This window comes from Meriones unguiculatus, chromosome 9 (genome assembly GCF_030254825.1).
Source record: "Meriones unguiculatus strain TT.TT164.6M chromosome 9, Bangor_MerUng_6.1, whole genome shotgun sequence".
NCBI classification, from domain to species: domain Eukaryota; kingdom Metazoa; phylum Chordata; class Mammalia; order Rodentia; family Muridae; genus Meriones; species Meriones unguiculatus.
This window is the reverse complement of record NC_083357.1, coordinates 28,013,371-28,085,459: the sequence shown is the minus strand read 5'-3', so window position 1 is coordinate 28,085,459 and position 72,089 is coordinate 28,013,371.

The window sequence follows — 72,089 nt, the reverse complement described above, 5'->3', positions numbered from 1 at the left end:
TTTTCTGAGACGGAAGGGGTTTCTCTGTGTATCCCTGGCTGTCCTGAAACTCACTATGTAGACCAGGCTGGCCTCAAACTCAGAGATTTGCCTGCCTCTGCCTCCCAAGTGCAAGGACTGAAGGCATACAGCACCACTGCATGGCAACAATAGCTTGTTCAAGTAGTGTGAGGTGGCTTCTCGTTATAGTTTCAACTCACGTTTTTCCGGTGGATAGCAACATCGAGCATTTAAAATATTTCAATTGTTTGTATGGGAGGTGCATGTGAGTACAGGTGCCAAGGAGGCTACAGGTATCAGGTGCCCTGGAGCTGGAGTTGGGTAGTTGTGGACTACTTCAAATATGTGGATGCTGGGAACAGAACTCAGGTCCTCTGCAAGCACAACATCCTCTTTTAACTAAGGAATCATCTTCCAAGTCCTTCTTTCAACTAGCTTATCAAACATAGTAAATATTACATTCTAATATTTAAATCTGACTCTTTTTCAAAATCTCTATACCTTGATGTCATTCGTGTCTTGCATTGTTTTTCTCATAGCATTTACGTGTTTATCAGTATTCCTCGGCATCTCACTGAGACTTGGACTCTTTACCTGAAATTTCATCTGTGCCAGTTTCTTAGGGACAATGGCTAGAGGGTTATTAGTTTTGGGCCATCACCTTTGTGTTCAGTTTTCACATTTCTTATGCTCCTACTTTGAGATGTATGCATCTGCTTAATACATCATCTCTGTCAATCCCTGGTGATGGGCTTTAGAGTAAAAAATATCGTCGGAAGCTATGTCTTGGGGTGTCAGTTTCATTTCCAACTGGGCATTATAGTATGCTCTCCCTGGGGCCTCTTTGTTATATCTGGTGACAGAACACAGACGATACTGTCATGGTGTTAGTAAGGTCACTCTCCCTGTGAGACATGCAATTTGGGCCAGCCTGATGCAGACAGCACTGGGTGTGGGTTGCTTCCTAGGAGACTAGTTCAACGGTTCATGTGGTCGCACTTGTCAGGTGATAGGGTTTTCTGTGGTATTTCTGAATTTATATTTGTTATTAGCAGGAACCACTGGTGTTGGCATTTTAGAAGAGGTGTGGAGCCTGAAAGACATGTCCTCCTCCAGTCTGCAAGCGGTGTGAGACAAGAAGCTACACAGGGAGGGGTAGTAGCCTGAAATGTAGAACTTCCCTGTGGTGTTCACACCACAGGACAGTTGTGTGTGGTCAGGCAAAGTGATAGTGGGATCCTGTAGGTGGAATGCTACCAACAGCTGCAGTGACACTCTGGAATTACTCAAGGCTAATCCTAGCCTAGCAAACTACTGTGGCCCAGGTAGCTGTGGAAACCAGCCTCCTGACAAAATAAAAACAGGTAAGTGGCTGAGAGCAGTAGGAAGAAAATGGAGCCAGAAAGTTTGTTGGTGAGTTCAGTGTGGAACATGAGAGAAACTGTATCAGTGATGGATCCCAGAGTTCAATGTAACCTCAATAATCTTATGACTCTATGACACTCCAAACGTATGATCAGACCCTATCTCTGGCTTTCTACTCTAAGAAAGAAGCACCCATTCTCTGAGGACTGTCATATTTAGGGTAATGGCTAGGGACAATGAACACCAGGAGAAGAGAACACAGGCAGGCAGACCAGCATATATCCGAGCATGACAGGGGAATTCCTGCTGCTTCTAGTGGCAATAGAACAATAGACTTTTCCAGGCTCTCAAGCTCACACAAAGCTGTTTCGTCTGAGAGGGAGGTGAGAGCTGCTGATAAAATGGGGAATGTCTATCTTGGGAAGTTTGCTACCACTCTGCTTTAATTATCCTACATTTCTAATGCTGCAGAGTCTATAAAGGCTCACCCACTTGGCTGTTTCCCCTTCTGTGTCTGGTACAAAGCCATTTTTCTCCTTTCCAGGCTGTCTGTCTCTATAGTGAATGCACACATTTTGTCTTTGAGGAGAAGGCCAGGGTTTATATCCACAAGTATATGAGTGCGTGGCCAGATCAGCTGTACTGAGAGCAAATCAAAACATCAGGGATCCAATGCAAACCAGGCCACAGAAATTGTAAAACAAGGGCATATGAATTCAGACTGTCTCCCAAGTCCCTAGCATGTGATACAGGCCAAGTCGCTTCCTGAAAATGCTCATCTCTTCATCTGTTTTATGAGGGATATTGATATCAGCCAATAGTTAACTTTTCATACTGAACAGAATAAAGCATATAGAGTGACAATTAACTTGGAGTCTAACTCATACAGACTCTGTCCATATTTTTGCCAGTTTGTTATAATTTTGACATATTTTGTGATCTTATGAACAAATTTTTCTAAGTACCTTGAATAAAGTAGATCACTAGTGAATATTAAACAACATCTCCTTTCTAAACACAATTAAATTCAGAATCATACAAAACTAGAACAAGCTGAAGTTCTGAGAAGGAAAGGGGAGATGATGTCAGACAGCATGAAGCCTTTCAAAGGGGGAAGGCTGTGCTGAAAAATGAAAAGAAGGATGAAGTCGAGAGATTTCTAACCTAGGATAGTAAGACCCGGGGAGCTGGTAGGAAAGTGAAGGCATATTTGTGCATTCCAATCTGTCTTCCATCAAAGCTTTTGTGTATGTAAATTCAGTCATGTCTTGCTATAATAATGTCACAGAATAAAAGCCATAAACCTTCACAGGGAGAACACTTGCTGCCTAGCATATAAAAGAGCTGGTTTCGATCCTTGGCAGAAAGATGAGGGAGGGGCAGAAACGGAAGAAGGAAGCGGGGAACATGATTCAGTGGCATGTGATATTAACTTTTGCTCATGATCTGACTGGTCAAAGAGCAAGCAAGCATTGCTGATCCTGGGATCAGCTAACAGGGGCCAAGATTGCTCATGCACTTCCTGTTTGCTGGCAGGTTTCCTACCGCCCACCTGGACCGTGGTGACTGGTTGTTACCTAGGACACTGGAGTGGTTGGACTCCTCTGTCTGTGGTCACCCACCAGACTGGCCGTGTTGTTTACACACGGCCAGCAGGGTTCCTCGAGAGAAGGTTGAAGCTGATTTCTTGAGTTCTGTGCCTTTGATCTGGTACACATTTCTTTCTACCACTTTCAACTGGCCAGAGCAAACCAGGGACAGCCATCGCCTGTGCAACACCCATCTGTGAAGATGGCAGGGGGACATAGAAACAAAGACAGTTCTGCAATCGATCGAAGACATCCATCAATTTAGAGAGGTCAGTCCCTCCTGACCTCAACCACGTTTTGCTGCAGCAGATTTATGACATAGTGGATTGCCGCCATGAAAATCATTTATATCGTATTTGACAACTGAGAGAAATGAGTTTCAGATCCCTGAATTCAAGCTCCCTGCCTTATCTCCTGCACTCGGCAGAGAAAATCTAGAAAGCTATGCAGATCACATCTGTGTAATTGGTCTTTTTCACCCTAGAGACCTGGGGTTTTTGTCCTCATCATTTCTGATTGACCTTGACAAAACATGTGACTCTGCTGCTCTCTTTCCCTTTGTTCCCAAATCTATCTGGCAAGCATATTTATAATAATTTATAAACAAATACTTCCAGTTATTGAACGTCGTTTTTTAAATTTTTCCTGAGATAACACAATGACAGATCCTTACTTAGATCACTCAACTACTTCAGAAATATTTAGGATTTTTCGTTCATTTTTGTTTGATTGTTTGATTTTAATGGGTGTGTTCTAGACATACATACTGATGAATACAGAAACTAAAATGCCCGCCCTTAACAACATTTCCCATAAGGAATACAGTTAGAAGAATCCAAAATACCATCCTTAACCTAATGATCTATGTCTGCTGATAGACTGAATAAATTAGCTAGGTACCGTAACAAGTGCTCTTTCTAGGCCTGGGGAAGCTGTGTCAGCCCATCTGTTGTAGATGATATCCTAGACTGACAGTGACAAAGGCATTTATGACATAACTAAAGTTAAGTTTTAACTTGTCATTATCCCTGTTGGCTCTAACACAGGGACTTGCTTGCATATGAATGTTACAATATAATGAGAGACAAAGATGGCCGACAGACTGGTATCCAATCTTTTATTTGTTCATTCACTGTGCAAGAAATGTATTCTAAGCATTTACAGTGTTCTCAGTTCTTTTTTTTTTCTCTGTCTTTTTACCTTCTTTAAAAATTCCAGGCCTGTGTGACAGCTCAGTGGATAAAAACACTTTTCACCAAGCCTGATGACCATAGTATAATTCTCAGCCCCTAATGATGAAAATAACCAACTCCAATAATTTATCCTCTGACCTTCATATGTGTGCCATGGCACATATGTCCACATACATAAATAAATTAATATAATAAAACTATATATAATTAAGTATATATTTAATTTTCTTTCCATCTTTTCTCTCTTCTTCCCTCCTTTCATTTTACTCTTCAATACAAAGTAACATTGTTATTGATGCAGAGCTGTCATGGGCTAGAAAGAGCCAAATAAAGGCAGTACCCAGTGAGCTGGTCAAGCCTCCTGTATTAAGCATGACTTAGAGTATTCTGACTTACTGACATCTTATCGCTTGCGGACACTGAAAGGCAATGTCTTTCCTAGGGCTAGCTGGTTCCTTGGGAGCAGATCATTTGCCCAAGTATGTATTTTTCATGTGTACCATCTGATGTAAGCAGTATATTCTCTAACCACCTCCCTTACTTAGTTCTATTCTGGGCCAGTAGCCACTACCCTTATTAACTCCCAGGGCTAGATATCAAAGAACTATGCTGAAGCCCTCAAATTATTCTAACTAGCCAGACCCTACCCCTAGCCCATTGCCTATTTAGTTTATTTCTTCCTGAGAAAGCCACAATACAAGTCCTTGGGGAATTTTTCTTTCATTGTCATCAGGTGATTTACTGAGCATTTACACTATAACCAGTAAGACCCTACTGAGGACCCTCAAAACACAATTGTCCTGCACTTTGCCTAAAACAGGCCCCAAGAAACTGGAGTCCTCTCTGAAGTCTCCTTTAAGGAGAAGAAAAGGTCTAAGCTGGAAGTAGAGCTTGCCCCCAAGAAAGATGTGCAGCTTGGCCGACACCTTGCAGGAGAGACTAAAGCCAAGATGGACATAGGTCATGGATGGACAGACTATGCTTAACTCTGGCTCTCTTCCTTTTTTATTTCTTTTTATTTCTTTTTTATTACACATTATTCACTTTGTATCCCCCCTATAGCTCCCTCCCTCTTCCCCTCCCAACTCCACCTTCTTTCCCCTTCTCCAACCATGACCTTCCCCCAGTCCACTGATAGGGGAGGTCCTTCTCCCTTTCCCTCTGATCCTAGTCAATCAGGTCTCATCAGGAGTGGTTGCATTGTCTTCCTCTGTGGCCTGGTAAGGCTGCTCCCCCTCAGGGAGAGGTGATCAAAGAACAGGCCAATCAGTTCCTATCAAAGACGGTTCCTGTCCCCATTACTATGGAACCCACTTGGACACTGAATTGCCATGGGCTACATTTGTGCAGGGGTTCTAGGTTATCTCCATGAATGGTCCTTGGTTGGAATATCAGTCTCAGAAAAGAATCCTGTGCCCAGATTTTTTGGTTCTGTTGTTCTCCTTGTGGAGCTCCTGTCCTCTCAAGGTCTTACTATCTCCCCCTTCTTTCATAAGATTCCCAGCACTCTGCCCAAAGTTTGGCTACAAGTCTCAGCATCTGCTCTGATACCCTGCAGGGTAGAGCCTTTTAGAGGCCCTCTGTTGTAGGCTTCTGCCCTGTTCCCTGTTTTCTCCCTCTTCTGATGTCCATCCTCTTTGTCTTTCTGAATGAGGACTGAGGAACTTAGCCAGAGTCCTCCTTCTTGATTAGTTTCTTTAGGTGTACAGGTTTTAGCATGTTTATCCTATATTATATATCTAATATCCACTTATGAGTGAGTATATACTGTGTGTGTCTTTCTGCTTCTGGGATACCTCACTCAGGATGATCTTTTTTAGTTCCGACCATTTGCCTGCAAATTTCATGATTTCCTTGTTTTTAATTGTTGAGTAGTATTCCATTGCGTAGATGTACCACAACTTCTGTATCCATTCTTCAACTGAGGGGCATCTGGATTGTTTCCAGCTTCTGTCTATAACAAATAAAACTGCTACGAACATGGTTGAGCAGATGTCTTTGTTGTACACTTGAGCATCTTTTGGATATATGCCTAAGAGTGGTATAGCTGAATCTTGAGGAAGCACTATTCCTAACTGTTGGAGAAAGCACCAGATTGATTTCCAAAATGGTTGTACAAGTTTATTTTCCCACCAGCAGTGGAGTAAAGTTCCCCTTTCTCCACGTCCTCTCCAGCATGTGTTGTCACTTGAGTTTTTGATCTTAGCCATTCTGATTGGTGTAAGGTGAAATCTCAGGCTCGTTTTGATTTCCATTTCCCTGATGACTAAGGACATTGAACATTTCTTTAAGGGTTTCTCAGCTATTCCATATTCCTCTATTGAGAATTCTCTGTTTAGCTCTGTGCCACATTTTTAAATTGGATTACTTGATTTTTTACTGTTTAACTTCTTGACTTCTTTATATATACTGGATATTAGCCCTCTGTCAGATACAGGGATGGTGAAGACCCTTTCCCAGTCTGTAGGCAGTCTTTTTGTTCTGACGACAGTGTCCTTTGCTTTACAGAAGCTTTTTAGTTTCATGAGGTCCCATTTATTGATTGTTGCTCTTAGAGCCTGTGCTGTTTGTGTTCTGTTCAGGAAGTTGTCTCCTGTGCCAATGAGTTCAAGGCTCTTGCCCACTTTTTCTTCTAACGGGCTTAGTGTGTCTGGTTTTATATTGAGATCTTTGATCCACTTGGATTTTAGTTTTGTGCAGAGTGATGAGTATGGATCTATTTGCATTTTTCTACATGTAGACATCCAGTTAGACCAGCACCATTTGTTGAAGATGCCATCTTTTTTCCATTGAATGGATTTGGCATCTTTGTCAAAAATCAGGTGTCCATAAGTGTGTGGATTTATTTCAGGGCTTTCTATTTGATTCCTTTTATCCACCAATCGGTTTCTATGCCAGCACCATGCAGTTTTTAGTATTGTTGTACAGTATTGTAGTACAGCTTGAGATCAGGGATGGAGATATCTCCAGAAGATCTTTTATTGTAGAGGATTGTTTTAGCAATTCTGGGTTTCTTGTTTTTTTCCATTTGAACTTGAGAATTTTTCTTTCAAGGTCTATAAAGAATTGTGTTGGTAATTTGATGGGAATTGCATTGAATCTATCAAGCTGTGAGCATGGGAGATCTTTCCATCTTCTGATATCTTCTTCTAATTCTTTCTTCAGAGTCTCCAATTTTTTTTTCATACATGTCTTTGACTTGCTTGGTTAGGGTCACACCAAGTTAGTTTATGTCCTTTGTGGCTATTGTGAAGGGTGTTGTTTCCCTAATTTCTTTTTCTGTCCTTTTGTCTTTTGTATACAGGAAGGCTACTGATTTTTTTTTTTTAGTTAATCTGGCCCTCTTTTTAATCCTGAGCCTGATGAGAAGACCTTGAAGGCAGACTTGGTGGTGTGTCCTGAATCACTTGTCCCTCTTCCCAATGTGAGCCCATTAAATGAACCTTTTTTTTTCTGCTTTATTTTCTTTCTTTTTAAAATGTTGTCTTTGTGCTAGTGTAACTCAGGGTGTATCCACTTGCCAGAACAGGTATGGGGAAGTCAAAGGACAATCTTGAGTGTTGGTCCTCACCTACACCGCCTATCTCATTGTATTAACACTGGGAATACAGACACATGCTATGGTGCTTTTTGTGGGATCTAGGGGATTCGAACTGAGGTTGTTGTGCTTACACAGCAAGCCCTTTACCCAATGAGTTATCTCCCCACCCTCTCTCTCTCTCAGATTTTGATTATTCATTTGGCTCTTGTAATTGGCTTACTGAGGATGGGTGACAGCCTGGCACCTTATTGTTGTCAGAGCACCCAAACATCACCATCACCCAGCTCCTGAGTTGCCTGAACGTCCTGCTTGGTTAGAGGAACAAAGCAGGAGAGTTTGTGTATGTTTGCAGTTGTTAGGATCAATTGAAATACTTTTTACTGGGGTAAAAAGACAGGCTGGTGGGTTGGGTTTATAGAAATGCTGTCACTCCCATGCTTGATTCTTCAGCAAACTCTTTTGTGTCTCATCTAAAACACTAGAGAGGCTGAAGTGCTCAGCTCAGCTGTTCGGCCATTGCCACGGCTCAGAAACACGTGGTGTTTCCCAAATGCCAGTGTTGGCAAAGTGCATCCCTCCCACAAAACCTAAGACACTCAATTAATTTCAAATAGTTCTATTCTACTTAAGCCCAAACTGTTCATATTTTCAAAGGAAAAAACTCATGAGAACAGAAAAGACTCAATTATTCTAAATAACTCCCCAAGTCACACCCAAAATCAATGGGAGCACCAGTGTGCCCATGTTTAGCATCAGATAAGCATGAGACCAAGAAAGTAATGAAGAAAAATGTCAGCTCCAACTGCCAGCCAAACCCCCAGCAAAGTTTTTGAAATTGTTACTACTACTAATACTACTATTTCAGTTTATTTACTTCACATCGACAGATGCCCCATCTCTCTTCTCCTCTCACTTCCCCCCTTTTCCCTCTCCCCTGCCCCCGCAGAAAAGGGGAGCCTCCCCTCCCATATCAACCCTCCCTAGCACATCAAGACTGAGCTAGGTAAGGCAGAACTTTCAGGGGCAGTGATCCAAAAGCAGGCAATAGACGCCATGTTAGAAAAGGCCCCTTCTCCACTCGCTAGAAGCCGCATTTGAAGACCAAGCCATCAGCCACGTAAGTGCAGAGGACAGAGATCCAAACATACATGCTCTTTAGTTGATGTCTCAGTCTCTGTTAAGCCCCCATGGGACTGGGAAAATTTCTTTCTTTTTTTTTTTTTAGAAATTTCTTAAATAAATAAATAAATATGTGCCTTGTTAGGAAAGAGCTGCACCATCACTGCTGACCTATCAGCAGCGGCATTTGCTGCCTCCTTTAAAATGTAAAATAATCATCTTTCTTTTCTGGTTCTGAGTCAGCAGTGTTTCCAGAGGGATAATATTCTGCATTATTGGAGCCATTTCGTGCTTGCATCCACTGTAGATGCCAACAGGCTCTTGCTTGGTGCTTCTCCAATTTTCTGACACTTGCCTGATGTTTTAAAATTCAAGGCTGCTATAAATAAAGGTGTCTTCGAGGTCTTACAGAGGCGGTAGGTATAAAACAAAGCATTGTGAAAACAAATCACCATCACCAGCATTTGCAGGCATTTATTATGTGTGAGGCAATATGATAAAAGCTTTATATGACAACCTTTGTGTTTTCAGAACGACCCTATAAAGGACTTTTCATAGCCCCATCTTGTAACTCAGTTGTGAGGAACCTTTCCAGCATGAGAGCCACATGAAAGGTGGAGCCAGAGGTTCAAGCCATGTTCCACTGGGGGCCCTGCCCTCCGTTCCAATGATGGGGCCATGGTAGTAGGGCCATACAGAGACCCTACTCTTTGTCATTAACAATGTCATTTGTGGAAAATGAAGGTTGACCCGTCATTTTCAGCCCAACCCAGGATTATGAGCTTAAAGGGAAAGATGCGTTTTCTTCCAAGTTTATGCCCCAGGGTGATTACACTTGGAACTGTGGATCCATTCATGCTCCCTGGACTAGGAGACTAACGAGGTTGGCTAAGTCATGTCTCCTTTAGCAGTTACTGTGTTGGAGAGGGAAGCTGCTGGAGATGAACCAGAGGTGGCCATCGGGTATCTTGCTCGGTTGCTTCCCACCTCGGTTTTTCAGGCAGGGTTTTTCACTGAACCTGAGCTTATCAATTCAGCCTGGCCCTCTTCGAAAGAACCCTAAGGGTCCTCCTGCCACCAGGGCCAGGGTTACAAATCCCACCTTCGGTGATATACCCATACCCCCTCCAACGAGGCCACACTCTCTAAACCTTTTAAAATAGTTCCACTAACTGGGGACCCCGCATTCAAACATTTGACCTAATAAGGGCTCATTCTCGTCCAAACCACCACAACAATAACTTTATCCCGACATAAAGATAGTGGACGTGAACAATTGCCATGGCCTACTGTGCATTAAGGCTTCATATCATTTTTTTGTATTTACCATTTCTAAGGCAGGTCTATGGCGAACGGAAGGCACTGACGGGATCTGCTCCAGATCATAGAAGGAACGTGGAAGAAACGAGCCCCATCTCTTCTGACAAAGCACACATTACACTGCAAATAACACTCTCTCACTCAACAGAGGTTCTCAGTCTGACAAAAATGTTAGAATCACAAGAAGTTTTAAAACTGTCAGGAACTACAGTCCAGTCCAAAGGACCAAAGCAGAATCAAAGGCACAGGAAGAAATCTCAGGCACCAGCAGGCTGTAAAGCTTTCTCCTCAGGGGAACTATTCCCAGTTGTCTCCGTGTGCTGTGTAAGATAAAGGTTAAATTAAAGGTAACTGACCTTTCACATAGCTGTGACAGGATAAGAGTAAAGGATCTTAAATGAAGACTCATTTGCATTGTTTTCTCAATGAGCTCACTTTCTTTCTTGGAAAGGTCCCCTCACACACACACTAAAGTTACAACAAAGAGTCACAAATCACATAGTCTGTTTCTAAATTATGACAATTTCATTTTATCTGAAAAATTTTTATAACTTTGCATTGTATTCTTTTTTAAAAGATTTATTTATTTATCATGTATACAATGTTCGGTCTGCTTGTAGACCTACATGCCAGAAGAGAGCATCAGATCTCATTAAAGATGGTTGTGAGCCACCATGTGGTTGCTGGGAATTGAACCCATGACCTCTGGATGAGCAGCCAGTGCCCTTAATCTCTTAGCCATCTCTCCAGCCCCCACATTGTATTGTTATTGCTTTTTAATGAAAGATTTGAAGAAAAATGAGCTACTATTTTTCTGTAGAGAGTTAAAACAACTATATACTGAACATTTTCTTGATACTGGGCACTACACAAGGCATGGGATATACGGCACAATAAGTAAAATACAGCTTCTGAGGGAATTTATAATCCAGTAAACAGACAAATCATCATGTGCAAGTTAATATGCAATCTTTAAAAAAAAGAAGAAGAAGCAGAGCAGGAGATGTGAGCAATGTTGGGATGCACAGGAGTACTTGCTGAGGAAGCGTAAAGACCTGAGTTCAAATCCCCAGAACCCATCTAAAAATCCAGGCATGGACATGTGCATACTTAACCAGAGCATGTTGGATACAGCAGAGGCTGCTGGGAATGCTGTCTAGTCTAACTCCAGGCTCAGTGAGAGAGCCTGCGTCAAGGGAACAAGGCAGAGATTGGTCAAGCAAACACTTTGATCGTCTCCTTTGACCTCTGCTCATAGACTTTTACCTGCATGCACACAGAAGCGTACAACACACATTCACCCATACAAAAGTGAAAGTTAAACAAAAACTTTTAAAGGCAGCAGTAGAGATCCCTTTATATGGTGGGCGGTTAACACGCAGTTTCTGTGAAACAGCTTCAGAAACATGAGACCATTTAATAGCTATCTAGTTCATAGATAGTAAAAAATCTTACTCCAATCAGTAAACAATCTTCTAACAGAATATATTCTTTTAAGTCTAACTTTCTCTTGGCATACGTTCTTTTAGAAACATTCATACTGCCTTGTATTTGTAGGGTCCTGTTTGTCCATTTTAATTCATTATTAATGCTCAATGGAGTTTTATTTTATATAAATTTGGGTGCTTGCCTGCATATAACTTTAAAGAATCCTTAAACTGCATATTTCCTTAAGGGTATACGCAATACTTAACATATACATCGTGTGTTCCAAAACATGACACAGAGCAGGCACTCCGTGCACTTGATTGGATAATTTTATGTTCATAAATAACATCAGCTATTTTACCTCCAATATATCTTCTAACAATATTCACCTGGCTATATCTTAGCTGAAAGTGGGCTTTACTGTGAACCAGGAGGAGATCCTGGTGAATGATTTTTTTTTTCACACAAAGTAAATACATTGTTTAGGTTGGGGTAAGGAGTCATAGCAACCGTATTGGACCTATTTATCTCCTAAACCTTTTAAAATTGAATGTATCTAATGTGAGTGGATATCACGTGTTGATGGACATGGGTGGGTTGAGTATTACATTTTTTTGAGTGTTATTAATTAATTATCTGTAACTTGTTAAAAGTAAGAGGTGAGGATGCCTCTGAACTTTCCTGGAAACATTGACTTAGGTGTTTTGTTTGTTTGTTTGTTTGTTTGTTATCTCTAGTCCACAGGAGCCTGAGTCCCAGCATTTAAAAACTAGTAGGTATTCAACAAATATTTCTGGACTTGAACTAAATGCAAACAAATCACTTTAATATCACATGCGAATATTTACTGTGTGCTTCTCCATAATAATTAGATTGGGAAATGTTAAAAGAAATACTTTCCCAGCTTGAATTTTAATGCAGGGCACAACTCTGAACTGAAATTGATGTTCCCCTTAATGTTTCCTGTGAAGGCAGACTTGCATTTAAAACAGTTAGTATGCCAGGAGCAGTCTGGGAAGTGTCAGTGTGGTTTGCCATTGCCAGTTGCTCTAATTGAGGAAAACAAGCTTTCCTTAATAAATCGAGCCTAGCACAGGCTGCAGAACGGAGGCTGACTTGGCTAAATGGAAAGCCTTAGACATTGTATTGCCTATTAAAATTTACATATTTCTTATGGGATAAAGATGTAGCCTGGCTTTGCTGAATTCCAGAACTCTCACTACAAAAAGCCATCAAGAGAATTCTGTTTTGATGGGAGCAGTACACCCTGAGCTCTCAGGCTTTGGAAACGGTAGAATTTGGTCTATGTTCCCAACCTAAGACCTTGGCAGTCCTCCTAATTTCTCTGGGTCTAAGTTTCCTGATCTACAAACGTCTATAACCAACCTCACCAGGTCACAAGCTCATACAACTTTGTATAGTGCCCTGCTGGTTGGAAGTACAGTGCATCTGCACCACCGCCAAATTTGTCAAGAACTTGGAACCTTCAGTCCTATCCCAGGTCACTGGACCAGAAACCCCCTATTAGCCAGGTCACTTGTATCCCCTTCACAACTTGAAAATGTGGCTCTTCACTATCTTCCAAACCCTGGGCACACAGAAACTGCTTCATAATTATTAGCTATTGTCACTTAATGATTTATTGTGGGACATGTCAGTATGAAGCAGTTGCAGCCTCTGAAAAGGTTATTCAAATACATGTTTTTGATGGGTTCTGTATGCCATTTGCCTTCTACTCTATAACACTGCAATCATCCATAAACAGCCCCCCGTGGACACCATTCTGTGTAAATGTGGCTTGCTTTGTTTGATCATTTTTAAAACCTGGAGCTCAGTGGTAGATATCCATCAGCTAAAACGCACCTCAGATTCCTCTGTGGCTTCAAGCTTACAGTTCTATCAAAATTGGCAGACTCGTGGCAATAGAAAAATATTAATTGACCTTTTCCTCTCTCCATAGTCACAAGCAGTGTATATTGGTTTTAAATGGATTCTTCACACTCTAGCAGCTTGATCATTCCTTTCTACACCCAAAATAGATAGCAAAAGATGAAACATAAGGGAACAAAAAATGTAAGAGGCAATCATTTCTGGTTCCCTTGAGCCTATTTTAACTAAGACTGTAGACAGGGTAAGCTATGGGGTTGGCGGTGGGGCAAGACACTGTTTCCTACATGGGGTAGGCAGCTCACCTATTGACCCCTGGTGCATCAATGCACATGTGTGCACCATCTGTAAAGCTCCTAGAGAAATAAGTAGCTCAGCATTTGGCACTGAGAACTCTCATCTCTCCTGGGTAGAGCGGGGAAGCTTGGCAGAGGCAATGCATACTGTATGAGCCTGCAGCAGAAAATACAAACCATGACTATTTGTGACAGCAGAATGCTGGCCCCAGAGCGGAGGCACTACTGACAGTGTCAGGCAGTAAAAAGTTCATTTACTAGAGTTTCTTTGAAGACGAATCAAGTCATTTTAAATTCTGGAGCAATGTTTCTTTCATATTTGAGCTGAAACAGAAGAGATGGGAGGCGATGGTAAGGGAAGATTTAAAAAGAGATTTGGAAGGCTGCCCTCCTGCGTGTTTGCTGGTATGGTCTGTGATGCACTCCCTACTGGATAATGTTTTTGGTTGTGTAAGAATGGTGCATAAAGATCAGGCGAATCTCCCAGCACATGAACAAACCGCTTCTGTGGTGTTATTGTCAAACTGAGGAAACGCAATTTCTTTGTAAGGACCAATCTTCGCCTCGTATGCAAACTTCCTCCCTGGGTCTTTTAGTTCATTGTTTAACAAATTTGCTTTCAGATGACTCTGAAGTTTCCATGGATGCCTTTTCTGATAGATGAGGAACCCAGTACATTTATGAGTATTATATTAGTATATGATAACACTTTCCTTGTGTAACTTCAAATGAGGTGGTATATGTTGTGAGTTTAAATGTAAAGTCCTACATAAAAGCCATAACTAATAGCAGGTTTCTGTCAATCTTCCTCCCTTATAGGGTACCAAACCTAATTTATGAACTTTAGCCTTGAATTATCCAAGATGCTCTCTTCACTCTCAGGTCTTCTCTCACTCCACCAGGCCAATTCCATTTCCCTTGGGAGAGCCTGCAAACAGGAACACCCAAATCTGCCCTTAGGATTTACCCCCTCTTCTCCAGCTCCTCTGAAATGTCTCCTTATCAGAAAGGCATGTTCTCAGAATTCTGAATGAAATGCCTTTCTCTCCTGCTCTCAGAGTTTTACATTCCCTTAGCCTACTCCATTGCACTGTTCATGAGTTTATAAACTATATAATTAGATATGTAATCATTTATTATCTCACTGCATAGCTAGACTGTTAGTTACATGGAGTCAAGAATTTTATCTGCGTTTTGTTTGTTGTTTTTATAGCCCCAGTGCCCAGAGGAAAAAAAAAAAAACACCTGAGACAAGGTCATGAGTCAATAAGTAATTATAATTGATTAATGAGTTCAGCTTTATCTGTGCCAAACATCTAGTATATGAGAGAATTATATACTATATATGTAATGAAAAATAGCATATGGATGTGTGTTGTGTTCAGTCCTGTACCCAACCTGACACCAGCTCCCTTTTCCTCCCCTGGAAATAAACCATGAACTTGGCGCTTACATGTATGAACTCAGCACTTATGTCTATGCACTCCTTTATCATACAGGCATATGAAGCAACAAATCGCAATCAGGTAACTGTAGCTCTTGCTCTGTCACAGCATAGCCTAAATATCACAGCCCAGGACAGCGTAATAACAAAGCATAACATAACATAGCGTGATTACCTATAACTTTAAGAACAATTCTCTAACTGATGCACAGCAAATTTATAAGCTGAGCTTTCACTTATCCCGGGGGCCAAACCCCAAATGAATTTTATCTAATAATTCTCTGGGAGAAATGCTGACATTATTTCTTAAAATTGCTCAAGCGAGACTCTTGGGAACCCATAGACCATTCCCGCCAGGGAAGCAGGGAAGCTAACTGCAAACCTTCCCTTCTTCCTCACCTCCTCCAAAATTAATCTTTGAGTCTTATTCCAGCTCTGTAGCACACCACTGCTGCCCCTGTCTCCAGTGGGTCACATAGATCTTCCCCTCCTAACTTTCCTTCCCACACCCATTGCTTTATCTTAGTCTCCAGCCCCAGCAGGCATATGCTGGGAACATCCAGGCCACTCTCCATCTCACCCTCCATTCCTTGAGTCCTTAGCTTTGAGGCAGATCACTTGCCTTGCTGCAGGTTCTCCTTACTCTCTGTCACCATTCACAGATGACAAGACAGATCCTCACAGGATACCCAGATTGCCTTCCTCCTATGGACACTCCAGCTCTCTCTTCCCAGCCCATCCCCATTCCCAAGTGTCAGATGTTGACACCTAGAAACATATTTTACCTGGAACCTCCACTGGCCATACCGATCAGAATCCCAGAAGAATTTCCTACCAGGCAAAGCACAGCCACCACAATCCACTAAGAACAAGAAAGGGCAACAGAAACCAAGAAACAAATCACCCACCTCACAATGAAAGAAATTGCAATCTTTCCAAACTCAGAGACCTAGATGCAAGCACAAAAACAGAATCAAAAATAGTAAGGACAATGTGTCTCCACTAGATCCCAGAAACCCTGCTACAGCAGGCCGTGAGAATTGCAACACAAAATTAAAGAAAGAAAGAAAGAAAGAAAGAAAGAAAGAAAGAAAGAAAGAAAGAAAGAAAGAAAGAAAGAAAGAAAGGAAGGAAGGAAGGAAGGAAGGAAGGAAGGAAGGAAGGAAGGAAGAAAGAAAGAAAGAAAGAAAGAAAGAAGGAAAGAAAAACCTGAGAATGGTCTTTATGACTATGTTGGAGATCCTTAAAGAGGAAATGAGTAAATCCCTTTAAAAAGTCTGTAAAAACACAAACAAACACCGGAAGGAAATTAATAAAAGAGGTCAAGACCTGAAAGTAGAAATAGAATCAATAAAGAAAATGTAAACTGAGGGACATATAGAAGTGAAAATTTTGGGCTGGAGAGATGGCTCAGCAGTTAAGAGAACTAACTGCTCTTCTAGAGGACCTGAGTTCAATTCCCAGCACCCACATGGCAGCTCACAACTGTCTGTAACTCCAAGATCTGACACTGTCACATAAACAAACACTCAGACAAACCACCAATGCACATAAAATAAAAATAAACTATTAAAAAGTGAAAATTTTAGGAACTAAAACAGGAACCTCAGAGGGAAGCCTCACCAATAGATTAACAACAGGAGTGGAAGATAGAATTTCAGGCATTGAAGATATGATTTAAAAAATAGATACTTTGGTCAAAGAAAATTTAAATCTAAAATGAAAATCTTGGACATAATGAAAAGACAAAATCTAAGAACAGTAAGGATAGAGGAAGGTGAAGAAACCTAGGTCAAAGGCACAAAAAATATTTTTATGAAAATCATAGAAGAAATATTTTCTAACCTGAAGAAAGAGATTCCTATAAATGTACAATTAGCTTACAGAACACCAAATAGACTGAACCAAAAAAGAGAGTCCCCTCAGCACATAATAATCAAAACAGTAAACATATAGGACAAAGAAAAAAAAATTAAAGCTGTAAGGGAAATAAAACCAAGTAACATATAAAGGCAGGCTTATTAGAATAACATTACACTTCTCAAGAGAGACTCAAAGAGCCCACAGATCCCAGACCAGGCCACTATACCCATTCAGTGATAAAAAAAATAAACAAACTTAAGCAATATCTAACTAGAAAGCTAGTCCTATGGAAGAGGGGCTAGCTATACCCAAGAAAACACAAAGAATGAATAATCCCAGGCCACATGCACACCAATATAGCAGCAACAGTATAATAGGAATCATCAAACACCACTCATCCATATCTTTCAATGCCAATGATCTCAATTCCCCAATAAAAGGACAGCAACTAACAGAATTGTTTAAAAAGGATCCGTTCTTCTTTTGCATCTAAAAAGCATACCTTAACATCAAGGGCAAATATTACTTCAGTGTGAAAGAAGAGAAAAAGATATTCTGAGAAAATGGACCTAAGAAATAAGCTGGTGTAGCCATTTTAGTATCTTATAAAACAGACTTCAATCAAAAACTAATATAAAGAGATAAAGGACATTACAGACTCATCAAAGAAAAATCCACCAGGAGGACACTGCAATTCCTAGTATCTAGGCACCAAACACAAGGGCACCCACATTCATAAAAAAAAAAAAACACTACACAGCTTAAGTCATACATGGACCATCACACACTGATAGGGGACTTCAACTGATTCCATTGATCAAGCTGTGCATTTTGTTTTTATCACAATAGCTCTTCAGTACAACCTGCAGTTGGGGATAGTACAACTTTTAGCGGTTCTTTTATTATTCAGGGTTGTGATAGATATCCTGGGTTTTTTGTTTTTCAGTATGAAGTGAGAATTTTTTTCTTTTAAGATCTGTGAAGAATTGTGTTGCCATTTTAATGGGGATTGCATTGAATCTGTAGATTGTTTTTGATAGGATAGTCATCTTTACTATGTTAATTCTATCAATCTATGGGCACGGGAAATCTTTCAATCCTCTCATGTCTTCTTCAGGTTTTTTCTCCAATGTCTTAAAGTTTTTATCATATAAGTCTTTCACTTTGCTTGGGTAGAGTTACCCAATGGGGTACAGACCTAAGCAGAGAATTTTCAAAAGAGAAAAACTCAAATGGCTGAAATACTTAAAGAAATGATCAACATCCTTAGCCATCAGGGAAATGCAAATTAAACTACTTTGATATTTAATCTTACACTTGTCAGAATGACTAAGATCAATGAAATGAATCAAAGTTCATGGTGGCGAGGGTGTAAAGTAAGAGCAACAGTCATCCAATGCTGGTTATAGTGCAAATTAGTACAGCTACTGTGGAAACCAGTGCTGCAGTTCCTCAGGAGGATAGAAACAGATCTACTTCAAGATCCAGCTATACCACTTTTGGACATATACCCAAAGGACATTTTAACTTACCACAAAGACACTTCCTCAACCATGTTCATTGTTGTTCTATTCATAATAGCCAGAAGTTGGAAACAACCTAGATATCCTCAACAGAAAAATGGATAAAGAAAATGTGGCACATTTACACAACGGAATGTTACCAGCCATTAAAAAATGAAATTACTGGTGGGATTCCAAGATGGTAGCACTCACACACAGTATCTGCTCAGTAGGACAGCAGTTGACTGCACAGTGACTGACAGACCAAATTGTGGGCCCCAAAACACCAGCATTTGTGTTTGCCGGGTGAGAGGAAACCCCATGGTGAGGGAAACAGGCTAATCCCCAGAAAAGTTCCTGCTCTCCAGCATCTAGCCACAGGGCTGTGCTGCACTCACCAGAATGAACTGCAGGCCCCAAATCACCAGTGTCCAGGTCTCCCAGTGGAGAGGAGATCCCGTAGTAAGGGAAACAAGCTGGTGCTACCTTAAGTCATCCAGCTAATCCCTGAGGAGTTCCTGGGCTCCTGCCAAGCTACACTGTCTTAGCATGTATCCACAAGCCTGTGCACTACTCTCACTAGCCAGTAAATAACTTCGGAGTACCTGCGCACGCAGCTCTAACCTCAGGTCCTTCTGAAGCATGGCAGCTACAGGAACAGTCCCAGTTACCTCTGGAAAGCTCAGCCTGTCTCTTAGCAATCCAAGTAATCCAATTAAAAATGGGGTACAGAGCTAAACAGAGATTCTTAATAGAGGACTCTCAAATGGTGAAGAAGCATTTAAAAATGTTATGTACCCCATTTTAATTGGATTATTTTGTTTGTTGGTGTTTAATTTCTTAAGTTATTATATTCTAGATATTAGCCCCCTGTCAGATGAAGTGTTGAAGAAGTTCTTTTCCCAGTCTGTAAGCTGTCATTTTGTTTTTTTGAGCTTGTTCTTTGATTTACAGAAACTTTTCAGTTTAAGGTGGTCCCATTCATTGATTGTTGATCTTAGAGTCTGAGCTCTTGATGTTCCATCTACGAAGTTGTTTCCTGTGCCAATGAGCTCAAGGAGAAGAGAGAAAACAGGGCTAGAACCTTATGGAAGAAGGGGGATATAAAACAATCTGGACGGGACAGGAACCACACAAGGAGAACAAGGGAAAAAAAAAAAGCAGGGCCCAGGGAGGACTTCAGAGAATGATACATCAACTAAAGACCATACATAGAGAGGAAGAGGAACTAGACCTCCATGCTCAGATGTAGCCCATAGATAGCTCAGTCTCCATGTGGGTTCCCTAGTAAGATGAGAAGAGACAGTCTCTGACATGAACTCGGTTACCTGATCCTTAATCACTTTTCCCTGGTGGAGTGACCTCGCCAGCTCACGGACAGTAGGGGAGGAGGACTTCTACTATCAGTAGACTAGGGAAGAGAGATAGGGGAAGAAGAGGTAGGGAGGTGTGACTGGGAGGAGATGAGGGAGGGGGCTACAACTGGGATACAAAGTAAACAAAATGTAACCATAATTATTATTAAATTATTATTATGAATAAGAAAAAACTAAAATGGAGAAAAAAAGAAAAGAAATGCTCAACATCCTTAGTCATCTGGGACATGCAAATAAAAACAACTCTGAGATTCCATCCCTCACCTGTCAGAATGGCCAAGATCAAAAACTCAAGTGACAACCCATGCTGGTGAGGATGTGGAGAAAGGGGAACCCACCTCCATTGCTGGTGAGAGTGCAAACTTGTACAACCACTTTGGAAATCAATCTGGCGCTTTCTCAGGCAATTGAAAATGGTGCTACCTCAAGATCCAGCTATACTGCTCCTGGACATATACCTGAAAGATGCTCCACCAAACAACAAGGACATTTGCTCAAGTATGTTCATAGCACCTTCATTCATAATAGCCAGAGTCTGGAAACAACCCAGATGTCCCTCTACCAAAGAATGGATACAGAAATTGTGGTACATTTACACAATGAAATACTACCCGGATATTAAAAACAAGGAACTCATGGAATTTTTAGGCAAATGGATAGAACTAGAAAATATCCTGAGTGAGGCAGTCCAGGCACAGAAAGATACATATAGTATGCACTTATTTATAAGCAGATATTAGTCATATAATACAGGATAATCATACTACAATCCACAGACCTAAAGAAGCTAAATAACAAGGAGGACTCTGGGAGGATGCTTAATTTTTATGCAGAAGGGAAAAAAGAATAGACACTAGAAGTGGTTGAACAGAGGTAAAAGGACAGCAGCCTACTACAGATGTCCTCTGAAAGACTCTGTAAAGCAGGGGATCAAAGCTCTCAGAGCCAAATTTTGGGCAGAGTGCTGGAAGTCCTATGGAAGAGTGAGGGGATAAAAGAACCCAAAGGCCCTCTGTGGTAGGTTCCTAGGTTGTTTCCTGTTTTCTTCTTCTTCTGATGTCCATCCTCTTTGCCTTTCCGGATGGGGATTGGACATTTTAGTTAGGGTCCTCTCTCTTGCTTAGTTTCTTTAGATGCACAGGTTTTAGTGGGTTTGTCCTATGTTGTATGTCTATATGAGTGAGTATATGCCATGTGTGTCTTTTTGCTTCTGGGACAACTCACTCAGGATGATCCTTTCCAGATCCCACCATTTACCTGCAAATTTCAGACTATCAAAGCAGATGCTGAGCCTGATGGTTAACTGTTGGGCAGGTGAACGGAATTTTAGGTAAGAACTGGGAAATAGTAAGAGCTGGAGAGGACAGGGTCTCCCCAAGGAGAGCAACAGAACAAGAAAATTTTAACACAGGGAACTTCCCAGAGACTCATACTCCAACCAAGGACTATTCATGGAGATAACCCAGAACCCCTGCACAGATGTAGCCCAGGGCAGTTCAGAGTCCAATTGGGTTACATAGTAATGTGAAGAGGGACTGCCTCTGACATAATCTGATTGGCCTGCTCTTTGATCACCTCCCTCTGGGGGGGAGCAGCCTTACCAGGCCATAGTAGAGGACAATGCAGCCACTTTTGATGTGAACTGACAGACTAAGATCAGAAAGGAGAGGAGAACCTCCCCTATTCGTGGACTTGGGGAGTGGCATGCAAGCAGAGGGAGGAGGGAGGGTGGGACTGGGAGGGGAGGAGGGAGGGGCTTATGGGGGGATGCAGAATGAATAAAGTGTAATTGATGAAAAATTAAAAAAAAAAAAAAGAAAAAGTCAAAAAAAAAAAAAAGAATCCAAAGGGGACAAGAGCTCTACAAGGAGACCAACAAAGCAAAAATATCTGGGCCCAGGGGGTCCTCCAGAGTCTGATGACCCAACCAAGGACCATGTATGGAGAGGGCCTAGACCCCCTGTTCAGATGTAGGCCATGGCAGCTCAGTTTCCATGTGGGTACCCTAGTAAGAGGAACAGGGGCTGTCTCTGACATGGACTCTGTTGCTCTTTGATCACTTCCCCCTGATGGGGCAGCCATGCCAAGCCACAGAGGAAGAGTATGCAGGCAGTCCTAATGAGATATGGTGGGATCTGATGGTAGGGGAGAAGGTCTTTCTGTCTCTGAGGACTAGAGGAAGGAGATAGGGGGAATAGGAAGAAGAAGAAGGAAGGTGGGACTGGGAGGAGATGAGGGAATAGGTTACAATTGGGCTGTAAAGTGAATAAATTAAAAAATAAGAAAAAAGTTTTAAAAGATGATTTAAAAATAGAGTAAAAAAGTGAAAATACAAAATTCTCAGGTAAATGGATAGAACTAGAAAAAAATAATCTCAAATGAGGTAACTCAGACCCTGAAAGACATATATGTTATGTATTCACTTATATATGGATGCTAGCTGTTAAATAAAAGATATCCAAACTAAAATCAGTAGAACCAGAGACATTGGGTATAGAGAAAGGGAGGTGGAGGTATGGGGAAGAGAGATATCCTTAGGAAAAAGAAATAGAATAGATACTTATGGATGGATGGGGGAAGCTGGAATGGGAGTCTCAAGTAAGGAGTCAGGAGGGAAAGGGGTGATATAGAGATTATGAGAAGGACAGCTAAAATTAATAGCCATTTTGGTGGGTAGTATAGAAACAATGCATTAGAATCTTTCTAAAATATGTACATATATGCAAGCAATATAACTGAAATTGCTAAATAATGGAAGAGTCAGAGTCCGAGTAGCCATCTCCTGTCAGCAAATGAAGTTTCTATTACCAGGGTTGGGTTACGTCTAGCTGCATTGTTTGACAAAAAGGTCCAATTGAAATCCCCTAACAACCCAGGCTGTTGCGAAGACTATAGGTTCCTCTCCACAGACTGACAGTACGGCCCGATTGCTGAGGGCAACACCTGCACAATTCATTGAAAATGGAAAATAGAGCTGGTGTCTACACAAAGCTTTTACCCCACTTCTTAGTATCTTCGGTAAAGGAAGATGCTCTTCATGCTACTAAGAGACAAGTGGAAACACTAACACATCCACAAATCCTTAAATTGGCGGTGGTCTCCAGCCTAAATGATATGCTAGTGCAATAGTGGCACAAGCTTGTCGAGTAATTAACAAACATCTGATTTGAATTAAGGCCCCTCCATAGGAGGGAACTCATACCTAGCACCGCCTAGATGACCAAGAATTTGAGAGTAGATACCCCAGGTAAAGCCAAATACTACTGTTCTAAGAAATGAAAGTAACACTAAAATGGCTCCTAATTCTGCTATATTCATAGGTCTATATTCATAGATCAATGCTTTGTTCAGCCGTTATCAGAGACACCTTCTCCTGCCACAGAAAGGAACAGATACAGGGAACCAAAGCCAGACATTATGTAGAGAATGAGAGACCATTGAAGAAGCCCTAAATGAGATGTCTTCCTCAAATCACACCCCCCTTAGAGTCCAATCAACCTGTGAAAGAGGAGAGTAAGCATCAGAAGAAATAAAGGACATCGAGAAAGCAGGTCTCTCTAAATCAAACTGATCAAAGCTCATCTTAAGTCACAGAGACTGAGGCAGCCTGCACAGGCTGCACCAGGTCCTTTGCTTATGTATTATATACTTTGGCTTAGTTTTCTTTTTTTAAATGGAACTCCTGAGTGTGTGAATAAGTGGCTCTGTTTTTGTTTTGTTTTGTTTTCTTGTGTGTGCGTGTGTGTGTGTGTGTGTGTGTGCGTGCGTGTGTGTGTGTGTGCACGCACGTGCGTGCCTTCTCTTGATCGCTTTTTCTTATGTTGGTTTGCTTTGTCCAATAACAATGTATTGGTTTCATCTCATCTAATTTTATTTTATTTTCTTATTATCCCTTAAAAGCCTGTTTGTTTTCTTTTTAACTTTTTAAAAATTCACTATGAATTTCACATCATACACTTCAATTTCACTTATCTTGTCCCTTTGTATCTGACCTCCACTCTTGCAACCATTCCCCCAACAAAAAAAGAAAAACAAAACAAAAATCACATTACGACAGCTGTACTGTGTCACAGTGTGTCCTATAGTATGCCCTTTTGTCCACACATTTTTATGTGCAAATGTTCCTTGCAGTGAGTCATTGTTCTGGTTCCAGATCTTGGGCTTTTGCTGCACTATCAATACTCAATACTATATGTGCACGAGAACTTCTCGAATGTTCTGCTATTGCCATGTGTCATGGACTGGCACCTTCATGGACCACAGAAGTACATAACTGTTGGAGAGGGCCTACTGAAAAAGCTCGTTCTGGGCCTGGGTGGGAGCTCATTTGCTCAGCCCGCCAGCTTCCCTGCATACACACCACTAGGGTGAACTCTCCAGCACTACCCAGGCTAGCTCATCCAATGATGGCTGGCGAGGGGCAGGGCCAGCTCTCCTGCTCTCAGGCCTCTGGGCCAGTTCTCCCATTCCTCAACCATGCCACTGCATGGCAGATGAGGGGTGGGGTCCAGTTCACAGAAACCTTTGCCATCAGGATCAGCTCTATGTGCTGGCCAGGAAGGTACATGGCCCACTCTGCAGGTGGCAGGTCACACTCCCTGAGTGCTGCAGGCCACAAGGGGTTGGAGCCAGCTCCGCACAGCCCTGTGACATCAACATGGCCCCAGGTGGCAGCCCAGACCAGGGACATCCTCATGGTTTTTGATGGTTATATGAGCCACAGGTATCAACACAGTCTCCTGCTGCTTCAAGGCCACACATGGCCCTCCGGGGCAGCACGGGATGGGATTTCCCCATGGCCTCAGGTGGCAGGGTAAGCCACTCAAATCATGCTATTCCTCTTTACCCTCACATCTTCAGTTCTGCCTCTCTTCATAGTCCCCAAATTGTTCTTCTCTTTCTCTCCCATCTCTCCACGACATTTTTTGTACATCATAGTGGCTCCTGCTGTAGGTATGCTTCATGAGGTGGGGGGCCTCTGGTGTTTTCTAATAAGAGACAGAAATGGAGTTGATCCAGATGGAGGGAGTGGTGGGGAGGAACTAGGAGCAGTAGAGGGAGGGGAACCTCAATCAGGATATAATTAATAATAATAATAATAATAATAATATGCTCAAGTGCTTCTGAGAGGAAGCTGGACTTATCTGCATCCACATGTTGTAGCTCGACTCAGGGGTCAGCTTGCTTGGTTTTGAATTCTTGTCTCCAACTCTCTCTAGAGCATCAGTCCCCCTACTCAACTCTGAGCCACAATCAGTCACTAGGTGGAGCAGTGTTCAGAATCTTTTCTCAAGAGGAGCTGACCTAAAGTCAGCATGACACCTTCGACTAACTCTTGAGCAATTTTAAAAACTATTTATCTCTACTTTAAAATGGCTTTCCATTGAAGTCCTTTAACATCTTCCAGAAAGTGGTCTGTTCCTTGCTTCGCTATTTTTTTTTTTTTTGAGCCTGTGAAACCTGATTGGAATGCACCCAGAAAAACAGATACAGCCTACCTGCACAGCCCTAAGGAATTTCACAGACTGCCCATGTCCACAACACCAGCCCCTGGATGAAGATGGAGTCAGCCTGGTATGGAGTGCAGGCTATGATTGCAGTACAGTAGAGCTGCTGCGGCAAGAAGTCTTCAAGTTCATGCTTTTTCCTATGCTACAAACTAAGTTCATGGATAGCCTGGACAATTTGCCAAGACCCTGGACAAAATATTCCCTTAATTATGATGTATAAAGAATGAGAAAAGGAAATAGGAGGGAGAGCAAGGAGAGAGGAGGGGAGGAAAAGAAGGGGAAGGAAAAAGTAAAGAAACATCGTCACCGTTCCACAAGAAGAGCCTCCCAGGGTCTCAGACTCCACCAACCAGAGAATAGGCACCCTCTTACATGTAGAATGTGTATAATGGAATGCTTTTTGTCTCTTTTTACATTTCTAGAACCAGTCTCTTTCCAGGTTCTTTCATTCAACATAGTATGAAACACATTAAATATGGTTTGGATTGGTCTTTTTAAATTATAAAGACCATACAGGATAACAGTAATTATAAATACCGCATTTGACTTGCAGCATATAGAAGAATCAGAGACACAATGGGAAGGGTTCATTCAGTTAGATCTAAAGGGCAGTCACCTATTTTTCTTTGAAGAGCAGGGAAAGCTTTATATTTCTCTTTTATTAGCTCATCCATAGAACTGTCAGTGTGCTGTTGCATAATGTATGTTGCTTAGAAAACAGCATAAATACGGACTGCTTGAAAGACGTTGCTGAAAAAGCAGGTGAGACCAACGCTGGGTTTCCTATTAGTGCATTATAGTTGTCAATAGCATACAATGCATTTTTACTTTCCCCGGGAGTGTATGGTCTAAGGGACCATATGTGAACACGAGATGAGTTCATATCAGTTCAGGCTATTATTCATGTGACATCTCTCTCGGTTAATCTGCTGAATGGTGCCTGAGCATTAGCAAGACTGTGTTGAGTGTAAGCAGATGTGGTCTCTTCTCTATCACAGTCTGAAGAGAGGCTTAAAAAGGATGAGAACAGGAAAGGGAGGGGAGAGGAAAGAAAAAATAGCTGAGAGAAAGGGAAGGGGAAAGAAAGACACATCATGACTTATCAAGAAACCATGGCCATGCTCTCTTTAGACTGTGGGGGAACATTCACAGCCAGGTGGGAACTGGTTCAGGAGGGAGAGTCGGAAAGAGGCTCCCTAAAGGAGTGATGGCACAGTGAATGCTTGAAAGCAAGATAATCAATAAAGAGCAGTGGACACTAAAGAAACTTCAGAAGTTTCAAGCTGAAAAAAAAAAAAGTATGTGACATCTCAGAGTCTGGGGCATTGTCCACCATCCAACTATCAACTGCCAGCACATACCTGCATGCAGGCAGGCCATTGAGAACACGGCTGCTGTGCACTGATTATGTAATCTGAAAGTGACAGACAAGATTTCCCTCTCTTAATTAGTAAGTCCTGGATATTCCTCGTGCACCAGAAGCAGACCAAGGCTCCCTGTTACACAGCATAACGCTAAGGGTGCTGGTGGCAGAGTCAAACTGTCTGGATTCTATTTTATTCTATTGCTAGTGAAATAAAACCATGACAGGATGGCTTCAGCATGATTTTAGAGTAAGAATTTTCCTTCAGAGAATAATGTGCCTTTATTATTATTATCACTAGGGGTTCAGTGATTTATGTTGGAGTATTCTCTCTTGTTTAACACTGTTGACATCTTAATGCCATGGCCTATGCCTATGAACCTTAAAATGGGCCTCTTTAATGAGGCTTACTTGAGGCCACTTTGTATACTGTGTTTTCTGGGCTCAAACGTACAACCTCATGCTTGTACGGCAAGCACTTTATTGACCGAGCCAGATCTCTAGCCCTATTTTGCAATTCTAAGATTATATGCCAAAGTCTTGCTTGCTGTCTTAACTGCAGGAAAGGAACTACCCTCACTCGAGACACCTGGGTCTTCCTACTCCTAGTTTGAACTCTTCTGGGAGTCCAAAGTTTGAAGGATTGGAATTCTCTGTTTGATTCTGGTCCCAGCACTTCCATGAATCACTTGGATTTTATGAATGTGGGTAGGTAAGAGTGAGAAATGGACAAAGAAATCAGCAGACCACAATTCACATATGTGTACAAAATGGCTGAGTGGTTTTCCTAGAACTAGAAGAGGCAAGGACCACATTTACCATAGCATGGTCTGGAGATAGCCAGACTCAGGAACATTTCAAATCTACCTTCTGGCTATGTACACATCTCCTTGTCAGGGTGAGCTGAAAGAGCACTCCTGGCTTTTTCAATGTCTGGCAAGAACAGCATTTGATATATGTTCAGTAGGGGACAAGGCGATAGCTCATGGAGTAATGTGTTTTCCCAGAAAGTATGAGGACCCAAATTCAGATCCCCAGCAACCATATCGATACTGAGTGGGAACAGAGGCCCATTTGGAATCCCAGAACCCAAGAAGCAGAGACAAGAGGTCCTCAGAACTAGCCAATTAGCAAGTTCTAGATTCAATTGGGAGACTCTGCCTCAATATATAAGATGGACAAAAATGGAGGAAGACACCAATGTCAACTTCTGCCCTCCACACATCGGTGCACACATGTCCATGTGCACATGCTTCTTCACACATGCAACACACATACACAAAAGATATGAACTAGGACAAGTCATTACAAAAGCCCATTACAGACACAAGATGGTCATATGTTGCCATAGTTAGTGCTCTAACAAGCCTGTGAGGCAGTTTGCTCTGAGTCTCAGAATTACTGAGGAGGAAGACCCCAGCCCCAGTCTCATACTCATACCACGACCACCACTGCTCTGAGTATTTCAGTCTCTGACACATGATAGCTGTCAAAAGTGCCGATAGAGTTTAAAATTCAGCATCAGGGCATCAATTAAAGGTAGGGCTTGGATATGGTTTGAGAGTACGTCTCCCACAGCGTCATGTGCTGGAAGCTCAGTCCCCAGTTGTGGCAATGTGGAGACATGCTGGAACTTAGCACAAAGTAATTAGGTCAAGTAGGCTCCATGCTCATGGAGCGATTCATGCTGGCCTCCAGCAGTGGGCTAGTTCTTACAAACACAGGCTGTTGCTGAGTTAGTTTGCCTTACGTATTGACCTAATTTGTGTGTGGAAGGTTGCCTTTGTCTTTCTCTGCTCTGGTGAGTTATGACCAGGCGCTGGCACACGGGATACAGGCAACATGCTGTTCTAATCCTTAGCTGCATTTTTCATAAACTAATAAACCTCTTTATAAAGCATCCAGCCTCAGGTATTTTTCTAGAACAACACAAAATGGTCTTAGACAAGTATCAATAAAAAGTTAGACTAAGATACTTAGTCATTCCTTTGTAATTGCTTGAAGATGGCCCCTGAGACAGTGATTGGTTCTTATTTTAAGGTCCAAACACCCTCTGAGATAACAAAGTGATAGATGCCCTCAGGCTTGCTCTTGCAACGGGGCATCAGCAGTGTGCAGTCTATTCTGTAAAACTTAAGGCTACACAGCATTGCTAGCTTGGCTGGGGGTTAGAGGAAGTCCCCAGACAAGAGGTTTGAGAGGGTTGTGCTATGGATGCTTGTGGGTTGGCACAGACCTGGTCAAGTACCAGCCTTATCCAGCACTTGATTCTACTCCATTTCTTTTCCCCTTCATCAGGCTCTGTCAATGAGTCACACAGAACCTGTAGTTAGGACCTCTCTGTGTTCTCTTAAATAGCTTTTTGGGTAGCCTTGCTGTGATGTGTCTCTAGAGCACAGCTGAAAGTTGGCTGTTTGGGAATAAATGCAGAATTGCTGACTCACCAGATTACTCAGGTGCCCAGATGTGGGCGCCTCCTGATGAGCCAGGAGCCCTCAACTCGAGACATTTGTTCAGAAAACACAGCAAATGATTGTCGAGCTCCTGCCCCTATCACACTCTAGGCTAGGCACTGTGAAGACACGGGTGGTCAAAGTTAAGTTTTCCACCCTCCTGGACTTCAGATTCTGTCAGGGGAATCTGACAGACTTCCCTGAATCTGAATCAGGAGAATATCATGTAGGCAACACCAGGAAATGAAAACAGAGGGTTCCAGGAGAGTCCTGCTATAAAGCAGGTGGTGAGAAGGGAGTGAGTTAAGAAGTGTCAGATGACCGAAGACACAAGTGACAAGAGCCTTGAAGAAAGAAACGGGTGTTATAGTGTGGAATGACAGCTTCAGCTGTTAGAGGCTTAGGAAGGCACTGTGCTCTTAGACAGTGGTTCTCAGCTTTCCTAATGCTGCAACCCTTTAATACAGTTCCTCATGTTGTGGCGACCCCCAATAAGAACATTATTTTCACTGCTACTTCATAACTGTGATTTTGCTACCGTTATGAGTCATAATGTAAACATCTGATATGCAGGAGATCTGTTATGTGATTCCTGTGGAAGGTCATTTAACACCCCTAAAGAGGAAGTGGCCCACTGATTAAGAACCACTCTTAGACTTTACAATACACTGGTTCCTAGAGTGATTTGCAGGTTCTGTGATATTTGGACTATCATGTGACTTACAGAACCTCAGTTTTCTCACCCGTGGGGTGGAATAATCAGTGTTGCGGTTATGATAATGTGCAAACTTAACAACGTGTGCTAAGTTCTGATCATCAGAATCGAACACAGTGCTCCTAATGTCATGGGGTGGGTCGTGTTACTATATTCCAAGGCAGGTCTATCCTGTAGGTCCAGCAGAATCCGCGCCAGTACTCTCAGTCACCTCCTCCCGAAGAGTCTGCTCCTCACTGGACCCATCCCTACCTGATGGCTAAGACGGCTGCACCATCCCCTACCCTGCATGACCCTGCATGCATTGCAAGCCTCAGATTGACACTCCATTCTCTCCAGAGAGGAACACACAAAACAGAATCTTGAGGAAGCTCCAAATGTCCATCTGATTGGCCGAGGTTGTATGCCTATCTGATCTGAACCAATTGCTACATCTAAAGGTGCTTTTTGCCTAAACATAGGTCATATATTCTGGGGGTTCCAGGAGATGAGGACACACATGCTATAATTTTGATTCACTGGTAGCAATATGACTTAGATGCTAAGTTGAGCCTTAGAACATCAGTTCTCTTATCATAAATTTATTTAAGATGAGGCTAGGGTATAAGGAAGCAGAATGTTCCCTCGCCTATTGGATATTAAAGTGTGGATTTTATACTTTCATCAAGCAGCTGCTCCTTGCACCAGGGTACAGAGATGTGTGGCCCAATCTATTTTTCACTTGAGTATTTATTATTCTGTTTTATTTTGCATGATGGCAAACCTAAAACATAATATCAAAACTAGATTATTTTTTAATCTTTCAGTCCATATCGGATCACACTAGAATCTTCTTCCATCATTTTTCTTCTCATTTGCTTTAGTAACTGGCTTCTTTTTTAGTTTCATAACAGGTTCTAGTAACATTTGTAATGAGAGATGTTAAAATGTGCGTGCACAGCAATTACACATACCTTAGGGAAAGTGTTTGCTTTAATAAGGAATCATTATAATTAACTACAAAAGTCAATGACAGCCAATTCTCAGCCTGTGACAGCTCAGTATCCAAGTAGATACCCTAGTAAGGGGAACAGAGACTGTCTCTGACATGATCTCAGTGGCTAGCTCTTTGACCACTCTCCCTGATGCGGGAACAGCCTTGCCAGGCCACAGAGGAGGAAAATGCAGCCATTCCTGATGAGACCTGATAAGCTAGGGTCAGATGGAAGGGGAGAAGAACCTCCCCTATCAGTGGACTTGGAGAAGGGCATAGGAGGAGATGAGGGAAGGAGAGTGAGTTTGGGAGGGGATGAGGAAGGGGCTACAGCTGGGATACAAAGTGAATAAACTGTAATTGATATAAAAAATAAAAATTTAATTTAAAAATAAAATGAAAAAAGGAAGAAAATTGACCATGACAAATAAAATACATAATTTGTTGCCTGAAAGTTTGGAGTTTCTAAAAATCATGTTTTCTGAGTTTTGAACCTAACTTCCCTGGCTGAACATGTATACCAACTGTATTTATAGACATAATCTTTTTTATTTCAGCTGAAATTTATTTATTATTTTATGAGATTTGAGAACAGCAGCTTATTTTGCTGTACGTTCCAAACGCAGAGATTTTCGTTGTCACTATAGAAAAGAGCCAAGCAAGTATGGTGATGAAAAACAAAGGGTGTCTCCTTTGACCATAGTTATCATTTTGTAGGGAGATGGATGGTTTCTTTGTGTGACTAGTACAAATGATGGACCCCATTTGGATTAATTCTCCTACCACTCTCCCTGTTCTTTAGATCATTTACTTGGCGACCAGAAAATCACCATTGTGAAAAATCTTCTTTTTTTAAAAAAATGTATGTATTTTTTATTAATTACAATTTATTCACTTTGTATCCTAACTGTAGCCCCCTCCGTCATCTCCTCCCAATCCCACCCTCCCTCCCTTTACTCCATCCATACCCCTCTCCCACTGATAGGGAGGTCCTCCTCCCCTTCCATCTGAACCTAGATTATCAGGTCTCATCAGGAGTGGCTGCATTGTCTTCCTCTGTGGCCTGGCAAGGCTGCTCCCCCCTGAGGGGGAGGTGATCAAAGAGCAGGCAATAATTTGTTTTAAGCCACGTTGAAACTTGATCTTTTTTCACGGGGACCAGAACTTGCCAGCAAAGTTACTCCCCTTGCCTAATATTTTCAGTGGCATGGAATAGATGCCTTCTTTCAAACCAAAAATGGAACCAGGAACTTGGAGGCCCTCTCTCTCTTTCCCCCTACCAAAAATCCACATTATCCTCTAAGTTGGTGGTTCTCAACCTTCCTAATGCTGTGACCCTTTAATACAGTTTCTCATGATGTGGTGACCCTCAACCAGAAAATAATTTTCATTGTACTTCATAACTGTAATTTTGCTACTGCTATGAGTCATAACGTAACGTAAATATATGACATGAAGAATATCATTCAATCCCCAAAGGAGTTGCAACCTACAGATTGAGAATGGCTGCTCTAACTGAACTCAGTCTTTGGCTCATCCAAAGCCCACAGGAGACTTAGAGAGGTGGCTCTGCTGGTTCAGTGTTTACTTGCTCTCCTGCAGGCCTGGGTTCGTAGGTACTTGTAAGCCTGTAGTCCCAGTACTTGGGAAGTAAAAGCAGGAGGCTCAGATGTTCAAGTTCAAGGTGAGTTTGAGGCCAGTTTTATCCATTCATTTCCTGCTGGATATCTAAGGTGGTTCTATATCTTGATATCTTGGCTACTGTAAATACTGCAGCAATAACTATGGATGAAGAGATACCTATCTTGAATGTTTATTTAGAATTTATGGGTAGATATACCTAGGAGTAATATAGCTGGATCATATGGATATAGCTTGTTCTATTTCTAGATGTTAGAGGAACTGCTGATTGCCACAGAAGCTAGACCAGTCCGGAAACCCCATTGTGGAAGTTGTTCTTTGCCTTCATCTTCAGTATTTGTTGTTCTAATGATAGTTATTGGGAGTACAGCAAGAAAGAATCTCAATGTTTCTTTCATTTAATTTACATTTCCTTGATGGTTAAGGAAATTGCACATTTTAAACTATTTTGGCCATTTGTATTACTTCATTTTATTTTATATTTTTTTACTTCATGGACATTTCATGTGCATTTTTCTCCCTTTGCACTCCCCTCAGACATACCTCACATACACAAGGACCTTTCAACTACTTTAAAACAAAAAGAAACTGGTTAAGTGCGTTTAGTGCCATGTATCTGTGGAAAGCTGTAGAGCCATTTGCTGAAGCACAGGAATCCAATCAATGGCCAAACCCCCAAAGAAAAAGGATTTTCCCCTTTAGCAGCTATCAACTAACAAAGGGTAGGGGTAAGGCTCCATCTGTTCTTCCCCATCTATGCTGGAGGCTTTACTTCCCTGATTTTTGTGCAGGTAACGATAGCTTCTGTGAGTTCATGAAGCCAATAGCTATATTATATCCAAAAAATAACATTTCACAGCATTCTTCAACATTTTATGGCTCTTTCACTCTTCCCACCACTTTCTCCATAATGTTCGCTGACCCTAGATGGAGCACTCGCAGTCACTTCTCAGCACCCTCACCAGCTATTGGCCTCTGCATCGACTGATGCCCATCTTAAACAGAAACATCCTTGACAAAGGCTGAAAACAGTGAAGGTGGCCTAAAGGAACAAAGACAAATATTTAAAGTGCAATTTGGCGATAGAAATATTTATCAAAACAACAATAGTGAGTTCTACCCTAGCGCCTACGAATTCCCGGCAATGAACTCTTGACTAGCTTTACAGTATTAACCATATATTCCCTGCTAAAGAATAGTCCTTGAACAAAATGGGTTGGTTACTCCATTACAGTCAGGCTATTATTGTGCAAGTAGGCACGTTTTACCTGTTAGGTCAGTATTGGAGCTTGTAGGGTCCCATAATGAATAAAAACACTAATGCCTCCTTTCCCCTAGAGGACTGAATAGCACTCTGAAAGCTACTCAGCAGGAAGCCAGTTTCCCAGGTTATTTGAGACTGGTTTCTCTAGGTCCTGCAGTCAAAGTGTGTGGTAACTTCAGTAATAAGGTCTTTTCTTGTAACTGTGATGGATAACCAAGAGCAATGGCAATAGATTGTGTAATGTTGTGTTATATTGTTTTTAAGAATTCTCTGGTCAATAACTTGCAGGGAAATATACCATGCCTGGTACTGAGATTTTTGTTTAATACCTCATGTCTTTTGGGAAAAGCAATGCACCTACACAGGCAACCCCTATACCCTTCCTATATATTAGTGACAAACATACTGCAAGATAAATCATGGAAAAAAAATACATTCACAATAGCCTCAAAAAAATGAAATGCCAGGGAATAATTCTAACCAAGGAAACAAAAGTCTTCTTAAATGAACACTTCAAGACCCTGAAGAATGAAACTAAGGAAGACATTGGGAGATAAAAAGACCTTCTATGGTCATGGATAAAAAGAAATCTTGTGAAAATTGTTACCTGTTGAAAGCAATCCACATAGATTCAGTAGAATCTCAATCAAAGTTCCAGGACCCATTCTTCCCATTCTATTCTTCCCATATATAGAAGAAGAATCTAAAATATTATATGGAAGCATAGAACATCAAGGATAGCCAAAGCAATCCCAAACAAAGAGAATACTGTGGGGTGACACCTGATTTCAAATTATACCTCAGAGCCATGATAATAAAAATAACATGTTGGTACTGGAGAGGATGTGGAGAAAGGGGAACCCTCCTCCATTGCTGATGAGAATGTAAACTTGTACAACGACTTTGGAAATCAATCTGGTATATTCTCAAACAATTAGGAATAGTGTTACCTCAAGATCCAGCTATACCACTCTTAGGCATATATCCAAAATATGCTTAAGAACACAATAAGGACATTTGTTCAACCATGTTTGTAGCAGTTTTATTTGTAATAGCCAGAACCTGGAAACAAGTTCCCTCAATGGAGGAATGGATACAGAAATTGTGGTACATTTACACAATGGAATACTACTCAGCAATTAAAAATAAGGAAATCCTCTCCTTTCTGATCTTAGTCCATCAGTTCACATCAAAAGTGGCTGCATTGTCCTCTACTATGGCCTGATAAGGCTGCTCCCCCCCAGGGGGGAGGTGATCAAAGAGCAGGCCAGTCAGATTATGTCAGAGGCAGTCCCTCTTCACATTACTATGTAACCCAATTGGACTCTGAACTGCCCTGGGCTACATCTGTGCTGCAGCCATGAATCATCTGAAGGAATGGGCGGGCATGGGAGCGTTAGCAGGCCTTCTGGTGTTGGTCTCCTTGGTTTGCCTGTGGTATATATGCAAGATTAGTGTAATGCAGCCATGACCATTCAGGCCTTTACAGCCATTGAAGCAGGACATTTGCCCCAAGCATGGTTGGATACCATAAAAAGCTAAAATGTTACGCTCAGGATGCGAGGCTAAGCACTGCACTCAGGGTCAGCCGCTTTGGACCCAGAGAAGAGCATGTCTGATTGCATGCGGGTTGATGCCCCAGGTCCTGCCTCTGAGAAAAAGGTATCGGAGGGGTCTGATGCTCTTTGGGTGGATGACACCTAAATGAACATCGGTACAAAGTCCCAATTTATTTCTAATATCAGAGATCAGACCTCTACTCTTCCTGATGCGTCTAAAACAAAAAGGGGGAACTGTAGAGAGCTGCGTAATGCCCCGCCTTAAAGATGGAGCTAGGATCTGGCTTGCTTCCATGTATGTGGACCTATCTGCATTGCCCACGTGGCACGCTGGGGTTGGCTACCCAGAGGCTATTTAAGCTGTGGGCTGGTTTTCCCCAGGGTCAGATGATTGTTCAAGGTTCCTGAATAAACTGCATTGAAAAAAAAAAAGGAAATCATGAAATTTGTATGCAAATGGTGGGATCTAGAAAAAAAATCATCCTGAGTGAAGTATCTCAGAAGCAGAAAGACACACAGGATATATACTCACTTATAAGTGAATACTGGACCTATAATATAGGATAAACATACTAAAATCTGTACACCTAAAGAAGCTAAGCAAGAAGGAGGACCCTGGGTAAGATGATCAATCCTCACTCAGAAAGATAAACAGGATGGATATTGAAAGGAGAAAATAGGAAACAGGACAGGAGCCTACCACAGAGGGCCTTTGAAAGACTCTACCTAGCAATGTATCAAAGCAGATGCTGAGACTCATAACCAAACTTTGGCAGAGTGCAGGGAATGAAAGAAGGGAGAGATAGTAAGACCTGGAGATGACAGGAGCTCCACAGAAGAGCAACAGAACCAAAAATATCTGGGCCCAGGGATCTTTTCTGAGACTGATACTCCAACCAAGGACCATGCATGGAGATAACCTAGAACCCCTGCACAGATATAGCCCATGGCAACTCAGTATCCAAGTGAGTTCTCTAGTAATGGGAACAGAGACTATCTCAGCTCCCCCTGAGGGGGGAGTAGCCGTGCCAGGCCACAGAGGAGGATAATGCAGCCATTCCTGATGAGACCTGGTAAGCTAGGGTCAGATGGAAGGGGAGGAGGACCTCCCCTATCAGTGGACTTGGAGAGGGGCTTGGGAGGAGATAAGGAAGGGGGGAGGATGAGATTGGGAGGAAATGAAGGAGGGGGCTACAACTAGGATACAAAGTGAATAAACTGTAATTAATATAACAAAAATAAAAAATTTTAAAAGGCAATTATAAAAAAGAGAAATAACATGTTTGGCAAAGAAACTTATGCATAGGTTAATAGAATAGAATACAGATATATGTTCATAATCTACAGTTTACCTGATTCTTTTTACAAAGATGACAGAAATACACATTGGAGAAAAGAAAGCATCTTCAGTAAATGGTGCTGGGAAAACTGGTACCCAACATGTGAAAAAAATGAAACTAGATCCTTATCTCTCACTCTCCACAAAACTCAACTTCAAGTGGATTAAAGTGGATAAAAATGTGAGACCCTGAAACTTCAGAAGAAAAAAAAATTGAGTTGAACTGACAAGAAAATGGAGGGATTTCTGAAAAGGACTCCAGTAGTCACAAGAAATACAAACAGCAACTGATAAATGGAATCTCGTGAAACTAAAAAGCTTTGGCACAGCAAAGGAAACTTTGAAGACAGGAGGAGGCAGCCCACAAAACAAGAGGAAACATTTGCCAGCTATTAGTCTGAGAGAGGCTGGATGTTTGGAATTTACAAGGACTTCAAAAGCAAACATCAAGAAAACAAAACAACCAGGACTGTTGGTGCAGGCCTTTGATCCCATCATTTGGGAGGCAGAAGCAAGCAGATCTCTGAGTTTGAGGACAGCCTAGTCTGCAACGTGAGTTCTGGGACAGCTTGAGCTAAACAGAGAAACCCTGTCAGGAAAAACCAGAAAACAAAAACCTGATTAAAATGGGCTTTAGGGCTGAACAGAAAATTCTCCAAAGAAGAATTACGAATAGTTTAAAATTGCTTCAACAGTTTACCAGATTGGGATGAGCTGGAAGTCTCAACAGAGTCATCAACAATTCAAAAGGCAACAAATACTGGCTTGGATATATGGTAATGGGAACTTTTAATAGCCTGTCGACAGAAGCATGAACAAGCATAGCCACTTGGAAAATCAGTCTTGAAGTTTTTCCAAAAACTAAAAATAGAAGCAGAACAATGATTGGGCTATAATGTTCTTGAGCATATACCCAATAAACTTTATATTCTACTATAGACACCTTTACAAATCCATTGTTCATCATTGTTCTAGTCAAAATAGCTAGGAAACGGAATCAACCTGGGTGTCCATCAACAGACAAATGCATGAGAAAAACATGGTGCATATACACACTGGAATATCACTTTGTCATAAAAAGAAAAATGAAATCATGAAATTTTCAGGTAACTGGTGAAATCAGAAAAATTATACTGGGGGACATTTATTCATACCAAGAAATGCAAATGCCACATAGTCTCTTTTATATGGAGATCCTAGCTGACAGTTGGGAGTCAGGAGAAAGCTCCACACATTTTTCAGAAACAGGAAGAAAATAAAGAAAAACTATGCAAGACTTTCTGCCAATAACGTAGTGAATTTACAAGAGAATGGCAACATCATAGACACATTGAAACTGAAAAAGAAATGAAAAACCCGAGTAGATTCATGGGCAAGAGACTGAGGAAGCCTTCCAAAGTCTTTCACAGAAAGAAGCTTAGACCAAGACGGCTGCACTGCTTTTTTCTTTTAAACATTTACGAGAGAATCACCAGGAAGCTTACTATTACTGGAAATAGACATGAGAATGCTTTCTGACTCCATCTATGAGACTCTACTGCCTGAATACTAGGTCTACATAGAGTCATAACAGGAAGACAATCAAGGGTCAATATCTCTTACGATAATAGGCACCAAAGATTTAACAAAATTCTGGGAAACTGAGTTCAGTCACATTTTTTTTTAAATGATGATGATTCACCATTAATAAAGAGAATTTGTCTCAAAGACTCAAGGCTGATGCAACATCCAAAAACAATCAATGATACACACTGTATCATCAGAAAAATAGACTCATGATTATTTCAATAAATGCAGAAAAAGCTTCTGACAAAACTCAAAATCTTTTTATAATAATTACTCAAGGCAAGTGAGGAAAAGGAAAAGGAGAACTTTTTGTGGTTGTTTAAACAAGAAATGGTCCCTATAGGTTTCTATGTTTGTTTGGCCAGAAGTTAGAATTAGGAGGTGTGGCCTTGTTGGAATAGATGTGTTATTGCGGGTGGATTTCGGAGGTCTCAAAAGTCATATAGGACCAGTATTGTCTAGTATTGCTCTCTGTGTCTCTGTGTCTCTGTGTCTCTGTCTCTCTCTCTCTCTCTCTCTCTCTCTCTCTCTCTCTCTCTCTCTGTGTGTGTGTGTGTGTGTGTCTGTCTGTCTGTCTGTCTCTATCTCCCCAGTTGCTGCTCCAGTGCTATGCCTACCTGTATGCTGTCATGCTTCTTGGTATGATGATCATACACTAACTCTCTGAAACTTTAAATAAGCAGGCTCTCAATTAAATGCTTTCTTTTATAAATTGTTTCAGTCATGCTCTTTAAAGCAATAGAAAAGTAAACAACATGCTTCTTTAACTTGATATAGTTTTGCTTTGAAACACTCTTAGCTGTACCATACACAAATGAAAGACTGAATGTTGCCATTAAAAGCAATAATAAGACAAAGATAGTGTGGCTTCCACTTGGTATTTATTATCCTGGCAATTTAGCCAAGCCAGTTAGGTAAGAAAAGAAATTAATGACTGGAAAGAAAGAAGTAAAACTAGCTTTGTTTGTAGAAGGCATGATCTATTTTTATTACATTTATTTATTTATTCATGCATTCTTGTTGGGGACAACACATGCTATGGTGCTTGTGAAGGTCATGACAACTTGTAGGAGTTGGTTCTCTCCTGTCATCGTGTGAATCTCGGGGACAGGACTCAGTTCATCAGATTTGAAGCCTTGACCTAACAATCCCAAGGGCATGATCTTATCAATGCTAATCGAAGAATGCTACTGACAAAACTAGTTGAAAACCTTTAAATCATCAAGTGTGCACCATACAAGTCTGACTGGCATGCAGAAGTAATTTTGTTTTCATACTCACACTCAAACTCCATGTACGTGCCATCTCTGGTCTATATAATTTGGTGGTGCTTGGCAGTGGGACCTTTACAGGGTGATCAGATATAGATATGATCATAAGGGTGAGAACCCCAGGAAGAGAATAGTGTCATTATCAGAAAAGGCAGGAATGAGCATTCTCTCTCTTACTCTGCCATATGAACTATGGGCAGAGAGCAAGCATCTGCAAGAGAGTCTTGATTAGAGCCACACAATGCTAGCACCCCAATTTCAATTATAGCTTCAAGAACTAATACGTGCTTCTTCCTAAAGCTTCCTGACTTGAGTATTTTGTTATATTGGTAAGTAAGAGAACTAGCAAGAAAATATCCAAAGTGAAATTAAGGAAGCAATTTCTTTAAAATATTCTCAAAAGAAATGAAAAACTGCTACTAACCTCCCCATTAAAGAGTGAACCTCACCGCAAGAGTGAACTTTAGAAATTGACCAGCTGTTTCTAAAATGCTTACAGATATTTAAGAAACCTGAATAGCCCAAGGAACAAAGTTGAAGGCTCATACCCCCAATTTTAAAATTCGTACAGAGCTTCAGTAATATAACAGTGTATTCTTGGCATAGTATAAGCCTATAGGGAAATAGATAGCAAAATCTAGGAATAAAGTCTTACACTTTCTGTCAGTTGATTTCTGGTCCTAAGAGAGTTCAATGACAAAGAAGTGTCATTTCAACAAATTAGGTTGAGAGAGACAGATAACCATGTTCAAAAGCATTTCATCAGCCCTTTCTTATGCCTCTCACATCTAACTCAAAATAGGTCAAATATCTACAAATAAGTACTAAAGGTTTAGGACTCTTATAATAAAACAAAACGTCAATGCCTGTGACCTAGGGTTAGGCAAAACTTAGATATGATGCCAACAGTGGAAATTAACATGGGTACACACAGTGAAGAAAGAGGATGAAGACACTTTATCTCGCCAGCCTTATCCTTGATGTAGCTCAGCTTCCATTCCCCATGGTACTGTAATATCACCAGCTCTTCCAGAGATCTTTGCTTTACTCTTACTCATAACAGTTGAAGCCTCTGCTAGATCCATAGTAGAATCTTAGGGAAACAACTGAAGGTAAAGGCAGAATGCAGTCTGCTATAACTAAAGCCACTGAACCAAAGGTCTATGGAGGGTGAGACTCGCATGACTCACATTCATGCTTAGGTCCTATATCTCTGGTGGTCCTTGGAAGCCTGCTCTAGAGCAGAACTTTTTGGTATAGGAAAGTTGAGAATACATGGTATGATGTACACAAGTGAACCTCCTGGATCTCCTAAAGGGAAGACCTCTCTTAAGAGCGCTGCCAGCAGCAGAATCTAAGTCTCTTCAAGAACTCAACATATGATTTTTGTCATTTGAGTACTGTTCTATCATTTTTTGAGCCACTTGTGGGTGGCTATATCTACTGTCTAATATGACTTTGGATGTAACATTTAACCTCATGTAAGAATTAGAATCTCTCTTTGTTTGCAGCAGTAATTGTCAGCTTCTTCTACCTTGAGCTCCAGGAAAATTTATTCTTTCTCTTCAAACTCTCTATAGTTTAAAGTGTTCTTTGTATTCATTTGCCACACAAGAAGTTCATTTAAGTAGTTTCAACCCTGCGTTCTGTTCCTAGTTTCACATGTATTTCGTATGTGGTCCTCCTATTTTTACAAATTTCAGGTTTGGTAAATAGAAATAGCTTAAGAAGCCCATTGCCCTCCATGCATAGGGTGTAGCCCAAGGCCTCTTCACTTCACTGTACTCTGGCTTCACCTACAAGACAGTCAGAATCTTCTAGCGGTCATCCAACAGGTTTGCTTTTATTATTCAGTCAGAAATGCCAGAAATTAATTGCAACACCAACAGCCTTTGCTTAATGAATAAGTGATGGGGTTGGTCCTTTTAGACACTCCAACGGCCTTGGCACTTGGTGGATAATTTAGAGATGTGTATTGAGACTCTTCACCAGGGTCTCACAGAAGGACAGCCCAGCCACACTCCAGCGGTCACGTCGCTGTCTATGGACAACGTGAACTTCAGTGCCTTCCCTTTCCTGCCTTGCTTCTCCACTTGCCTGCTGTATACTTTACCTCCAGAACAGACAGTTTGCATTTGAGTCATTTCTTCCAAATTAGTAGAGGTGCATGTCTGTCCTGGCCTCAAAGAAAATATTGAACACTAAAGAGATATACTGATATAAGAACACATACAGGCTTCTTAGACCCGAAGGTAACTCTCTGCCTCTTCCAAGCTTTCTTTGAAGTTAAGTAAATAATGAATTAAAACCCCACCTCACCTGTTTAGGCTGTCCACTGTTACCCAGGGGAGCAGTTAGTGAGGCCAATCAAAGGCCTTCTCCCTTCTGAGAGCCGGGCCCTACTCTCCTCTCCCTCACCCTTCCCCACTAGGGTCACCAGGGGGATCTCTCCGATGCATACTGAGCCACCAGAGAAACAGACGATGGCTGGTTTCAACAACTGGAAATGTTGTTCTGCTTTGGTCTCTGAATCAAAGAGAGGTGGCCATGTCAGAAGTCATGGGCGAATTGTTAAACATTCATTTTGAAGTTGAAAGAAATCACTTTCAACTACAGTTCTTTCTAAATAGCCATTAAGGAAGTGTTCATAGGTTTACTAGCACAGGCACACACACACACACACACACACACACTCAGACACAGGTGTAACACAGATACTCACAGATACACATACACAGAAATGCATAAGCACACATAGATATAACAAACATACACAAACACATATGCGCAGATATAATACACAGAGATACATACACACAGGCACACTAGCACACAGACACAGATATAACACACACAGATACATATGCCTACAAACGCACTAGCACACAAACACACAGCACACTGGCACAGATATAACACACACACAAGCAACAGACACACGTGTACAAATACACAAAAAGAAAGAAAAAGCATACCAAAATTTATACTGTGTTTCTTATTCCGAAATTGGAGAATGAGGGAAAGAATACAGTAACATCCATTGTGAGGACTTACTCTGCTTAATAACATCCCTAGTCCCCATTTGGTAGAGGAGTCACCGGAGAATTACAAAATAGAGTGCTGGATCTGAAACAAATACAGCTCCAGGAAATAGGGTCACCTACCCTTGTATTCTCACAGCACAATGCTCGGGGCACATTGCTAAATAAATGTGTAATAGACAGCAGAAGCATAAAAAAAAATCTGTCCTGAACAACAAGTGTTTGTCAACAAAGAGTCACGTAAGGCAGAGGCAGCAGATCTTTTCTGTAAAGAGCCAGACAATAGATATTTTAGACTTCAAAGACCAGAAGTTCTCTCACGACTGTTTAGATTGTCCATAATCAATAGGGCATGGCCATGTTCAATAAAATTCTTTTTGTCTAGCTTACAGACGTCAGGTCGGGGTTGGGACTCTGCCCTAGGATGTTGTTTCTCAGAGTGCTGTGGCCTCAGAGTTAGCATCACCTGGAGGAGAATGGTGCGTCACAGCCTAGTGCTGTCTATTCAAACAGCAACTGCATTTAGCAGGTGCCTGGGGGATTTGTGAGCACATTAACATTTGAGAAGCGTTGCTCTGGGCGACTGGGCAGCATGTGTGTTAATGGGAACTATTTGGTGGGTTCTTACACAAATGTTTCTCTCCAGTCAACATGTTAAGTGTGACAGCAGCAAAATTTGGTTGCTCTCATGCGGTCACTGGTTCTTCCTCCTTCTGATGAAGAGAGGTGTGGGGAACACCAGATATTTTGGAATAGCTTTTAAAGCTTCCCAGTCTAAGTCAGTATAACTTGCAGGTGACCACACATGAGGCAGCTCAAAAAGCCGTGTCTCCTTTCCTTCCACAGAGTGGAACCAACTTCTGCTCAATCCATAATCTTTTTTTTTGTTTGTTTGTTTAAGATTTATTTATTATGTATGCCTGCAGGCCAGAAGAGGGCACCAGATCTCATAGGTGGTTGTGAGCCACCATGCAGGTGCTGGGAATTGAACTCAAGACCTCTGGAAGGGCAACCAGTGCTCTTAACCTCTAAGCCATCTCTCTAAGCCCTCAACCCAGAATCTTGTGGCTCAGATATATGTACAAATAATTCAGGTGTCTTTGAAATCACAGGTCCTTAGAGGCCTACAACATGAATATCTGCCCCTGTGAATGTTAAGGCCAATGTGCTAAATGATTTAATGCCTGATCATTATGCTCTCTAACTGTCCTGTGTCATATGAGAGTTGAATTTACAGTGAGAGGAGTCGGTACGGCACAGAGAGACAACTCCACCCTCCTTACACATAGTTTCTGCCACACGGGCTATAAGCAACTGAAGATGATGTAGCACAGTGAAGCCTTTATGTCTGGACTGATTGTATACATATATTTTATTTTTGAATCACTGTAGCAAGATGATTAGTGTTGTAGCATTTACACTGTGCTAGGTATGATAAGCAATCTGAGATGATTTGCAGTAAACAAAGCATGTGTGAAGGTTCTATACAAATACTGCACCATTTTATATAACACGCTTGAGAATCTGTGCTTTTTGGAATCCACACTGGTCATGGGACCAATTGCCCTTGGATACTGAAAGACGACTGCTTTGCCCTAGTCTAGGAAAATCTTGGCAGCCTGCTCTGTCTCTTATTAACAATGTGTGTCTGAACAACTCATTCGAATCCACAGAGAAACAGTCATCTCAGGAACACGTGGATTTCAAATAGCATCTTCTATTTCCTCGGCCCCTGAAAAAGGGCTACAAGCTCCTAATTCTTGGCCCTTGCTTATGTGCTTTTAAAATTGTTGAACGTGTACATAGACTCGTAGTAAGATCGATTCGTCCAGCACTGTTTTAACAGTGAGTACGGAAGCAACGATAGGAATGTAGCTAAGTAAGATATGGGCAGCCAGCGGGCTCTCATTACCAAGATCCGTTTGTGCTGAAGGGAAGCGATAAATCTGTACTACACTCTTACACAGCCATAAAGATGGAAACAAGGCTGTACCCATGATGCCAAGATGTTCATGTTTGTATTTTTACACTATTGTAAATATTATAAGTGGTGATACCTTATAATTGTTATTTCTTGTGTGTGATACATTCGTTATCAGTCTGGGTGTGTGCACATGTGCACGCGGGTCTAGGTGTGTTGCTTAATGTGTAGAGGACAGAGTATGATATTCATTCTTTATTTGATATTCTTCTACCATCATTTTTAAAAAACAATATATGTATTTTCGTTTTATGTGTATGAGGATCTGCCTTCGTGTATGTATATATACTGGGTGAATGCTGTTGCTCATGGAGACCAGAGAGGGTACTGGATCTACTAGAAATGGAGTAAGAAATGGCTGTGAGCTACCCTGAGAATGCTGGGAACTGAACCCAGCCCTTTGTAAAAGAGGCAAGTGCTCTTAGCCACAGATCTGTCTTTGTAGGCCCTTTAAAATTCACAGACATAAGGACACACAAGAATAAACAGATACAACTACTGTGTTTCATTTTTAGCCCTTTGAGACTAAAGAAAAAATGGTTTCAAGCACCATAAGTACTGTGGGGTCTGGTGCTGGCGCTAATTTGATTCTATATCTAAAGACAATGCTTACGAGTAAGAACTTGAAGATGTTTGTGTCTGCCAATTTGTTATTTTGCCTTAAAAACAAGTTCCTTTTGTGAGAAAAGAGAGAGGATGGCCACAAGAAAAACCTGCTTGTCTGCTGCTGGTTCATTGAGGCATTACGTCAGATCATGAGAGTGTCATGAGGCAGTGTCATTCGCAAGACAGATTAGCAAGGATGTCCAAACATTGGAAGCTGTGAGTAAACAGGCTGAGATGCTTTGATGAAGACTCACTGTGAACAGAGCCTGTGATCCCCATCTGCTCTGCTGACTGACTGAGAAGGAAACTTTCATGAGTATTAACCCATTATCCATCTCACAGTGTATGGTGGTGATCCTGCCAGCCCAGATCAAAGGGCTTTTGGGCAAGGAATAACCCAGTCCAGGTTAACGCTTCTTTGTCTTGGATCCACATGGGGTGGGGGAAGCCATGCCCTAAGTTCTATCATGGGACTTCCATCACACTGGAAGTAGGATTGGTTTGCAAACTCTCCTGCATCTTGCCTGCTCTCATTTCGTAGGTTCACGATGTCTACAGTCCTAGCTCTTACACTTAGTGCCTTGTATTAGCTTGAACTTTCTGCACACAGAGTTCAGCCCACCACCACAGGTGCCAGAGTGCCCTGACCTCTCTCTGGCTCTGCTACATTGGTCAGGCTAACCCCTAGGGATCTGCTTAGTGTGTTATGCTTAAGTGCTCTGTGAACAGAGGAGTCCATATAAAAAATGGGAACAAAGAACATAGATAAAACCTGGATTGTGTAATCAATCACACAGGACTGCTGAGGTACCCCTAGGGGGAGCGGGAGAGTACAGCAGCCTTTGTTCTACATTTACATAACTTTGACTTTTTCATAATAGGAAGTTAAAGTGATAAGAGGCTTGAACTGAGTGTGGAGTCTCTGTGTCACCAGGAAGAAGCCAATTAGCATGTCAGCAACACAATTTCTGTTTCAAAGAGGGGGAAGAGAGAGAGAGAGAGAGAGAGAGAGAGAGAGAGAGAGAGAGAACACACTAGGTTTTAACAATTATGAGAAGAAATGATATAAAAGCCCCAGGTCTATGCCTGAAAGTGAGGTACTGTAACTGAACTAAAATAAGAAAAAATACATTTATGATGCCAATACATTAAAATGCCAATGACAAAATCATATTTTAATGTGGGTTATTTATACTTGTTTTAACCATTTCTCTCATTTTTTACATTGAATGTATATGTCATCTATAATTGGGGAGATATAAAATAATCTATACTTGAAATTAATGTTGCTTCATTTTCAATCAGGTGGCTGAGTCTGGGAAAAAAAAAACATGAACTATAAAATTCAAACAGTCTAGTACCTGTTAGTCACACTGGGTGAGAATAAGACCACTACCAAAATTTTTTGAGCCAAATCTGAAGCCAGCTTTATTAAATATGGGCCAGGATGATGGAAACTGGCCAGGTCCATATCCAGAATTTCCAGAGAATGGCTATGAATTGTGTTACTCTAGTGCTTATAAAGGCAAAACCCACAAGGCTATGTAGTTCCTGCCTTTGTCTAATAGCAGCAAGCACACACTCTGATAGGTCTGTGTACACCTCTCACTCACTCACGGCTCATCAAGCACATACTGTGTAGTTGGGGCAGCCAACCTTGTTTATAGAAGTGAAAACACATGTTTGTTATCTTACATGAACAACAGACCCCAGCATTCCAGAAAGTTATCTGTTCTTGGGCAACTGGTGCTTATAGGTTAAAGGGATTTTTATTTTATGGATCTCTTAAGCACAGTAATTAACACTTAAAACATAACTTCAGCCCCAACACAACTTTAAATCCAGCTCCTCCTGCTAAAAGTGACAAAGCTTTAGAACAATGAGATTGCTTTGATGTTCCCAAAGCAAATAAAATAAATAAAAGATAAAGCTTAGCTGGGCTTTGTGCATCTCTTTAACCTCAGCACTGTCAAGACAGAAGCATATGATCTCTGTGGGTTCCAGGCAGCCATCGTTACAAAACAAACAAACAACAACAAAAACCCACAAAATTCAAAATTATCAAACCTATCAAATACCCAATGGTTCAAATAGTACTTAAATTAGCTGCTAGCCATTCCTGCATGAAACCAGATGGTGAACTTCCGTGACAAGTTACCCTGCAGTTCCTTGCCCTGTTCCTCTCCCTGCCCTGTGCTGCCCTTCCCCGCAAACCATGAAATAGTCAACTCCTGCCGGAGAAGCTAGATTGCTACCAGCTTATTTTGCCTAAATATACACGTATTGCTTGCCTACTTCCTGCCTCACTTATTAGGAACAAATGGAACTCATCAGCTCCAAGAATGATCACTCCGCATTTATTGTATTGGCTCCCAGTTGCCACAATGATTCAGCATAACTCAGCAGGACAGAAACAGACACTTGGTCTCTCAGAGAAACCTAGACTCTTTCATGATTTCCCTAGGTTAGCCCTGAGGTCAGTTCCTGTAAGGCTCAGTTATCCAGGGGTAGAGGAAAAGGGCTGGGGAAACTGAGCAGCCTTCATTAATGAACACTGATTTAGCTCCAGGGTCCTTAGAGCTGATTAGACTGGACTCAGCTGAAAACTCCCTGGAGGGCAGAGTATCTGACTGTGGCGCCTTCCTTCGGGACGGCACTGTCTGAGATAAGGAGGGCACAGCTTTTCTCTGCACTTTCAGTCTAGATAGTCTCCAGAGCAAAGAAGAGCAACCACAGGCAAAAATGTGTCCCGCCTTCCCTCCTTCCCAACTCCCCAATGCTTTTTTTTTTTAATTTTATTTTTTCATATTAATTACAGTTTATTCACTTTGTATCCAGTGCTTTTTAAAGTTGCAGTCTGCATTGTTACTAACTTTGCAGTGGTCACACAAGCCAGATTCAAGGGTGAGGAGGTAGACTGACCATTTTGTGAAGGGCCTGGCAAAGTCATGTGACAAAATTTGCACCTACAGGAAGAGTGGGGGACATTGGCTACAAAATTAGATAAGAACCAGTGCTTCTCAGTGATGTATCTTTCACAAGCAACAAGTATCTAAACCAGGGAGAGTTCATGCTTTCACTTAATCAGCTATGAGTTTAAAAGGATTAAGAATTATTTGAATTTCCAGAATCTGGTGTTCTAGTTGGTACATTTATGCTTTCATTGTTTGAATTTACGTTTCCACATGTTGCTTGAGAGCTTTTAGCACAGTCAATCTGCGGCTAGATGATACACCTTGGTGCTGACTTGATCAACACCCACCCACTCTTCAAACTACATCTACTCTCATCTCCTCCAGAAACATTCTTTGCTTTCTCTAGGTAAAATAATCGTGCCTTGCTGTGATCTACCACTATGTCTTAGAACTAGTTTTGCTTTTCTTTCTTTCTTCGTTTTAAAATCATGATCTCCAGCAGCCATCCAGAAGAGCAAAACACAGAGGTTACAGGATCAGGCAGCGGGGCTCAAACACTTGATCTGCCCTTTCCTACATGCGCTCTTAGTGAGTTGTGCCATCTAAAGCTGCACATAGTTCTGTCTTCTCATGTGTGATACGAGTAGTAATTGTATATGATTGAAAGGAACACTGAGAAGTTTAAATGAATATTAACCATTTTGGAGAATTCCTGCATGCTGTATCCAAAAGTATCTGTTGTTAGTTACAATTTTATTCTCCTTAATTCTAGTTTGTGGACTCCACACTGCCTATTTCATAACAGTGGGCCTATACTACAAAGAACATGACGCTATTGCATCTTATCAAAATCCTTTCAATCTCTTTGCTTAGAACCAATGTATTAACGATGTTGCAACTGGGACCTGAATGGAAGAGGAAAGAAAAGGAAGAGCAGGACAGTGGAACCAACCTTCAACACAGACTCCCATGTACAATTCTATGAAGTTGAGGGGAGTACAGATGGACCAAAATGTCCCTCATTAATGTTTATCCTATGGATCTTCTTTTAAGTCTTGTAGTTTTGTTCCTTTGTGCAGAAGGATCTCTTAAATCATTTCAATAGGCTCCATTTGCCAGAAGTGAAGGGAACCAATGGTGTGGGGCTAATGGTTAAAGAAATGAAATGGCATAGCCCATCCTTGAGACTAGAAGAGGCAATGGAATAAAATTATATAAGCCACTCCTGAGTCCTCAGATTGTAAGAAGCATTTCCTTTGGCACTTCTCATCTTCAAAATAGGTGAGCTAAGGATTAGCAGAGACGAACAGATGGTACCCTAATAAATTACATTAATACTCAAAAAACAAGGGAGGAAAAGTGGCTGGGAACAGTATTCAAAATGGATTGTGTGCAGTTTCAGAGCTTGCGAAAATGGCTTTAGAATTCACAGGTTAGTATTGTCCTCATTTTTGCACATTTTAAAGGAAAAGTGTAAGAACAGAAAGATATGCACTAGCCTTGAAGCACACTGTCACATGCCAAAGATGAGTTGTCTGTGAGTGTTAAAGATGTATTATTAGTGCTCATGAAGGAAATTGTCTCAGCAGGACATGGTGGCCCATCCCTGTAATTGGAGTACTTGGGAGGCAGAAAAGGATCAAAAGTTCAAGGTCAACCTGAGTTATACCATGAGACATGGCAGCGAAAATCCAAAGACTGGAGAGATGATGGCTCAGGTCTGTAAATCTAGCCATACATGTTTGTAACACATTCACCCACCTTTCCCAACTCTTTCCAGATCCAGCCTCCGTTCCTACCCAACTCTCCTGAGTTCTCTTCCTTTTTCATTTTAGCCTCTTCCAGGCAAATTTGTGCTACCCAAATATTCTGGGATATGTGGTCTTCCACTGGTGTTTAGCCAGGTGCTACACCCTCAAACTGTTTCCCCCTCTTCCAGAAGCTAACAACTGCCAAAAGCTCCACAGCTAGGAATGGGATTGGATGCCCAAGTAAGTCCCTTCTCCATGTTGGAATTTTGTCTGACTTGAGCTTCCATAGACCTTGTGCATGCTGTCACAATCACTGGGAGTTCATATATTCAGCTGTCCTCTGTCCTGAAGATACTGTTTCCTGTAGTCATCGCTGCTCTTGGCTCTTGTACTATTTCTATCCCCTCTTCTGCAACAATGCCTGTACATGGGGGGTGGGTGCAAATGTTCAGTTTCAGGCTGACTATCCTTTTGTCTCTTATTCTCCGCATTTTGGTCAATTGTGGGTCTCTGTGTTAACTACCATTCAAGGCAAATAGAAATTCGCTGTTGGTATACTTTTTTAATTTTCTTTCATTTACGTTTCTTATATCTTTTTCTCCCTACTCATCTTAATCCCTTCCAACACCCCAACACCAATTAGGAGAGAGAAAGAGTTAGTGGGAGAGGGACACAGTACTTTTGTAGCTGCTTCCTGCTGGTCAGGGTTGTCAGGTTTCCTCAGAGCCAGTCCAGTCCTCAGGAGATCTCCAAATTCTCGTCTTACAACAGCAACCAGGAGCAGCAAGAAGGAAGCAGGAACAGCCTTGTTCTTTCTGATCCTCTATTCTCTGGGCTCTGGCACTTACTTTCTCCCCAGAGTCTTCAGATATAAACTACCTGCTGATGGAAAATAGTCTGCTGCAGTCAGCCATCTGAATCAGTCCCACATCCCACACCTGCTATCAAAACAAAAACATGTTTACATACACAACAGCTCTCAGATGAGGGTTAAGAACTATGAGTCTAATGATGATATTACAAGTTAGTTTAGCAAAATAATAATAGTAGATTTTCTTCTAGGTATTATGACCATTCTAACCATAGGTTCTTAGGCATGCTATGTATGGGTTTCACCTTTTGGAGCAAACCTTTAAAGCAATCATTGGCTACTCTCATAATTTTCATGCCACTCTCACACCAATGGGCATTCTTGCCAGGCAAGTTATTTTTTGTAGTACAAAGAGGTCAGCTGGATGCAATTGATGATTGCTTTTCTCCCCCAGTATCATGGATAGCACTTTCCATCACTATGAAGGCTAACCAGTAGGAATAAAAATTTCAGATCAGTACCAGACTGCTTTCACCATGTTCTATAACTCAAATATGTCTTTAGTAATAGAGATTTAGCACAGTGGTGCTCAACCTTCTTAATGTTGTGGCTATTTAATACACTTCCTCATGTTGTGGTTACCCACAACCATAAAATTATTTTTTGCTAGTTTATAGCTGTAATCTTTCTACTGTTATGACTTATAATGTAAATATTTTTGGAGACAGAGCTTTGCCAAAGCAGTGGCAACTCACGGGTTGAGAACAGTCTTAGTGTCAGGTTCTGGAGGGTAACCAAGATCTTTGGCAATAGCTCATGATGTTTGGGGTAGGGGTGTCTACGGGACCACACTGACCAATAACTTCAAAGGAAGTATCCTATTCATGGCCCTGGATTTTTTTTTTTTATTTGTTAGCCTATTGTGTCCAGGTGGGGCATTTTAAGTCTTTTCAGTTGTCATTACCTAAGCACTGACATTACATATTGACTAACATTAAAATAATATACTCCTTTAATTCCAAAACTGCAACAGCAGGACTGGAGAAATGGTTCAGTGGTCAAGAGTGAGTACTGCTCTTGCAGAGAAACCCAATGTTCTCAGCACACAGTGGGATGGGGAGCAAGCACCTGTAACTCCAGAGTCAAAAGATCTAATGGATTCTTTTGAACTCCACCAACATGTGTACTCCTGTGTATGCATGTACAGTAATGTAAAAATAATGAAAATATATCCATTTTTGAGAAGACAAGAATTTCATTCTGACTAGAACAAAGGCCACCTGGTTTAGTTACATAACTGTCAGATGGATTGGACCTTTGGGTGCTGCTGAAGTTAACTGGTGGGTAAAAATGGTAGGTTCCCTGTAAGCCGAAGGAACTGAGTATGTTCCTTGAAATCCAAAGTAGGGGAGAGGGGGAGGGGCAAGATGGCGGCGCCGGGAGGACTCTCATTCTGAGCAGCAGCACAGCAGGATCAGCACAGTGAACAGCAATCAGAACTCTCAGCCATAAAACACAGTCATTGTGTTTCCCAGGTGAGAGGATACCCCACGGTGGGGGATTCAATCAGCTTTTAACTCACCCGGCTAAACCGCGGAAGAGATCCCGGTTCCGCCAGATGCTTGGCTGCCTGCCGCCAGCCCCAGCCCCAGCCCAGAGCCACAAGCCAGTGTCTCTGGTCACGGTCCCAGACTGAACCTTGGGCACCACACTATCAGAGACTGGAATTTTCAGTCGAGAGATAACCCCAGGGTACAGGAAACGATTGGGACCGGCCTTAGGTCACCCAGACATCCCCTGGAAAAGACTCGGGCGGGTTCCACGGGCACCCCAGGAGCCAGCCCGGAGCCAGAGCCAGGGACCCAGGTTCCAGCACAGAGCCCTGCCTGCCTGCGCGCCTGATTCGCCGCCAGAGATAGAAACGGCGGGTCTGATCTCAGAGCACTCAGCTCACCCCCAACCTGAAAAGGTCCCCGGAAAAGTACCCAGCTTAGGGAGCCACTCGGGCTCCCAAAAGCCGCAAAGGCAGACACAGGCAGTTTCTGCGCACCAGACAGCTGGCAGAGACTGAGCTGCCATCACACAGCTGTGCTCCAGGCACAGGCAAATTTCTGTGGCCAGCCAGCTGGCGGACACTGAGCAGTGTGCACCAGGGCAAAAAAAGACACTAGGAGTCCGTGTCTCCAGAGAATCCACGGGGAAGGAAGGAAACTGTACTGATCTAAATCACCCAATCCTTCCCTAGAAAAAGTCTAGCAGTCTAGTGGGGCCGAGGCGCCAGCACTCAGCTGTGCTCCAGACACAAGCACAAACAATTGAGGCACACCTGATGTCCAACTGGGTCACAGCAGCTGATCATTAAATTTGCAACAAGAAACCCAGAAACAGGGCAGCTGCCCTCAGGACTTCCCTGGGTGAGAGGAGAACCCTCTCGACTAACAAAGACCACAGTTACCACTCAGGTCTATATCCCTGAGGTGAGCAACTCCTGAAAAAACACCAGCCATCCAGGGACTATGCCCAAAAAGCTGAGAAGACATCCTTCAGGAAAAACCAGCTTTCTGCAAAGGGGATTCTCTCCACCACAGGATCCCCAGGAACCACCAGAAAATAACCCCAAACTCCTAAGATAACACAATGGGTAGAGGCCAGCGTAAAAGCTCAAGCAACAAAAGACAGAGCAATATGGCATCTCCAGAACCCAGTTACCCAGGGGCAAGTAGCCCTGGACACCCCACCATAACTGAAATCCAAGAAGATGACCTAACAAGTATGCTCATGAAGATGATAACAGAGGAAACAAATAAGATTCGTAAAGACATACAGGAAGATAAACTCAAACAGAATATAGAGGAATAGAAATAGAGGAAGCTGCAGCCAAACAGTTTATGGCCTTTAGAAAGGAAATGCTTAAAACACTGAATGAAATGAAAGAAACAGAGTTGAAGGAACTAAAAGAAAAACAGGAAAGTACAATCAGACAGGTGAAGGAAGTAAACAAAACAACTCAAGACCTGAAGATAGAATTGGAAAAATTAAAGAAAACACAAATGGAAGAAATAATGGAAAGGAAGAATCTAGGGAAGAAAACAGGAACTACAGAGGTAAGCATAACCAACAGACTACAAGAGATGGAAGAAAGAATCTCAGGTGTAGAAGATACAATGGAAGAAATCGATGTATCTGTCAAAGAAAATGTTAAATCTGAAAAATTCCTGACACAGACCGTCCAAGAAATGCAAGACAATATGAAAAGACAAAACCTAAGAATAATAGGTATAGAGGAAAAAGAAGACTCCCTTCTCCAAGGCCCAGAAAATATTTTCAACAAAATCATTGAAGAAAATTTCCCCAAGCTAAAGGAGAGGCCAATTAGAATACATGAGGCCTACAGAACACCCAGCAAATTTGACCAGAAAAGAAAATCCTCCCGCCACATAATAATCAAAACAGTAAGTATACAGAACAAAGAAAAAATACTAAAAGCTGCAAGGGAAAAAGGCCAAGTAACATATAATGGCAAACCCATTAGAATCACACCTGACTTTTCAACAGAGACTATGAAAGCCAGAAGGGCCTGGACAGATATCATGCAGACCCTAAGAGAACACAGATGTCAGCCCAGGCTACTATACCCAGCAAAACTCTCAGTCCTCATAGATGGAGAAAACAAGATATTCAATGACAAAAACAAATTTCAACAATACCTACAAACAAATCCAGCATTACAGAAGACACTGGAAGGGAAAATACAACCCAAGAAAGCTAGCTACATTCAAGAAAACACAGGAAATAAATAACCTCACTTCAGTAAAACAAAAAGCAACCAAGCACACAACCTGATGACCACAGCCAACATCAAAATCAAGAGATCTAACAGTCACTGGTCATTAATCTCTCTCAACATCAATGGACTCAACTCTCCAATAAAAAGACACAGATTAACAGAATGGATACGTAAACAAAACCCAGCAATCTGTTGCATACAAGAAACACACCTAAGACACAAAGATAGACATTACCTGAGGGTAAAGGGTTGGAAGACGACTTTCCAAGCAAACGGACCCAAGAAGCAAGCAGGAGTAGCCATTCTAATATCTGATAAAATAGACTTTCAACCAAAATTAATCAAAAGAGATGGGGAAGGACACTTCATACTCATCAAGGGAAAATTCCACCAGGAAGACATCACAATCCTGAACATATATGCCCAAATACAAGGGCACCCACATTTGTGAAAGAAACATTGATAAAATTTAAAGCACATATAGATCCACACACATTAATAGTGGGAGACTTCAACACCCCACTCTCAACAAAGGACAGGTCAACCAAACAGAAATTAAACAAAGAAACAATGTCTCTGACAGAGGTCATGAATCAAATGGACCTAACAGACATTTACAGAACTTTACACCCAAACACAAAAGAATTTACCTTCTTCTCAGCACCTCATGGAACCTTCTCCAAAATAGACCACATAGTGGGTCACAAAGCAAGCCTCAACAAATACAAGAAGATTGAAATAATCTCATGTATCTTGTCTGATCACCATGGAATAAAGCTGGACCTCAACAATAACAGAAATAACAAAAAGCCTACACACACATGGAAACTGAACAACTTGTTACTAAATGACAGCTGGGTCAGGGAAGAAATAAAGAAAGAAATTAAAGTCTTTCTAGAAATCAATGAAAATGAAGACACAACATACCCGAACTTGTGGGACACAATGAAAGCAGTGCTAAGAGGAAAGTTCATAGCACTAAGTGCCTTCAAAAAGAAATTCGAGACAGCTCATTCAAGCACCCTAATGGCTCACTTAAAAACCCTAGAAAAAGAAGAAGCAGACACACCAAGAAGGAGTAGACGGCTGGAAATAATCAAACTCAGGGCTGAAATCAATCAATTGGAAACAAATAAAACAATTCAAAGAATCAATGAAACCAAGAGCTGGTTCTTTGAGAAAATCAACAAGATCAACAAACCCTTAGCCAGGCTAACTAAAAGGCAGAGAGACACCACCCAAATCAACAAAATCAGAAATGAAAAGGGGGATATAACTACAGACACTGAGGAAATCCAAACAATCATTAGGACTTACTTCAAAATTCTATATGCCACAAAATTTGAAAATCTAAATGAAATGGACAATTTTCTTGATCGATTTGACTTACCAAAGCTGAACCAGGACCAGGTAAATCAACTAAATAGACCTATATCCCCCAAAGAAATAGAAGCGGTCATCAAAAGTCTCCCATCCAAAAAAAGCCCAGGACCAGATGGCTTCAGTGCAGAATTCTACCAGACCTTCAAAGAAGAGCTAACACCAATTCTCTTCAAACTATTCCACAAAATAGAAACAGAAGGAATATTACCAAATTCATTCTATGAAGCCACAGTCACCTTGGTACTTAAACCTCACAAAGACTCAACAAAGAAAGAGAATTTCCGGCCAATCTCCCTTATGAACATTGATGCAAAAATACTTAATAAAATACTTGCAAACCGAATCCAAGAACACATCAAAGATATTATCCACTATGACCAAGTAGGCTTCATCCCAGGTATGCAGGGGTGGTTCAATATACGGAAATCCATCAATGTGATCCACCATATTAACAAACTGAAAGAAAAAAACCACATGATAATCTCCCTAGATGCTGAAAAAGCCTTTGACAAAATCCAACATCCATTCATGTTCAAAGTATTGGAGAGATCAGGGATACAAGGCACATATCTAAACATAGTAAAGGCTATATACAGCAAGCCTATAGCCAACATCAAACTGAATGGAGAGAAACTTAAAGCAATCCCACTGAAATCAGGGACAAGACAAGGCTGCCCACTCTCTCCATATCTCTTCAACATAGTGTTGGAAGTCCTTGCTAGAGCAATAAGACAGTTGAAGGAGATCAAGGGGATACAAATTGGAAAGGAAGAAGTCAAATTATCACTATTTGCAGATGATATGATAGTATACGTGAGTGACCCCAAAATCTCTACCAGGGAACTCCTACAGCTGATAAACACCTTCAGCAAAGTGGCAGGATACAAAATTAACTCAAAAAAATCAGTAGCCCTCCTGTATACAAAAGACAAAAGGGCTGAGAAAGAAATTAAGGAAACAACACCCTTCACAATAGCCACAAATGACATAAGGTACCTCGGAGTAACCCTAACCAAGGAAGTCAAAGACTTGTATGAAAAAAATTTCAAATCTCTGAAGAAAGAATTAGAAGAAGATATGAGAAGATGAAAAGATCTCCCATGCTCATGGCTTGGTAGGATTAACATAGTAAAAATGGCCATCTTACCAAAAGCAATCTACAGATTCAATGCAATGCCCATCAAATTACCAACACAATTCTTTACAGACCTGGAAAGGAAAATTCTCAACTTCATATGGAATAACAAGAAACCCAGAATTGCTAAAACAATCCTCTACAATAAAAGATCTTCTGGAGGTATCTCCATCCCTGATCTTAAGTTGTACTATAGAGCAACAGTCTTAAAAACTGCATGGTACTGGCATAGAAACAGAATGGTGGATCAATGGAACCGAACAGAGGACCCAGAAATAAACCCACACACTTATGGACACCTGATCTTTGACAAAGACGCCAAAGCCATACAATGGAAAAAAGATAGCATCTTCAACAAATGGTGCTGGTCTAACTGGATGTCTACATGTAGAAAAATGAAAATAGATCCATACTTGTCACCCTGCACAAAACTGAAGTCCAAGTGGATCAAAGACCTCAACATAAAACCAGACACATTAAATCGGCTTGAAAAAAAAGTGGGAAATACCCTAGAACTCATTGGTACAGGGGGAAACTTCCTGAACAGAACACCAACAGCACAGGCTCTAAGAGCAACAACCAATAAATGGGACCTCATGAAACTGAAAAGCTTCTGTAAAGCAAAGGACACCGTCATCAAAACAAAGCGACGACCACCTACAGATTGGGAAAGAATCTTCACCAACCCTTTATCTGACAGAGGACTCATATCCAGTATATATAAAGAACTAAAGAAGCTGAAAAGCAGCAAACCAAGTAATCCACTTAAAAAATGGGGAACAGAGCTAAACAGAGAATTCTCTGTAGAGGAATACCGAATGGCAGAGAAACACTTAAAGAAATGCTCAACCTCATTAGCCATTAGGGAAATGCAAATCAAAACAACCCTGAGATTTCACCTTACACCCATGAGAATGGCCAAGATCAAAAACTCAAGTGACAACACATGCTGGAGAGGTTGTGGAGAAAGGGGAACCCTTCTCCACTGCTGGTGGGAATGTAAACTTGTACAACCACTCTGGAAATCAATCTGGCGCTTTCTCAGACAACTAGGAATAGCGCTTCCTCAAGATCTAGCCATACCACTACTGGGCATATATCCAAAAGAGGCTCAAGTACACAAAAAGGACATTTGCTCAACCATGTTTGTAGCAGCTTTATTTGTAATAGCCAGAAGCTGGAAACAACCCAGATGCCCCTCAACTGAAGAATGGATGCAGAAATTGTGGTACATCTACACAATGGAATATTACTCAGCAATGAAAAATAAGGAAATCATGAAATTTGCAGGTAAATGGTGGGATCTGGAAAGGATCATCCTGAGTGAGTTGTCTCAGAAGCAAAAAGACACACATGGTATATACTCACTCATATAGACATACAACATAGGACAAACCCACTAAAACCTGTGCATCTAAAGAAACTAAGCGAGAGAGAGGACCCTAACTAAAATGTCCAATCCCCATCCAGAAAGGCAAAGAGGATGGACATCAGAAGAAGAAGAAAACAGGAAACAACCTAGGAACCTACCACAGAGGGCCTCTGAAAGCCTCTGCTCTTCAGACTATCAAAGCAGATGCTGAGCCTGATGGGCAACTGTTGGGCAGAGTGAACGGAATTTTAGGTAAGAACTGGGAAATAGTAAGAGCTGGAGAGGACAGGTTCTCCACAAGGAGAGCAACAGAACAAGAAAATTTGAACATAGGGAACTTCCCAGAGACTCATACTCCAACCAAGGACTATTCATGGAGATAACCTAGAACCCCTGCACAGATGTAGCCCAGGGCAGTTCAGAGTCCAATTGGGTTACATAGTAATGTGAAGAGGGACTGCCTCTGACATAATCTGATTGGCCTGCTCTTTGATCACCTCCCTCTGGGGGGGGGAGCAGCCTTACCAGGCCACAGTAGAGGACAATACAGCCACTTTTGATGTGAACTGACAGACTAAGATCAGAAAGGAGAGGAGAACCTCCCCTATTAGTGGACTTGGGGAGTGGCATGCAAGCAGAGGGAGGAGGGAGGGTGGGATTGGGATGGGAGGAGGGAGGGGCTTATGGGGGGATGCAGAATGAATAAAGTGTAATTGATGAAAAATTTAAGAAAAAAGGGAAAAAATAATTTAAGAACCTTAAATGACTTTCAAAATTGGAGGAAAACATGGAGTTAGTCAATTGGCATGGAGCACGTCTCGCCCCTGGGGGCAATGGTCTCCTGAACCTACTCAGACCTCGGACACCACCACTGCTAGTTCTAGAACTGACGCAGGATGTTCCAACGAGGGGTTAAGGCTTCTCATAATATTTCCTATAAGCCCACACCTGTTTGTCTATATCCCCCATTTTTATTCATTATTAGCCAGATAGAGCCAAGTAATTGTGGTAATGATACTTGCTTTTTTGCCCAATGCTGGAATGCTAGTAAAGTTAGGTATGCCCTGGTTACTCGCATGCCTCACTGGGTGCCTATGCCCATTGATGCCCCTCACGCTATGACTCTCTTCAGACAGAAAAGGGATCTTGGAACTACAGCCACCATTGTTACTACCATCTCATTGACGGCTGTTGGAGCTACCACCAGGGCATTAGCCATGAGTCATACTGGGCAGACTGCTCAGACCCTGAATAATCATTTAGCCAATGTAGCTCATGCCTTAGTTGTACATAAAGGAATTAATGCTCAACTAAAAGGAAGCTTGATGGTGTTCAATCAGAGGATTGACCTCTTGCAGGAGCAAATTGATACCCTATGGCAAATCGCTCAACCTGGCTGTCAATGAAAGTATGCTGGACTTTGTGTCACTAGCATACAACATGAGAATTTTTCCTGCGCTGCAAATCTGTCTAAACAATTGTCGAGCTATATTTTAGGTAATTGGACTGGAGAATTCGATACTACGATGGAGCAGCTGAGAGTGGCCATTGTCACAGTAAATTCTACCAGAGTGGACGCAGGACTAGCCACAGGATTATCAACATGGATTGCTGCAGCCATGAATCATCTGAAGGAATGGGCGGGCATGGGAGTGTTAGCAGGCCTTCTGGTGTTGGTCTCCTTGGTTTGCCTGTGGTATATATGCAAGATTAGAGTCTCACAACAGTGTGATGCAGCCATGATCATTCAGGCCTTTACAGCCATTGAAGCAGGACATTCTCCCCAAGCATGGTTGGATACCATAAAAAGCTAAAATGATACGCTCAGGATGCGAGGCTAAGCACTGCACTCAGGGTCAGCCGCTTTGGACCCAGAGAAGAGCATGTCTGATTGCATGCGGGTTGATGCCCCAGGTCCCGCCTCTGAGAAAAAGGTATCGGACAGGTCCGATGCTCTTTGGGTGGATGACACCTAAATGAACATCGGTACAAAGTCCCAATTTATTTCTAATATCAGAGATCAGACCTCTACTCTTGCCTGATGCGTCTAAAACAAAAAGGGGGAACTGTAGAGAGCTGCGTAATGCCGCGCCTTAAAGATGGAGCTGGTTTCTGCCTTCCACCTTCCCAATGGTGAGTGCTCTCTGTCACGAACAACTCCACATTTGGCTAAGGCCGAGGATCTGGCTTGCTTCCATGTATGTGGACCTATCTGCATTGCCCCCGTGGCACGCCTGGGTTGGCTACCCAGAGGCTATTTAAGCTGTGGGCTGGCTTTCCCCGGGGTCCGAGGATTGTTCAATGTTCCTGAATAAACTGCATTGAAAAAGAAAAAGAAAATTTAAAAAAAAAAAAAAAAAAAGAATGACGATTGGAAAATTGGTTGCAAAGAGTTATGTGTACATGTATACATACAGGGTTTTTTTTGTGAATCTGCTTGTTTCATTTTAACCAATTAAAGTATGACTTTTAAAGAAAAAAAAAAACAAAGTAGGGGAGAACCAATTTCTGAAAGTTTTCCTCCAACGTCTATACAAGTATCATGACACCTGTGCACCTGAATGCTCTCACAAAAACAATAAAAACAAAATAAAAATTGCAGTAGCATGTGCATTGCTAGTTATAACCATGATCTAATGAGCTAATGATCTATCTGGAGATAGGTCTGAGAAAAAAAATTTTGAAGGTAGATTATTTTCTTATACAATATGTCCTGGATTATAGTTTTCCCTCTCTCTATTTCCTCTCCATCTCCTCTCTGTTCCAGATCCCCTCTATCTTTCATTAGAAGAGAATAGGCTTTTAAGAGACAAAATAAAATACAATAAGATGAAGAGAAAACTACCAAATCAAAGTTAGACACAGCAACTCAAAAGGAGGATAAGAGTCCCAAGAGCAGGTACATGAGTCAAAGACTCACTTATTCTCACGGTCAGGAAACTCATAAAACTACTAAGATAATATCTATTATATATATATACATACATACATATATATATATATATACACAAAGGACATGTTGCAGACCCTGTTAGGCCCGAGCTTGCTGTTTCAGTCTCTGTGAGCTTATAAATGCCTTGCTAAGGTAGGCAGCTCAAGCCCCTTATTTAATAAACCAGCACACTGGATCAAAGACAGAGGAAATGGGTGGCAAATAAATCATCTAAGTTCTACAAAGCATATTTAAAAGTCTACCAATCAGTCTAGGTCCTCTCCATGCATGATCTTTGGTTCCTGAATCAGTCTCTTCTGATCCCCCTGGGCCCAGATTTGTTGGCTCTGTTGGTCTTATCCCCTCCTGGTCCTTCTATCCCTCCACTTTTCCTTAAGATTTCCTGCACTCTGCCTCAAATTTAGCTCTGAGTCTCAACATCTGTTTCCATCCCCTGCTGGGGAGTCTTTCAGAGAAGGTCTATTATAGGTTCCTGTCCTGTTCTCTTTCTTCAGCCACTTCTGGTGCCTATTCTATTTGTCTTTCTGCATGAAAATTAAGAATCATCCCTTGGGTCCTTCTGTTATTTAGCTTTTTTAGATCTGTGGATTGTAGTATGGTTTGTAGTATGTAGACTCAATAGGCTGTATTATATGGCTAATATTGTCTTATTAGTTAGTATATACTGTGTGTGTCTTTCTGCTTCTGGGTTACCTCACTCAGGATGATCTTTTCTAGTTCCATCCATTTGCCTGCAAATTTCATGATTTCCTTGTTTTTCATAGCTGAGTAGTATTCCATTGTGCAAATATAGCAGAATTTCTGTATCCATTCTTCAGTTGAGGGACATCTAGGTTGTTTCCAGACAGATTCTGCCTATTACAAATAAAGCTGCTATGAACATAGTTAAGCAAATGTCCTTGTTGAATGGTGGAGCATCTTTCAGGTGTATGCCCAGGAATGGTATACCTGGGTCTTGAGGAAGTGCTATTCCCAATTTTCTGAGAAAGCTCCAGATTTCAAAGTGGTCGTACAAGTTTTCACTCCCACCAGCAAAGGAGAGGACCTAGGCCCCCTACTCGATATAGCCCATAGGCAGCTGTCTTTATGTGGGTGCCCTAATAAGGAAAGAAAGGCTGTCTCAGACATGGGCTTTGTTGCCTGCTCCTAGATCACTTTTCCTTGGCAGGGCAGCCTTGCCAGTGCCCCGAGGAAGAGGATGCAGACAGTCCTGATGAGACTCGATAGGCTTGGGTCATATGGTAGGGAGAAGGGTTTCTCCTTTCTGAGGACTAGGGGAAGAAGATAGGGGGGAGAGAGAGGGAAAGTGTTACTGGTTGGCAATGAGAGCAGTTATGGGTGGGTGTGGGTGGCTGCAATCAGGATGTAAAGTGAATGTTAAAAAAAATAAATTTGACAGGAGCCTACCACAGAGGGCCTCTGAAAGTCTCTACACAGCAGGGTGTTAAAGCAGATGCTGAGACTCATGATCAAACTTTGAGCAGAGTGCAGGGAAAGAAGAGGGAGATAGAAAGACTTGGAAGAGACAGGAAGTCCACAAGGAGAGCAACAGAACCAAAAAAATCTGGGCACAGGGGTCTTTTCTGAGACTGATATTCCAACCAAGGACCATGCATGGAGATAATGTAGCCCATGGCAGCTTAGTGTCCAAGAAGGTTTCTTAGTAAGGGGAACAGGGACTGTCTCTGACATGAACTCAGTGGCTGGCTCTTTGATCACCTCCCCCTGAGAGGGGAGCAGCCTTACCAGGCCACAGAGGAAGATAATGCAGCCAGTCCTGATGAGACCTGATAGGCTAGGGTCAGATGGAAGGGGAGGAAGACAGCCCATACCAGTGGACTGGGGTAGGTGTATGGGAGGAGAAGAGGGAGGGAGACTGAGAATGGGAGGGGATAAGGGAGGGGTGACAGCTGAGATAAAAAATTAATAAATTGTAATTAATAAAAAATTAATTAATTTTGAAAAATTAAAAATAAATTTAACAACGACAGGTCTACCAATCGGAATCTTCTTTACCTGTCCACCAGGTCTTCCCGTAGGGTCCTTGAGAACAATCTAACGCTGACCAAATCATTAAGGGCTGGTCTGAAATCCTATCAGAAAACTGTCTGATTGACAAATTACCGTATCAATAGACTTTAACTATTTCTTACAGAATCATTCTCCTTACTGTACAAAAGATCTGTCTGCTTTCATGCCTTGACAATTCTTAGCAAAAACTGTTCTTGGTTTAAAAAAAAAAAAAAAAAAAAAGGTGTTTCCTTGCCCACATTCCAAAGATTGAAACCCACCTCTGGTCCATTGTAGTTTAAATGTGTCCTCCGCCTAGCACATGTGATTCTTACTGGCTTCCCAACAAGTGAAGAGAGAGTGAGATCACTCTGCTGAAAAGTTCTGGCTTTTAGTTTTTCTGGGTATTGTAAGTTTTATTTCGCATACAACATTATACCTACACCATTCGTTTCTTATTACATTTTAATGCACGTATGTGTACGTCTGAGTGTGCACGTGTGTACATGTAGTGTGCATGTGGAAATCAGAAAAGAACTTGCGGTACTCTTCCACCATGTGGGTCCCAGGGGTCAAACGTAAGTTGTCAGCTTTCGCACAACGTACCTTTACCTACCGAGCCACCTAATGTTTTAATGTTTGTTTTAATATTTTCTGCATTTATTTATTTTTACTTTCGATTTTTGTGGCAGTTGCAGTGAGTCACTGGGCCTCACACACATAGGCAATTTGCTCTATTACAGAGCTGTATCTCCAGCCCTGGACAAATTGTTCGAAGTAATATGTCAAACTAGAATTATGCAGCCTCCACAATCTTCTAATTTCTTTTTTTTAATTTTAATTTTCTTATTAGTTACATTTTGATAACTCTGTGTCCCAGCTGTATCCCGCTCCCTCATTCCCTCTCCAACCCCACGCTCCCTCCCTCATCTCCTCCCTTCCCCTTTCCAAGTCCACTGATAGGAGAGGACCTTCTCCCCTTTCATTTGACCTTGTTTTATCAGGTATCTTCAGGGCTGGCTGCAAAGTCCTCCTCTGTGGCCTAACAGGACTGCTCCTCCCCTGGGGTGGGGTGGGGAGGTCAAAGAGCCTGCCCTTGACATCCTGTTAGAAATTGTCCTTGTTCCCCTTACTTTGGGAAACTACTTGGTTACTGAGCTACCACAGACCACATCCGAGCAGAAGTTCTAGGTTATATCCATAGATGGTCCTTGGTGGAGTGTCAGTCTCAGAAAAGACCCTGTGCCCAGATATATTTGGTCCTTGTAGAGCTCCTATCCTTTCCATATCATACTAACTCCCCTTCTTTCATACGATTCCCTGCACTCTGCCCAGGGTTTGGTTATGAGTCTTAGTGTCTGCTTTGAAACTGCTAGGTAGAGTCTTTCAGATGCCTGTGGTAGACTCCTGTCATAGGTTCAATGCACATCCCATTTGCCTTTCTAAATAAGGATTGATCATCTTCGCCCATGTCTGCTTTCTTGATTATCTTCTTTAGGTGTGTAGATTTCATTATGTTTATCATATCTTGTAGGTCTATATAAGTAAGTATATACCATGTTTGTCTTTCTCCTTCTGGGATACTTCACTCAGAATGATCTTTTCTAGATCCCACCATTTGCCTGCAAATTTCATGATTTCCTCCTTTTTGATTGTGTAAAAATACCACAATTTCTGTATCCATTCCTCCATTGAAGGACATCTGGGTTGTTTCCAGGTTCTGGCTAGTACAAATAAAGCTGCTACAAACATGGTTGAGCAAATGTCCTTGTTGTGTACTTGAGCAAATTTTGGGTATATACCTAGCAGTGGTATAGCTGGGTCTTGAGGTAGCACTGCTCCTAATTGTCTGAGAAAGCGCCAGATTGACTTCCAAAGTGGTTGTACCATTTTACATTCCCACCAGCAATGGAGGAGGCTTCCCTTTTCTCCACAACCTCTACAGCATGTGCTGTCACTTGAGTTATTCATTCTAATGGGTGTAAGGTGAAACCTCAGGGTCCTTTTGATTTGCATTTCCCTAATGGCTAATGAGATTGAGCATTTCTTTAAGTGTTTCTCTGCCATTCGATGTTCCTCTATCGAGAATTCTCTGTTCTAATTTCTATGAAGTCAGATTCCCTCTTCTTTTTACCATAATTAATTCAACTTTATGTCTTTAATGTCTAGTATAAGGTGTATTTCTAATATGTCATCATTTCATGAAAGTAACAGAGCACAACACTTACGGTGAAGGAAGGCCACTGAGGTTACTGGAAAGTGTTTATCCATTCCTTCCACATAGGAGTTCAGGAATGTCCTAACATATAGTGCTTGTAGATTTTGAGGTTGAAAATAACCAGTTATAACCAGTTTCATACTGCCACCGTGCTTTCCCAAATGCAGCTTGTCAGGAGATGAACTCCTGTGCTGTCTAAGGACTCCACCACTGAGTCTGATTGGAGGAACAACTTGAGCAAGGCTAAAGAAATAATTTAAAACACTTTGTCATAGCTACTGTAATTGTTTTAGTGGACATAAAATAAGTGAAAAAAACATTTTTATCTTAATATGGAGAAAACCAGCTATAGCTAAAACAATATATAATGCAAATGTAGTAAAAGTTAGTAAAAAGTGAGTTTGAGTTTTCTTCCCCTTAAGTGTGTACATGTGTGTCTCTGTGGGTGGGTTTTTGACCATATGGATAATTTGTGTGTGTAGAGCCACAGGTTAACCGTTGGTGTCATTCCACAGGATCTGCTTTCATTATGACCCAAGTCCTGGAATTGCTTAGGAAGTGTAGCTGGCAGCAAGTTCCAGTTGTCTCTGTTCCCCAGTCTGCCTCTGTCTTTCTCTGTCTGTTCTTATTAATCTCTGTCTCTGCTTCTGTCTCTCTCTGTGTCTGTTTCTGTCTCTCTGTCTCTGTCTCTCTTTCTCTTTATGTGTGTGTGTGTATGTGTGTGTGTGTGTGTGTGTGTGTGTGTGTGTGCCAGAGGACAACTTGTAGGAGTCCATTTTTTTTTTCTTTAATATGTGGGTCCTGGGGATTGTAGTCATCAGGCTTGGAAGAAAGTACCTTTACCCTCTGAGCCATATGGCTGACCCCTTACCTGGCTTTGTGTGTGATTTCTGAGGATTAAACTCAAGTCCTCACAAATATTTTATCAGCAACTGATCTCCTCAGCCTAGAAGTGAAGAGTTTAGATGTTTATTACCTTTGTTTAAAATTTATTTAAGGAAATTTTTATCTGATTGATTTTTTTTTTACTGGCTTCATTTAACAATTAATACTTAAACTCTGAGCATTCAACATTTGATTCTTCTAAGCCAGTACAATACCCTCACAACCACTAGGTCTAAAATATCTGTGATTGAGTTGTTTCTTCAAACTGGCCTTAAGACAGAGCAAACTGACTGCACTCTACTCTCATTATCTACCCAGTATGATAAAGGTGGCAGGTCTCAGCAAGTTAGATGAGAGTAAGAGCAAATCAGCAACCCATTTTAGAGCTCAGTCAATCTTCAGCTTTTAGAAGTAACAGTTGACAAATGTTGAATCAGTGACAGATGGTGGGTGGATAGATGGTCTGGTGGATGGATGAATGGATAGATGAAAGAACAGACAGATACACTTTTGTCAAACTGGGGGAAGAAATACTTTTATTACAAATATATAACCACAAAAATGTATCGGAGGGGTGGAAGAAATTTTACACTCTGAAATGCCAGGTAGATTGCTCAGCTCCCTGCTCTCTGCTGTAGGCATGGGGTTATATGCTAAGAGACACAACATGACTTTTTATTAGCAGAGTCAGCTGCCACTGCAAAGGCAGAAGTGTCTGGTGTTCAGTCCCTAACACAGCAGCCATCCCCTGGGAGCACATCTATTAAGTCCCTGTTTAGACGCTTGCTGTACCCACTCCCTGTTTCCTTCAGAAAAGGCCTGAGCCTGTCTTTCCCCAAATCTCACCTCAGCTAACAGCAGAGGTGCCTCCAGCTTCTGCTGTCTTTTCTCATAAGACCTCCGAGAAGCCAGGCTTTTGCAGCTCAGGCAGATTGATCCGGTAGAATACAGCAGCACCCTGTGGGACTGTCTCTTGCCCAGGAAGTCTGACATATTGGGAACTGGCTTTCTCTCTCAGACTTGGTGCAGCCATGGCCTTCAATTTGCTTTTTCCTCCAAATTCCAGCTAGGCCTTCTCTTCATTTGTATATGTTTCCTCATTCTCGTGAGGCTTGGATCTTCTGTGAAGTAACTAACTCCCCAGAGAAAAAGGAGAAGGAGATGCACATCTACTATGTAATTCAGCTTTGCAAATCCCTGGCCATGCAAGCCAGGTGAGAAGAAATGACTGCGCAGAGGGCTTGACAGGAGCCTGTAGGCATGAGTCCGTAAGAATACTGTGACCTCCGTGAAACCTGCCCTGCTCAGTGTAGGCTGAGAACGGTTTTCACTGTACTATGTTTTCTTTTTCTTCCCGAGAGATGGGGGCATTCTTGGTATCAGAGTACTGTAATCATTGAATGCTGACCCCAGTTTTCCCATCTAACCACACAAAGAAAAGACTTTAAATACAGGTAACAATGCTGGCAAATTAAAGGAAGTTCTACTGAAACATGCTATAGTACAAGAATTGCCACAACTCATAAACATCAATCTCAGTGAGATATGGATGGTTTATTGAACACAACACCCCAAAACTGACCACAATCAGAGACACAATCCTGGCTTGGGAGCCAGACTGTGATGCCAGTTTTTTTGTTTTGTTTTGTTTTGTTTTTGTGTGTGTGTGTGTGTGTGTGTTTGTTTGCCAGTCTGTTTCTAAGGCAAGGTTTTTACAGGAAAAACCAAGTCCAGGTGACCAGTCAAAGCATTTCTAAGTACATTATGTCTAGGAAGCTAGACAAAGCATTTAAAGCTGACTGGCCAGGATCTAGGCTTGGGGACTTTCCAATTCCCCACCGTTCCAGGATTAAGGAAATAGCAAGGCGTGGTCTTAACTCTAACAGAACTTACATTTACTTTTAACTCAAACAGAACATGCATTTATCATCTAGTGTTTTATTCTAAGCAAAGAATATTAAACTATTGAATTTTATTTGGCCTCAGGCAGGTAGGGCCTAAGACCCTGAACTTTATTTCATCTTAGATTTAAAATGAAAACTTGGAGGCAAAATGGCTTCTGATATGCTAAAGATGACAACAAGTATTAACAGAAGAGCTATAGTTGTGCTAAGAACTAAAGTAGGTCTCAGTGGATAGGCCATAGAGTTTAAGCAGATTAAGCAGGTTACAGCAGAAAACAGTAATGAATGCTTTATAGTTTAGAGAGGTGACAAACATTTATAATACAAGCACTCGGGGGGGGGGGCTGAAGCAGAGGGATTGTAAATTTGAGGCCATTCTTGGCTACATAGCAAGACTCTGAAAATAAACAAACAAGAAAAGAGCAAAGACTTAGAAGAGAAGACAAATTATTTACCTGATAAAGATTGTCTCCTGAGAGCCTCATGCTGAAAGCTAAAGTGTTATCCCTGAAATCACAGAAAACATTGAGAGGGCCACTCAGACTCCTTATGCCATTCTAGAGGTGTCAGTAATGACAAGAGCACAAAAACAGGGAGTCAAAGGTATACACACTGGGACAGAAGAAATAAAACCTTCTATAAATGATAAACACGAAAAACTCAAAGTTATCAATCACTAGAATTAATAATAACAGTTTTAAAAGAATCTTAGATATAAAATCAATGGGAAAAATCAAACCAACATACAATTGTTAAATATTTAGGAAGTTGCTTCTTAAAACTTCCATTGGTGTTTAGGAGTAAAGCTAAAATAATATTCGTGTGATATCCAAAACAAAACCTGTGTCCTCAACTTGCTGCTTCTATTGAGAATAAGCTATGAAGTTAAGTTAACCTATAAGTCCTAGTGCTTTTCTTTCACTTAAAAACTGATTCTGAAACGTATGTGTATACAAATAGAGGGGAGCCATGTTCTCTGTAGTATGGCAATTCTAGCACCTAACACTGTGGATTCCAATGGATGAAAAACAAAACAAAGGAGCAGAACTGGAAAGGTGCAGGGGGTGTGAGGGGATTAGGCTGTTAGCTCCTCTCCAAAACATAGCTTTCATTCTAAACCCCTGACCCATGAATGTAACTTTATTTTGGGAATAAGATCTTTGCTCTTTTTTTTCTTTTAATTCACTTTACAGCCTTGTAGCCCCATCCCTCCTCCTCTTTCTTTCTCACCCTCCTTCCCTTTCCCTTTCCCCATCCCCTTTCTCTCAGAAGAGTGGAGCTCCCTTTCTCATTCATCCCAGCTCAGACTGAGCATGTCCTTGTCCCCTGTGGCCTGGCAATGCAAACCCGTCAGGGACAAGTGATGAAAAAGCTGAAAAGAGAGTATCCAATGCAGTTTCCACTTCCCTTACTAGAGAACCCACACAATGCCTAGCTGTCCATCTGTTAATTCTCTGTAGGGGGCCAAGGTCCATTTCATGCATGACCCTTGGTTGATGCTTCCGTCTCAGCAAGCCGCCCTGGTGAGTTGGCTCTCTTGGTCTTCTTATGGAGCTCCTGTCACCTTTACGCCCTTTTCTCTTGCTTCCTACTTTTCCACAAGATACCGTACACACTACTCAATGATTGGCTGTGAGTCTCAGCATCTGTTTCTAGGTGCTGCTGGGAAGAGCCTCTCAGAGGATGATTCTATCAGGCTCCTGTCTGCAAGTTTAGCAGAGTATCATTCATAGCGTCAGGGGTTAGCACTCACCAATAAGGTGGGTCTTTGGTTGGGCCAGGCATCAGTCCGACATCACCTAATTCTCTGGTCTATCTGCTCTATCTTTATCCTTACACATCTCTTGGGCAGGGCAAATTTTGGGTCAAAGTTTTTGTGGGTGGGTTATTGATCCCCTCTCTCTGCTAAGGGGATAGTTTAGTTACTGGATGTCCTCTTCAGTCTCTAAGGCCTCTGCTACTAGGAGTCTCTGCTTGAGTACTCCTCATATCCTCTTAGGAGCCTACCATGACTTAGCTCTCCAGCTTGTTAGAGAGATAGCCTCACCCTCAGTTTCTCTTTTCTCTACAGTCCACTGTCTTCTCCCCCTCACTCTCCCCAGGTCTGATCTCTACCCTCTTAACTCTCTGTATGCCCTCTCCTACCTTGCTCCCTCTCTTTAGCCATTACCTCTCTCTAGTCTATCTCCCTGGATCCTCTGCTACTTATCTTCTTTGGGTCTGTGCTTTGCAGTACACTTCTCCTGTGGTATGTGGCTAAAATCACTTATAAGTGAGTACATATCCTAAGTGTCTTTCTACGTCTAAATTACTTTACTCAGTGTGATCTTTTCTTGTTCTATCCATTTGCCTGCAAATTTCATGGTTTCTTTGCTTTTAATAGCTGATTAGGATTCCATTGTGTATATTTCCCACAGGTTTTTTTTTTAATCTATTCTTCGATTGAGAGACATCGAGGTTGTTTCTATATTCTGGTTATTGTGAATAAAACTGCTAGGAATGTAGTTGAGCAAGTATCCTTGTTGTATGGTGCAGCATCTTTCGTGCATATGCCTGTATATGCCAGGAGTGATATAGCTGGATCTTGAGGTAGTGCTATTTTTCTTAGAAAGCACCGGATTGATTTCCAAAGTGTTTGTACAACTTTGTACTCCCACAAGCAATAAAAAAGTGTTCCCCTTCTCCACACCCTCACCGGCATGTGCTGTTGCTTGAGATTTTGATCTTAGCCATTCTGACTAGTGTGAGATGGACTCCTAGAGTCATTTTGATTTGCATTTTTCTGATGTGTAAAAATGTTGAGCCATTTCTTTAAGTGCTTCCTTGGCCATGGAAGTGCTGGCTCAGCCATTAAAAGCTAGGCTCGCAGCCATAAATACAGGATCTTCACTCTTTGAGAACATGATTACATTAAGATTGGAGTCATCCAGATTAGGGAATGTCTCTTTAGGGTTTCTATTACTTCAATAAAATGGTATGACCAAAAGCGATGTGGGGAGGAAAGGGTTTGTTTCAGCTTACAACTCTCAGATCACACTCCATTACTGAGAGAATTCAAAACAGGAACTGAAGGCAGGAACCTGGAGGCAGAAGCTGATGGAGGCCATGGAGGAATGCAATTAATCTCTAACTAAGAAAATGCCTCCTAAAGGCTTCTCTTCAGGTCAATCTTATAGAAGCATTTTCTCAATTGTGGCTGCCTCTTTTTAGATAACTGTAGCTCCTGTTAAGCTGACAAACAAACAAAATACCCAGCCAGGACTGGGTAGGTGCCATACAATCTGTAGTATCTATATAAGATATGATACAAGTGTACAAAGAGATACACCCACACACAAGTGCATGCGTGAAGGCAGAGACTGTAGTTACACTCCTACAATCCAAGAGAACCAAAGGATTCTCCACCAATACCCAGGTTAGGAGGAGTCTTCAAGGACCATGGCACTGCTGAGACTTTAATTTCAGACGTGAGATGTGAGAAAAACTTTCCTGTTATTTTATGTCTCACGGTTTCAGATACTTGTTCTCTAGGAAAGCAGCGCAGGGATGTATGAAAATAAAATCCCAGTGCCACGAGTCTAAAAGAGAAAGTCTAAAGCTTTTGCCAATGACTTAAAAGAGAAAACATTTCTTTAAAATTTTTAAAGAAACTTTAAAGGGCACATCTTTGTTTTCTCTAATAGGAATTCTTTATGTATTTTGAATACTAATCCATTATCAGATCAATGCACTCAATTTACTTAATGATTACCATCTACTC